This window comes from Carya illinoinensis, chromosome 1 (assembly GCF_018687715.1).
Source record: "Carya illinoinensis cultivar Pawnee chromosome 1, C.illinoinensisPawnee_v1, whole genome shotgun sequence".
In the NCBI taxonomy this organism is placed as follows: Eukaryota; Viridiplantae; Streptophyta; class Magnoliopsida; order Fagales; family Juglandaceae; genus Carya; species Carya illinoinensis.
Genome location: NC_056752.1, coordinates 22,223,956 through 22,296,044, shown reverse-complemented (window position 1 = coordinate 22,296,044; position 72,089 = coordinate 22,223,956). Strand labels below are relative to the sequence as shown.

Sequence of the window (72,089 nt, the reverse complement as noted above, 5' to 3'; positions counted from 1 at the left end):
TTATCACCCACATATTTCCTCAGAAAGAATTTTGCCCACACCGAATTCCCCTCCAACAATTTCCAAGCAAATTTAATGAAAAGAGACCTTTGCACATCATGTAGGTTCCAAATACCCAGACCTCCTTTCTCAACCGGCAAACAAATATTTTTCCAAGAAACCCATTTTCTTTTTCTTTTATCATCATTCGAATTCCAAAGAAAATTAGAGAAGATACTTTTGATGGCCTTGAAAACACCCTTAGGCAGATTCATAACAGAGAGAACATGAATTGGCATACTAGATAAAACATGTTTGAGAAGAATAATCTTACCCCCGAAAGAGAGAATGTTACTCTTCCACCCAGCCAATTTTTTCTGCAACTTTAACAACAAAGGTTCAAATAATTTGATAGTCATCCTTCCCACATGTAGCGGAACTCCTAGATAAGTGCATGGCCATTTCCCCTCCATAAAACTTGTGATCCTCAAAGATTCCAATTTTCTAGCAACAGAAAACTTAGAGGAGAAAAAAATAGATGACTTAGCCTGACTAACCAACTGCCCAGACATAGATTGGTACGCTTGCAAAGTCTTCATAATCTGCAGGAGAGATCTTTTTCCCCCATTTGAAAAAATCAGCACATCATCAGCATAAAACAAATGAGAGATCAGAGTACCTCCATTAGAATTAAAAGGTTTTACTCTTTCCTGTTGAAAATCAACATTAATCATACGAGAAAGCAATTGTTGAGATAAAATGAAAAGATAAGGCGATAGGGGATCCCCTTGCCTAATACCATGGGAAGGTTTGAAAAAGCCCTTCAAAGAACCATTAAGCATCACCGAACACATAGGAGAAGAGATACAATTAAAAATCAGGCCCCTCCAATGATCTGAGAAACCCAACCTCCTCATCACCTCCAACAAGAACTGCCAATTTACCCTGTCATATGCCTTTGCCATATCAATTTTAATCATAACATTACCACCTCTCACTTTCTTGTTCATACTCTGAACTATTTCTTGAGCGATAGAAATATTATCAAAAATGCTTCGGCCTTTAATAAAGGCTGATTGTTCCTCAGAGATTATTTTCTTCATGATTGGTTCCAACCTATTCACCAGAACCTTGGATAAAATTTTATAAACAACAGAGCATAAACTGATAGGCCTGAATTGCGAAAAACCCCTTGGGTCATCCACTTTCGGTATCAACACAATATTGGTGGCACCAAAGAACGTAGTTAAAGGCTTACCCTCAAAGAATTCAATTGCCAACATCAATAAATCTTCTTTGATAATATCCCAGGCATGATGGAAAAAACTAGCAGAAAAACCATCAGGCCCTAGGCTGCTATCTTGTGGGATCGACCAAAGCGCCTCCTTAACCTCCATCAAATTTGGAACTCTGCAAAGAAACTGATTATCATCCTCAGTAATAATAGAAGTTATAAGATTCATACCAGGCTCCTCAAAAGACACTGCCGATGTGGTTAATTGCTGCTGGAAGAAATCAACAGCCCCCTCAAGGACTGCTTCACCGGAATCAAGAACACTACCATCTTCAAGAATCATACTCTCTAAAGCCTTAAATTTCTTTTTACATCTAAGAGAAGCATGAAAGAAAGCTGTGTTTTCATCACCTTCACAAATCTACTTAACTCTGGATTTTTGACACCCCATAATCTCCTCTCTATGCAAATATTGGAGATGCTTTTGCTTGAATCTCAAAAGTTCAACTTCCATATCTTGAGTATAATTTTGCTGTACATTATTCTCCAACGCAAGGAGCTCCTCTTCAATGACTTTAAGATCTACTTCCACTTTACCGAAGACCTCCCTAGTCCATTTCTTCAACACTTGTTTCAATTTTTTTAATTTTCTACTAAATTTCACCATCGGGCATCCTTGAAAATCTTGCCTCCAACACTCACTTACCACACCTAAAAAATCCTCATGCAAACACCACATTCTTTGAAAACGAAAAGGTGTAGGACCAACCCTCCTATCAACCCATAAAGAGGTAACCATAGGGCAATGATCAGACGAGGTTCGAGGAAGGTACATCAAACAACTGTTAGGAAAACTGGATAGAAAACCAGTATTCACCAGCACTCTATCAAGCTGAGCCCAAATTCTTCCACCCCCTAACCTCCCATTACACCAAGAAAAATGATTACCAGAAAAAGGAAGATCAACAAGACTACAATCTTGAATACAGCTATTAAACTCATCCCGCCCCCGAGAAGACTGACAAACCCCACCAATTTTCTCACCTTCCGACCGGATAATATTAAAATCCTCACCAAGAAATCACGGTATATTATCACCACCATCTAAATCCTGAAGATAAGACCACAGAACCCGACGTTGTTCTTGAAAACAACTTGCATAAATAAAAGTAGCCAACACTCTAGAATTATCAAGAGACAACCAACCTGAGAGAGCTTGAGCCATCACTGAATGCAATTGAAACTCAATGCCATTAGCCCAGAACAACCAAACTTTACCACCTGCTTCCACATTATTACAGAAATTTGGAAGACGTAACCACCGTGCCCAATGAGCACACTTATTAACAGAAAGAAAAGGTTCTAAAATTGCTACAACCGATGGACGGTATTTATTCTTAATCAGCCTCAAACTTGCCTTCGAGGAACAAATCCCTCTAATATTCCATACCAGAATATTCATCAATTAATAGTGTTGATTGGAACGTGTCATTCGTTCAAGAACAACAATCGGTTTTTTTCCTTTTTTCCCACGATATTTTTTTTTCCTCGGAGCTTCAATCTCACTATCCGACTCATAACACTTGGTAGCCAATTCTTCAATCTCATCCTCATTATCATTATCAGTCAAAGAATGTGCTAAAAAAGGATACCGTAAGCAATTATCATTACCTATAACATTGCAGCAAACTTCTCCTTCAAGAGCTTCATCAATCAGCTTTACAGAGCTTCTAGGGGACCCACGAATGTCTACCAAATCATCACCCTCTTCCTTTTCACCCAGATTTTCAGCTTCCTCATACCAAGACAACTTTCCAGCCGATTGGTCCCTATACACATTCTGTTCCGCTACACATTCTTCCTCTGATTCCATCAGCCGAATGGCTTCAATCTTCTTCATCCCATTCTCCTCCAAGAGAGCTTGAGGCTGTAAAAATAAAACACCATTAGAATCCATAAATAAAATCTCCAACTGATCGGACTGAGCAATACTCTGTTTCTGGGCAATCCGATCCAGAATTTGTTTCCGTCGTCCACTCAGTATTTCCTTCTCCTCCTCTTCAACCTGCACTTTCTCTTCTGTTTTCTTCTCCCCTACCACCTTCCATACTTTGGTCTCTAACCCCTTCCCATTGGCAACCGAATCCACTTTCTTTTTTCCCTTCAAATTATACTGACTTTTCGATTTGCAGGAGCCTTCTGAATGCCTCTGTTTTCTGCACCAGTTACAGTACACCGGCAAGTTCTCATATATAACCTCTTGAAAAATACTGCTCTCCAACCCAGGTGATCCTATCCAGAAATGCTTCTTCAATGGCGCCGAGACATCCAACTCAACACAAATTCTAGCCGCTTCCGGTCTGGTAACGCACAACGTAGCATTATCACATTTCAAGAACTGACCAAAACCATCACCAAAACTCTTCAACATGGATGTTTGGAAGTAATTCGGAGGTAGTCCAGGTAGTGTAAGCCAAACAGGGACCAACGGGGGCTCATCTTCTTCATTAAAACCTGGAGTCCAGTGGAAGATCTTATACGGAACACCATTCACGTCTGAGCATCCTCTAGCCATAACAGATACAAAGTCACCCTCGTTAATCAATCGGACCAGTATATTCCTAGCGTTTCTCAATTGACCAACCACCGGCATCTCTTTAAGACCCCATCTATTTTTAATAAAGACTCTAATATGGTCCAAAGAAGGCTGGCGCCGTTGAAACTTCAAAACCACAGCAAACCGAAAAGGCTCTGCCGATTTCGCTACTTCAGCCGGAGAGAACGTAAAGAACATCTCCCCATCCACAAACCGGGGTTCATGAACAGATATTTCCATGGAAGGCAGAGGTTGTGGCACGTTAGCCACCACATCTGCAAAACCCCTCTGAAGACCAACTCCAGCAGCATGCAACGAAGAAGAAAGAGCAACTCCAACCACCGTTCCAGGCACCCCCAGCGGCTGGGCAGCAGAGGACGAGGACGGTGCTACAGGGTTTTCCATGCAAACCCTAGGGTTACGTAGATCCTAGAGAGAATCTGGCCACGTCATCCTTATTGAATTCAATTTATTATCCACATACCTAACAATAACAACGATGGCATGCTTGACATCTGTTGTACCCTGAACTGTGCAAGAAGTTGTCAAACTTTCTATACCATTGCCTTAGAGCTTGTTTCAGGCCATACAAGCTTTTCTTCAATTTGCAAACAAAACTTTCATTTCTTTGTACTATGAACCCCTCTGGTGGATGCATGTAGATACATTATTCTAAATTGTTGTGAAGAAATGTGATTTTCACATCTAACTGCTCAAGATGTAGATTCTTTGTAGTCACCATTCCCAATATTAACCTGAATGTTGTGATTTTCACAACTTGAGAGAAAACTTCAGAGTAGTCAATGCCTCTCTTTTGCTGAAACCCCTTTCACAACCATTCCAGCTTTAAACATCTTGGTTCCATCATGCTTAGTCTTCAACTAATATACCCACTTATTATGCGAAACCTTCTTCCCTACTAGAAGTTTAGTCACCTCCCATGTTTGATTTCCTAAAAGGGATTCCATCTCATCTTTCATTACTAACTCTCACTTATTTAACAAAATATAATTCAAGGTGAGTGAAACCCATTGTAGAGGTTTGGCAGTCCCAGAAGACCTATGAACAACAATTGCAAGTGTAGATGGCTCTGGATCTAAGTTTCACTCATAACTATGCTCTGTACTCATACTATGTTGTCAGTAAGGGTGTAACTGGTCTAGCTCAGTCTAGTTTCGGGCAAATTTGAAAACTGAATGAATATACACTAGTTTTGAAAATTTAAAAACCAATACAGAGCAGTTCATCGCCTAGACCGAAACTTTCGATTTTGGTCATGTTTGGTTTAGTTTTTCTGGTTTACCATTTACATGTGTGGCACTACATAAGTTTAGTTTTATAATTTCTTTCAACATTTTATTTAATTGTTAGAATTTAGTATTTATTATTGACAATCACTAATTTAATTGTATCTAATTATACTAGTATATCATAAGTATTGTTTAACTTATAAGTGAGATTAACTTATCAAAAGTTTTTATTAATAACTTAATATTAATGTTCATATTTAAGATTAAGATTTCATATTATATTACTTAGAAATTTAGCTTATAATATATATATATATTTATATTATAACATAAAAATTTATATAGAAAATGTTTTATATATAATATACAAAATTAATAATATATATCGGCATGTTCAATTCAAACCGGTTTAGGACTTGTTTGGGTTCTTAGAAATGGGTACCGGATCTGACCAGTTATGAACTAGACCTACCCCATTGGTTTGGTTTGGTTCAACAAGTTTTCCGATTTCTTTTTTTTACACATCTAGTTCTTAAGAAGCTGATTCAAGCTTATAAACTTAGATCCATAAGGAGTTGCATCTACTGTATCTATTGCTATGCTAAATTTTTCCTTGTACATTGCTTTCTCAATAAAAATCATATATGTACTCTTGATGATTTTTCGATTTTGACCATCTCAAAAGCAGATACCAAATCACTCATCCCTATAGCCGATAAAGTAACACTTTCTTGATTTGGCATCAAGCTTGCAGCAAGCATTGGAATGAATGTGAACATAAGAAACACAACCAAAGACTTTTAAGTAAGAAAACTTCTCATCCTTTTCGCTCCAAACCTCCTTAGGTAATCTACACTCTAAACAACTAATGGCCCACGGTTAATCAGATAAACTACAATGTTAATTGCATCTACCTCAAATATTTGTGGTAACCCGACATACAACCTAACATACAACCTCATACTCCTAGCTCACTCATTGATGGTCTTGTTCATACTTTAAATACATCATTTTGTTGTGGGGTCCTGGCAATAGTCTTCCCATTTTGATACCATACACTGCACAGTACTCCTTGAACCCTCCATCAATGTATGTTCCACCAATATCAGACCTTAGGCATTTCAGTTTTAAATTTGTTTCAATCTCAGCCATAAGTTTCCATGTCTTGCATATTTCAAATACATCAAATTTAATCTTTAGGAAATAGACTCATACATTTTTGCTATAATCATGGACAAAGGTGAGGTAGTACAAAGAACCTACAAGTATGTACAAGTTCTAGCTTTCTTGACCTCAGTGCTCTGCCACCTTTAAAGAAATCGACCATTTTCTACTTCTCTAGAATGCAAGTTCCACACACATCCAAATCATCTTATTTTATTTTTGGTAGCTTTCCCATTCATAGAAGTACTTTTACCCCTTTCTGACTTGTATGACCAAACCTTTGGTTCCAGAGCTTTGCATTATTCTTTGCTTTAGTGATAGAAATGATAAAGATTTCATATATAGTATACCTTTTTTCTGACAATGAGCCAAAACCATCCCACCTTTCGTAACTTTCCATATACCACATGGAAAAACTATCAAATGACCGCCATCATAAAGCCGTCCTATAGAGACCAGGTATTTCTTTAGATTGGGAACATGTTTGACTTTATGCAAAGTCCACACATTACTATTTGCGAGGATAATGCACACATCTCCCATTCCCATGACATCTAGTATTTCTCCATCAGCCAGATACATCTTACCAAAGTCACCAACAACATAGTTCTACAAGATTTTCTGGTGTGAAGTGGTATGAAATAAAGTTCCTGAATCCAACACCCAATCATCAACTGGACCATGAACAGCAAGAAGCATAGCATCTTGTACTTTCTCGGTCACAGTGTTTGCAGTGTCATTCTCAGTCTTCTTTAAAGTTTTGCAAAGTCTTTTGAAGTGATCTGTCTTGCCATAGTTACAGCAAGTGCTTTGCTGTGCAGACCTTAACTTGATTATGCTCCTATTTTTCAATTTTGACCTACACTTATTTCAGTTCCTATCATGTCCCCTACCTTGAGTGTCAATATTCAGGACAAAATCTGAATCTCTCTTGCTCACTTCCTCAAAAAGAATAAAATCTTGGATATCATTATAATTCAGCTTTGTGTTTAGCAGAATTACTCATAGTCATTCTCATGATCTCCCAACCATTTGGCAATAAAGTCAACAAAATCAATACCCGAATCTCATTGTCAAACTTAATTTCAATATATGACAATTGATTTATGATAATGTTAAACCTGTTTAGATTTTGTGTAACAGACATACCTTCTGCCATTTTCTAACTAAATAGTTTATTTATCAGATGCACCTTGTTATTAGCTGATGACTTGTCATACATACCAAAGAAGGCTACAATAAGGTCTACATTTGTCTTTTTCTTGATAACGTTTGGTGAAACTAACCTTGATAGGGTCAACCAAATGACCCCCAGAACCTGTTGATCTAATAGATTCTAATCTGCATGTTCCATGTTGTCCTATTATTTTTCCAATAGAGGAAGATGAAGTCTCTTATTGTAGAGATAGTGCTCAATATGCATCCTCCAATACCTGAAATATGTGCCGTCAAACTTGTTGATTCCAAACACCTTCACTTCTTCTCCCGGCATTGTTCTTACTCAACCCAAACCTGGATCTTGTTACCTGTTGTTGGCAATGATAAGGAAAGAGAAATAAAGAAAAACAAAATAAATCACACACAACACACAAGATTTACATGATTCAGTAACGTGTCTACATCCACAAAGGTTGCAAAAGATTTATTCTCTTGAAGGTTGAAATACACTATGCGGCAGTATGGAAATAGAATATATTTATATGTGTGTGTGTGTGTTTATTGAAACTGACCATGGCCCGAGCATCATTGAAAACCGACAAAAAAAATCGCAACAAATTCTTATCGGGTTAGCTCTTTAAATTGAACCACACAAAACAAAATCAGGTTCAACACAAAAAGTCCAACACTCAGGACATCATGAAGTGAAGTTCTAAGGTAGTAATTTACTATTTCTCTAGTTGATATAGACCTGCCTCAACTTTCATGGCTTAAATAGGGGCTCTTGAATATCAGTTTCTCTTGTCAAACACTGGCTAATTTCTCTCTCTCTCTCTCTCTCTCTCTCTCTCTCTGCTTTTATCTCATTATGTTTCACTTGGATTCACTTGCAGGTATAAGGAAGAAGAAGAGATGTTTTAAAATCTTGAGTTTAAAATTTAAGTATAACATTCATATTTGTTGATTGATCGCTAATGAAATAATAATATGGGTGGTGGTAATGAAGTCACTAGCAGTTGGAACATCAAACCTAGAATTGTGGTTGACATTCGGTTGGTAATGGGCTAATTAAAGCCAATAAAAGGATAATAATAATCAAAATATTGAACTAATAGTGTGCTAGATATAGTCTTGGTCAAATATAGGATAAACAAAAAGGCTAGAAATTGGTCAGGGATTTCAAACATTATGATTGAATGCAAACATTAATCCATATTTATCGGAAAATTAAATGGAGATGAAATAAGGTAAATCTTGATCATTATGAAAATCAAGTCAGGATAATGACCAAGTTAAATTCTTGATTTGATATTATCTCTAACAAGCATAGCACGAATGCCAACTTTTACAAAATATAAAGATATGTTGATTGATGCTAGTCTAATAAACAAAAAATGTGGAGAATGATTGATGCTAATCCAGAGCAACTGTGGAGAATGATTAAAGAGCCACAGTCCTTAGTCTCAAGAGTTTTCAAAGAGAAGTACTTCCTGAATTGTGATGTGATGGAGGCTAAGTTGAAGGGTTCTCCATCGTATATATGGAGAAGAATTTGGTCTAGTAGGAACCTGGTGAAAGAAGGATTAGTATGGAGAGTTGGCAATGGAAGAGACATATCAATATGGAAGGAAAAGTGGCTGCCTCGACAGTAACATATCAAGTACAGACCCCCTCCAATACTTTGGATTCAAACTGTAAGGTGAGTGCTTTAATCAATGTAAGTACAAAGTCATGGAAGGAGGATTTAGTCAAGGCCATCTTCAGTAAAGAGGAAGCAAACTTGATTTTTTCAATCCCCATTAGCAAGAGAGGGGCTCGTGACAAAAGGATATGGGCAGGGTCTGCTAAAGGAACTTTCACAGTCAAAAGTGCTTATTACATGGATACTAGTTTTTCAAAAAGAAGTAGGGGAGAGTCCTCTTCAGGAGGGGATTGTGTAGGGATGTGGAAGGACCTATGGAAGTTAGAAGCCCCGGGAAAAATCAGAATGTTTGTATGGAGGAGCCTATCCAATATACTTCCAACCAAAGATATGCTGTGCAAGAAGAGCATTGTGGAGTGTAACCTTTGTCCTATCTGTATCAGAGAGCCTGAAACTGTAATACATACCCTGTGGACCTGTCCAGCAGCTCGAGATGTGTGGGGAGTTGACAGTAGCAAGCTCAAGAAGTGGAACAGCTCCTTCTGTGATTTCCAGCAGTTATGGAAAGAAATGTCAACAAGACTCGAAAGAGAGGAGCTACAGATGGCTGCAGTGCTGTGTCACCTTCTATGGAGCAGGAGAAATGCTTTTGTCTTCAAAGACCAGTTCATGAGTCCTGAAACCATTACTACAATGGCTCAGGCTGAAGTTTCAGTGCTAAGGGAGGTTAATTCCAAGGTTAGCAGCAGGCTGGAGGGAGGAGGGTCAGCTGGAATGGCAAGTAGGTAGTGGCAGTCACCTGAGTGGCCTGCTGTAAAGGTGAATTTCGATGCTGCATATGATAAGTCTTTGAATAGAGTTGGAATAGGCGTAGTAGTAAGAGATTGTGAAGGAATATTAAAAGCTTGCCTAACTACATCAAGGGACCAGGTTTTCTCGGCTGCCCAAGCAGAAAAAGCAACACTGCAGAGGGCTTTCGATATGTGTATAGACATGGACTTGAACCATGTTGTCTTCGAAGGAGGTGCAAAGGCAATCATAGAGGCTGTCAATTCAAGAAATGAGGATTTTTCGTGGGGTGGCCAAGATACAGATGATTTGCAGCATGTGATGAGGCTTCATCCGGGTTGGAAGCTATCTTTTGCTCTCAGGTCTGCTAATGGTGTAGCTCACAATGCTACAAGTTTAGCTATTAGGGAGTCCAACGAGAGGGTGTGGATTGAGAGTGGACCCTTGGCGGTTATGAACTCTGTTTTGAGTGATGTATCTTTTATTGTTGCAAGTTGATCAATGAAAGTAGTGTTTCTATCAAAAATAAAAAATAAAAAATAAACAAAAAATGTAAGAGTAATACTGTAGTGCTTGATACATTATTATGTGCCTCAAATAGAGAAATTTGACGACACAATTTTTGAGTATTGGATGACGCAGTTCGGTCGAGAGGAAAAAACTTCATCTTCCTCTTGTTTACAAGGATTGTAATCTTTTAACAGATAAGCTTGCCTCATTTGAAGCCCTGGGCAAAACGGTAAGTTTTTCTTTCTAGTTCAAATGCTTGGTGTGCATGCTCTGGATCTCGTAATTGCTCACAGCTTTTGACATTGACTCTAGCTTTTAATTTTCTGTATGGACCCTTTGAAATCTTTTATTATTAATTTTCTCTTTCAATTTTTCTTGGGAGCTTGATTTTGGGAATTCAGTTGTAACTCTCATGCTCCTTTCGTATACGGTGTTCCACTATCACAAGTAAAGTCATCAATAAAAATGGGATACGGTACTTTCCTTTAAAAATAAAAACACCAAATCAACACAACCTACTACCTACCCGACAAACAACCTCACAAGCATTTATTTTTGATCTACTGCTCTAACCACTCACGAAAAACAAATAGCATAATACGGATTGCTACCTCTAACGACCTGTTGTCGATTCTAAGCAGTCTTATAATCGTGCCTAAGTAGTGTTATCCTCGGCACTTGCGGTTTTCTTAGCCTTCTGGTCACACTCACCAAGTATCATTTGACGAGCGTATCGCCTGCGGCGAAATGCTGCCTGAACGTTAGATGCGGCAAAACTTTGCACCGAATAGGAGTCGGTCCCTCTGAACTTGCTAAACTTTGACCAGTGTAGATATAGCATATGCTGTATGTTGCCGGCCGTAAGAGCGAAAGCTTCGACTTTTGTATGGCATCTGAGAGTCCTGGTCGAGAAGGGGAGGTTGGATGGGTCCGGCAAGGAGGGGGAGTTGAACACCCATTCTAGCAGTTCAACTCCATAGAAATCTGTTGTGCCTCCGGCAGCCCAAAAATCACACCCACAATAGATAGAGACAATATTTAAGTGGTTCGGCAACTTGCCTACGTCCACTGAAGCGGAAATTCAATTTTTCAATATGTTTGTACAATTTTACAAACACTCACAATAACTCTCTATCTCTCTCAAATGGCCTCTGTTCTGGGTTTTTCCAGAACTCAAATTTCGCCCTCAACCCTCTGCCTGATCGCTCACCGCAGTGAGGATAATTTAAGCTTCAAACATCCTCTCCTATTTATAGGAGAGGATGAGCTCCTCTTCCTCCACATATTCGCTGGATCCATCTGAAATGCAATGCTCACTTCACATGGAAGCACATGTGAGGAATATCACCACATGGGCACATGCACACATGGGCAATCTATGGGCACCACATGGAGTGGAGTGGACGGCTCACATGGGCAACCTATGGGCAACACATGGGGGGACTTTCAACAATCACCCCCTCCACCCAAGTGTGCCATACTAGGATGCTACAAATGGTTGCATCCTTCAAATGATTGCACTCCTTCATTGGAATACTTGTTAGCCATGAGAGATCCGCTATCAAATGCATCTGCAGGTACGTCTTCAAATGGATGTCCAGATGCCTCTCCAAATGCATCTTCAAATGCATTAGCATCGTCTACATCCACAGAGCTTGCAAGGGATTTTCTTCAGAGGAGATTTACCAGTGCTCAATTGCACAATCTCAACTCTCTAGGATTCTTCTTTTGCTCGAGTTCATGAGTCCGCACTCATGTACACCTTGAGCAAACTGAGCTTCGCTCTAGGCTCATCCGAGCGAACAATCTGCTTCGCTCTAGCCACATCCGAGCGAACACCTTGAGCAAACTGAGCTTCGCTCTAGGCTCATCCGAGCGAACAATCTGCTTCGCTCTAGCCACATCCGAGCGAACAATCTGCTTGGTGCCTTACAGCTTTCAAACCAGGCTCCATAATCCTACAATCACACCAATCTCCAACTTGGAGACTGGTTCTCAACATGCCGAGCTCTATCTCCAGCATGATCCCTTATACAATTTTACAGCTCATGTCTTCAAGTCAGAAGACTAACTAAAGTGATGCATAACTTTAGTTTATCACGTACAGTGCCCTTAATCAACACATCTACATAGGGAAACACATCTCCCACTGCACTGGGAATCAATGGTCTCGCACAGACCTTGACACATATCAGAGAACCTGTTGCTGAGGTCTCATCTCTGATCTGGGTGACTGACCCTTCATCCTGCTGCTATCTTCAGTCGCATGTGTCCATCTTGTGTGCAGTCTCCGACTTGCATAATCTCCCTTCTTGCAAGATTTTTTCTTCATACCGTAGTTCACTACCTTCATTCAGCAGGATACATTTTAAGGTAGTAACCACCATGGAGGTCTGATCGTCTTGGCAGTTCTTTAGGTGTAGATATCCCTGGAACATCTGACGTTTTGTTCCCATCTCTCACACATATACTTCATGTCGTGGTCCAGGGAGATTTCTTTAGAAAAGTAAAACTGGGTTCCTTTTACTTTCTCTAATTCACACGACAATTAACCCGAGCCAAGACCAATTAATCCTTCGTGACCTTCCAACACCAAGTGCTATTGGCAACAATAGCAACAATCTCCACCTTGTGACTTTGACTGGCCCCACAGCCAAGCTCCACCTCAATGAAGATCTTCATAGCTCCCGCTATCATGCTTCACCATAAAAGCATATCCACTCAGAATAAACTAATTCCATGCATTTCACTTCGGCCCATGTCGAAAATAACCTTGCTGAAAACTATGGTGTAACTTCCACGTTTGGCTCTTCTGGAAGTTCATCAGCCATCGACATGAATTTCCACTACACACCCTGCATTAATGCCAAACCAATGCTTGTGTGTAAACTTGTGGACCTGCTAACATTAACACATCCTCTATCATGGCAACTCTGGGAATTAGCGGCATGAGGATATACGTGTCTCCTTTTTTTTTCCATGGAGAGAGACACAACATTAGCATCAATACCAGTATCTCCATTTACTGACTTGGAGCCACTTGCCGAAACTGCTCCTTGTACTAGCCATTTCACCAGTCGCTAGTATCACTGTTGACTTCAGGAATTGATTTGCCCTTCAACGCCTTTGAGAAAACACTACTGAATGACTGCTGTCTTCAGGCTGTCCTTAACAGCATTGTGCACTGCAAGAAATGCAATGCCATGTATTTCTTCAGTCACCATATTCACAGCATCATTCTCAATTTTCTCCTGATTTTAGCAGTCTCTTGTGGCCTGTCTTGCCACAATTTCTAGCGAGTCATCTGTTGTCCAGATCTTGACTTGCCTCTGTCCTTACAATCAACATTCAGGACCAACAACTTGAAATCTTGCCAGAATCTCTTCTGCGCACCTCCTCATCCAGGATAAGATCTCTTACATTGAGAAACTTCAACTTTGACTTCTTTGCAGAATTACTCATAGCCATTTTCATGACCTCCCAACCTTTTGACCACAACGCCAAATGCTATTGGGCAACAATAGTACCTTCTGCCTTATCTGAAATTGAACCGTTTCTCCACCTCAAATCTGACAAGATTTAAAACCTTACTTCCTGACATTGCTTTAATGAATTTACCGTAGAAATGAATAGTACCTCACTAAGTCAGTTCCCAGGAAAGATTGGAGGGTCACAATGGACACACTTAAAATTTCCAATCTCCTAGACAGAACCTCCTTAGACTGTACGTATCCACACTACCACACCAAAGCTTCATCTGCACTTTGTTATTTGCAACTGGATTTTCAAAGAAAGCCACAACGAGATCCGATGCGGTTCTCCTCTTAATAACAATATGCTCCATGAGTTGTATGACTGCCAAAACCTGCTGATATAACAAGTTAATCAGCATTGTCCAATGATCTGAAATTTGCTCTATCAAATTTCACGATCCCAACTGGCTTAAATTAAGCCCAAAACCAATGAGTCCATCATGACTCCAACTGGCTACGATCAAGCCCACAACTGATCTGCAACACGTGGACGGTTCAGATCAAATGTACCGATGGCGAATCTCAACATTCCTACCGTACCGATGAGTCCAGAATGATCCAAATAGTTTGCCACTACTATTTGATCATCGCGATGGAACTCCAACTGGCTACGATCAAGCCCAAAATGATCTGCAACACCTCGACAGTTCAGATTGACTGTACCAATGGCGAATCTCAACATTCCCACCGTACAGATGAGTCCGGAATGATCCAAATAGTTTGACATCACTATTTGATCATCGCGATGGAACTCCAACTGGCTACGATCAAGCCCAAAATGATCTGCAACACCTCGACAGTTCAGATCGACTGTACCGATGGCGAATCTCAACATTCCCACCGTACGGATGAGTCCGGAATGATCCAAATAGTTTGACATCACTATTTGATCATCGCGATGGAACTCCAACTGGCATAGATCTAGCCCAAAATGATCTGCAACACATCGACAGTTCAGATCAACAGTACCGATGGCGAATCTCGACATTCCCACCGTACGGATGAGTCCGGAATAATCCAAATAGTTGGAAAGCACTATTTGATCGTTGAAATCGGACTCCGGATGGCTTAGATCTAGCCCAACAAAGATCTGAAAATCGGACGGTCCAGATCTCTCTGGCGCGTGTACCACACGCGCCGCAGTAGGGCGTCTGAGGCGCGTCTGACGGGTGTCCAACACGCGCCAGAGTACTCCGAGTGCGCGTGGGGGCGCGTGAGCGCGTGCCCTGCACGCGTCTTCAACCCCCACCGCGCGTGAGGGCGCGTGGACGCGTGTCCCTCACGCGTATTCTTCATCTGCCGCGCGTGGGGGCGAGTGAGGCCATGTGTTCCACGCGTCTTCTTCCTCCAGCCGCGCGTGGGGGCGCGTGGCGCGTGTATCCCACTTCGTCTTCTTCCTCCAGTGCGACTGAGGCGCGTGCATCGCACTCTCCGACTTCCAGGGGCGCGTACGGGCTCTCCGACATCTGTTTTCGACGCCGTTTGCGGCTACGGATCCGTCTTGATGAGAGGAACATTGTGGTGTGATCAAAAGTTAATTTTGATCAATTGTAATTTTCTGGGTAGCATGAACCGAAGCTCTGATACCATTTGTTATGCCTCCGGCCGCCCAAAATTACACCCACAATAAATAGAGACAATATTTAAGTGGTTCGGCAACTTGCCTACGTCCACTGAAGCGAAAATTCAATTTTTCAATATGTTTGTACAATTTTACAAACACTCACAATAACTCTCTATCTCTCTCAAATGGCCTCTGTTCTGGGTTTTTCCAGAACTCAAATTTCGCCCTCAACCCTCTGCCTGATCGCTCACCGCAGTGAGGATAATTTAAGCTTCAAACATCCTCTCCTATTTATAGGAGAGGATGAGCTCCTCTTCCTCCACATATTCGCTGGATCCATCTGAAATGCAATGCTCACTTCACATGGAAGCACATGTGAGGAATATCACCACATGGGCACATGCACACATGGGCAATCTATGGGCACCACATGGAGTGGAGTGGACGGCTCACATGGGCAACCTATGGGCAACACATGGGGGGACTTTCAACAAAATCATCGGTTTTTAGACACCCAGTTTGACGATGAGCAGGACTAGTTGTATAGGTCCATATGATGCCTCGCGTGATGAAAAGCAATGCATCAAGTGGTTCCCCCTCCCGAACAATGTAACTGTTCTCGTTGTAGTACACTTGCTTGAGAAAGTCGCAGCTAATCAATTTCAACGCATCTTCACTCTCATTTCGAAGAAGTGGCACCTAAGTGTCGATCATAAACAAATAATCAATAGAGAAGGATGACTAACGAGAAGAAGTCCAATATATATAAAATTTATTACTATATGAGTATGCGTGGAAACATGTATATAAATCAACTTGTAATTATTCATCAAAATTACATTCTAAGTAAACTATTTCCCCTAAATTTTAACTCAATTAATTTAGAACTCGGATCGTGTCAATTGCCTTAACATTTGTATACTTAGTGATACTATTCTATAAATTTTCAACATCTCATTTCGTTTTTTTCACATTTCCTACGTAAAAAATTATTTCAGTTTTTAATTTTACTATTTTTCTCGTTCTACATATATAACCAAAAGGAAGTACAAAAAAGGGGGACTCATTCTCCTAATAGAAAGAAGAAAGGAATGATTTCTTATTTGCTCTATACATAGAGGAAGTAGGATAAAAAGGGGGACTTGCTCTCCTTTGTAGAAAAAAGAAAAATGAATTTCTTTTTGTGTTGAGCATGAAGCCTAGTTTACTCTTGTGGTGGCCCGATTTGATGATCCAATCTAACAAAAATTCATTATGCTTTTTGGGAGGATTTTCAATAAGGCTTGCGCCATGGAGCGCAAGCTTGGGCCGATATGTCCAAGCCGAGGCTCCCTCAACAGATAGAAAGTTCACTCAAAAAGCACAAGAACAGAAAGTTTGCTAGGGAGAACAAGCTTATGCTGATTGGCACTGTTGTTTGACTCAAGAAATGCCAAACAAAAAGTTCACTCAACGTTAGATCAGCATTCAACTTGAGTGAAACTCAAACAGAAGTTTGCTCAAGTCTTGCTTGACAGTGAACTCAAACAAAGCCTAGGCAAAGATTTCGATCAACTCGGAGCTCAAGCAAACACCAGACAAAGAGTTCGCTTGATGTGCGCTCAACACTCTGCACGATCGAATTTATCAAGAAATTGAAAATTAGGGTTTTTGCAATGTAACCCTCTAAATATTCTTATTATGAACAGTTGACTGTTTTGAACAGCGAGATTTTGTCACAAACTATATTTTGTGATTTTTCAAGATATCAAAATCTTTTGCAGCTTCGTGACGTTGCCAACGTAAATTTGGTTCATGTGATTTATTGCTTATTTATTTCTTGTTTACTCTTTTTGTCATATTTTTCTCAACATTCTGCTCTATTTATAAAAGAAGTTAGAAAAAGAGGACTCACTGTCTGTAACAGGGGTAAGCAGAGATGGCTCAGAATTTTTCTTCTAGTGAACATGGGAAGATGACGCAAAGGATTCTCTGCATCAATATCTTTATTTTCTGCAAACATTCGGTTTACCTCGGATATGATCAGCTTTTCTTTTTCTTTAAGCCGCGGGTTTCTGTCTATCCACTCATGTATTTTCCCTTTTTTGGCTTTCATCTCGTATTGCCGCCACTTGTTATATTCCTCAAGTTTCTTAGCTTCATCCAACTGTCTAGATGCCTCCCACTGCATATACATCTGTTGCATAGCAAGTTAAGCACATTAAACGTTTTCCAGAAATTCTCAGTTGTCTCAAAATTAAATTTCAATTATATAATTAAGAGAAAATTGTAAACTTAAAATAAGGTGTTTTTTTTTTTATCTTTTATTTCTTTTATTTTATTGATCAATTCGTAGTCTGTAGAGAAAAAGTACGATTAGATTTTTGTCTTGCTGAATTCCTTTCTTTAATGGATTATGGGTGGAGATTCTTTAAAAGGAGTGGAAGCCATAAGAGTCCCTATACGCAACAACGAAGTACAAGTCAAACTCGTGCCTATATAAGGAGACAGCACCTCACACAGTGAATATCATTGTAGTATCATTGCAGCCTCAGTTTTAAAGAAAAAGAGTATCCTCTGTTTTATCATTCAAATTCTCCCCTAAAACAGAGGACGTGGATCGGGATGATCATTATTCTATTTATGGAATGCTTACAGATTGTAAGTTAATAAACGAGGAAACTATTACAACTGATATAAAAAAGGATCTATAAAATTAAAAATTAATTATATATTTATGGTAAAGTACTCTGATATTCACACAGATAAATTATATCAATACGGGCTATGAAGCTTCAAAAAGTATGCATGTTGATCACCAACCTGCAAACGTCCAAGGAAGTACATAAACAGAAGCAAGCCAGAGATGGAAGTTAAAACTGCGAAGCAGTTCTCCCAGATATGCGGACTTGTTTGAAGGTTTGAACCAAAAGAACTGCGGATTTGCAAATACAATGTAAGATCAGATAGTGTATTCACACCAGAAATTATTAATTAATATATATACTATGCTTTGCATACTTACATATATATATAGCACTATCATTATTTTTGCAATATGCACCTCAAATTATGAAGATTTGCATCTTGAAAACTTGCAGCTAAAAGAGATCGACTTATTTCTCCATTGCCCGGACGTACTCTAAATTGTTGTTTGGACTCGATTGTTCCAACTAATATATAAAAGGTCACTTTCTTTTTTGTTTATTTCTCTGATTTTAAAACCACTAATCATCAAGGATCCACTTGAGAGGTGGCCCTATATAAAACATGAATGCTAGACAATTTATAAGCACAAGCATGCAAGTGTGGCAGTCAACATGTTGTTGATGACATGCAATGATAAAAACTATTAACTATAGATTGTGAAATAGCTCAATGTCGAATGCTGTCTTAACAGTGACATTCACAAACCTCAAATTTCGGAGGCCCCACCAGAAGCAATACAAGATCTTTCGCGGAAAATCCATGGACGCCACTGTACCAGATTGAAGCGCTCCTTGGAACATTCCAAAATCGAAGACCGTTGTGTTTGTGGTTTCTATAGGACAATAATCATTTAAAAATGTGTAATTGCCAAAACCGTGGTCACAGTCAAGAGAACTTCGATCACATTCAATATGATTTTCACAGGCGAGGTGCCAGCAAGCTGTCTCACGCTCGACGGAGAGAAAGTACCAAAAACCACCCAGAATCTAAAAGACCATTTAACCGATCTTAATGATTAGTAAATAATGCAGATATCGTAGCAAAAGTTTTCCTAATTAAGAAAGTTTACTATGTACGGATGAAAATTTCAACAAACATTACGGATAATAATTTTTTGTAGAAATAGTAAAAAAAAAAAAAAAAAAATGAGGCCAAGAAGTTGGTTTGGTACTGCTATTTATATAATCTTTTCCTCTTGCCAATTGATCCAGAAAATTGTCCTGAAAGAAATTGTTTTTGAATCAGTTCATGTGACATGTGGATTGCTGTGATTCTTCTACTTTGCTTTGGACACATGGACGTATGTAGGAAATGATGCACTAAAATTGATTGGCCTGGTGTGGTGGTTGAAGAGCTTCAATCTGGCCACCATCCTTAATGTTGATGCTCAAACAAGGGAAATGCATCCAACTTCCAATAAAAAGAGAAGATCATTTGCGTCTCAAAAATGGTCTCTGATCTAAAAAAATTAACAAAATCTCAATTATCCTTTTTACTTTACTCTACACCCATGCATCTAAACAAAGCATTAATGAAATAGACGAGTAAATAGCTAGAGAATGAGAAGAAAAATGAAGGAGAATCTATGAGTACTAAAGATATTCATTAGCAAACTTAATTATTGGGTGCTATAGTACTTCATGTTATAGAATCAGGTATATATAGTTCACAACGAAAACTTACGATTTGTGAAAGTTCATTCGTCTGAAACCTAAAGAAATCAATAAACCTTGATAAAGATATTCAGCCACTTATCTTAATTAAAATTAAAAATTATATGAGGTAAATAAGTATGACATTTTGAGTCAAACTTACATGACTGGCAACAATGAAGAGAAGCATGTTGAATCCAGCTTTCACTGCTATGGCGTTTTTAGATAAGCTGGTCCTAATACTCCTAAGGATGAATACTTTTTTCCATGACAGGTAGATACGAAGAGCTCTTGGCAGATATTGGAATAGAACAACAACGCTCAAGACTAATTTCCTATTGTTCAAAGATTCGGAAGCTCTCGTTTTGGAAAAGATAATTGGAAGTAGCACCTGGACAGTTGGCACAGATTAATTATAATTAGAACCTCTCATTATTTCTGAAAAAAATAATTGGAACTAGCGCCTGGATATAATATAAATAACAAAGACTACGTACGTATAATATATATATATATATATCTATTCAAGAAAGACAATTTTCTTTATAATGAGTACCAAATACTCTATACTATACCACGCTTTAGATCAAATACAAAATTTTGTACTTGCGTACGTTACTTGAAGGCATGCATGCGTGCTTAAAACCAAATTATTACCTTACTTGCATATATGGGTAAAAACATTAATAATCTGCATAAGATCAATGACCCTTAATTACCAGCTGTGGGATTGGAAGCATTGCCAGGACGTCGTCAATCGCGAATGAGCTTGACCACAAGTACCTCTTTGCTTTTGACCCAGCATCTGTATCTACTCCATCTTGTCCTTGTAGATCACAAGCATTCTCGTGTATATGAGGATCTCGAAAACATTGCAAAACGATATTCACAAGTGAAATCGAGTCCAAGAAAGTTCGCAAACAAAGACTTATGATGCATAATCTTGTATCTAAAGCAACGCACTTTCTTTCTTCATTAATCACCGGAAGGTAAAAGAACAAAGGGTCCACTGATACCGAAAACACGCACGACGCTAAGAAAAGTCCCTCTGAGTTAAGAATGTTTACAATCCACTTTGGAAGTTGACGCTTTTTCGTCTCCTTCTTTTGATCTGATGACGTCTTAACTTCAGCTTTATTGAGATTTTGCCCCTCAACATCCGGAACCCTAGGCAAAATAGAACAAACCGGCAGTGATTTTAAATCATGGGACCAAATAATTATGACAAAATTGTCAGGCTCCAAATATTGCCCCGAAATCACCTAAATATAGCTAGTTATAAAGTGTCATGCTGGTTCCTTTCAGCCCTACAAAATCCTATGATTTTACAATGAAGTACCAATTTAGAAGTGACTATATATGCAAATACGTTCGCACATATACAAATATATATATATATAAACCAAGAAAAATAAGAAGATAACTTTGGTATATCAACAAGGGTCCTTCTAGAGCCACCGCAGGGGCTCCGGCTTGGCTTAAATTTTTTTTTTATATATCATTTTTTAATACTTTTAAATTTAAAAAAAAAAAAAAAAAAGTGCTGCCAGCGGGATCTTAGCTTTATTCTATCAACAAGGTGCACTATACATATGCTGTGAGGTCATTAATTGGTCACTAATTACTTATTTCATGTGACCATTTAGATGAAAAGAAAAGTTGATCATGATAAATGCTGTTTGGTCGGAAATTCAATTTCTCCACAAGGGACAAAATAGTTGTCAGATCCAATTAATGATGTCAGCAGCTTCAGCCACACAAATTCACTAATTAATCGCAGGTAGGAAGAAGAAGAAGAAGAAGATACTGACCTCATCTCTTGCTCAGCAGCTTCAGCCACACAAATTCACTAATTAATCGCAGGTAGGAAGAAGAAGAAGAAGAAGAAGAAGATACTGACCTCATCTCTCGCTGTTGCCCAAAGAAGCTCATACTCGTAGTGTATCCGTACACTGTGAATTCTGCTTCCTGATAAAAATGGAAAAATTAGAGAAACGTGCAACACCCTTGGTCGATCTATTATTCTAAGTGTAATTAACATCTACAGATTGTTTTTTCAAGAAAAACTGCAGCTTAAAGACATTATCACTAAGAAAGATCATCTTTTCCCAAACTCCTTCCCCCCCCCCCCCCCCCCCCCCCCCCCCCCCCCCCCCCCCCCCCGCGGTTGTGTCGGCCTGAGCTGAAACTAAAAACAGACAATTTCAAGGGTTTGTTGTTTGGATTACGAGAAAATTTCATTCTCAAATATCACTAAAATAGAAAATATTTTTTAATTTTAAAATTTCAATCTTTTTATTTAATTATTATCTAATCATTATTTAAACTTAAAAATTAATATAATTTTTTCAAAATTCAAAATAATACATAAAAATCAATACAATTTATTTTAAACTTCAAAAAAAAAAATCTAAATTATAATAATTTTTTATTTTATAATTTTTTTATTTAATTTTTTTCATTTTTTCTAAAATTCATTAAAATATTTTCACTTATTCATAAAATTTTCAAATATTTTAAATGCTCAACATGCACTTCTATAGCAATGCTACACTCAACTTCCTCAACTTTTATACACAATATTTTTTAATTTTTTTTTTTTTTAAATTGATTTTTTTTAATATTAATTAAATTATTCTATTTGTTATCTATATATTAAATATTTAATAAAAATATAATAAAAATTAAAAAATATAATATATAGAAATTGTGTAAATATGAAGAGATTCTGTAATTTTTTTCCTACGATATTGAAAACGAACGTGTATTCGTATTGAAAAAAGCTTCTAATCAACAACTGTTTCCACACCTTATGGAGGAATCTTTTTTTTTTTTTTTTTTTTTTTGAATTTTGAATTTTGAATTTTGAATGTTGAACCGGTTCCTGACTCACAAACCCCCTCCCTCCCTTAGTTGAGTTCCCTCCCCTCCCGAAACTCAGTCCCCACAGTCCATCAAAGTCGTGTACGGTAACTATGTCGGAGACCGGAGATTGAGGTGAGGAGAGAAAGAGAGCTTGATGAGATTGAAGAGAGTTGAGAGAGAATGAAATGATAAGAGAGAGAGGGGGTCGGATGAGAACAAAGGAAAAATTAAAAAGAATTTCGAGAGAGAGAGAGAGGAGTCGGATGAGTTGCGAGAGGATGAGGAGAGAGAGCTTGATGAGAAAGGAGGGTGTGATGAAATCGAAGAGAGTTGCGGAGAGACAATGAAATGATCGGTTATTTTGTCCTTTTAACGAATGTAGAAGTGTGGGTGTTGACAGTAGCTGACCTGTACAATCTCTCTCTTAAGCAAGCTGATTCCACAAGCATCTCAGGCCAGTCTATTTATAGGGACTGGCTGAGTTAAGCCCAATAATTAAGGAGCTTCTCAGACGTTGACCGTGAGTCTACCTTTGTTTCTTTAAATTCTTCTATATATTATTTTTATTTTAAATTTTTAATATTTTTAAAATCTTTTGAATTTATTTTTTTAAATTAATTTAATTCTTCTATTCACTATTCATATATTAAATATTTAATAAAAAAAATAATAATTAAAAAAAATATAATGTATGGAAGTTGTATAAATAATAAGAGGTTGTGTAGATTTTTTCTTCTTATAAATATAAATAGATCTATAAAAAATAATATTCATAATTTAGAGTAGATATACGTGATATATTAGATCCTTTTATAATAAAAAATTTAAAATTTATTGTATAGAAATAAAGTTTACAAATTATAAATTTATTTTTACAAGATTTTTTATAAACAAAACATTTCTTTTTATTATAAATTTTCTTTATTTTCTTTCATACAATACAAAAATTTAAGTTTTATTAGTGTTAAGCGTATAATTGATCAAATCAAACAAGGCGTCTTCCCGGCCGATCAGAAAATTGGAGCCACTAACAAAAAAAATTAAGAAACGATAATCGACTGGAAAAAGTGTTACTACAATAAAATTACTTATATCAATTATTTCATATTGAAATGATTATTTTTACTAAAATAAATTTATTCTTATTATAAATAATTATTTTTATCATAAATAACTCGTAACATATACTAATTTTTTTATTGTGTGCAGAGAATATCATGCAAATGTACCATGCGGCATGCGGGAACACAAGAAAATAAATTAACGTAGAAAAACAGAATACGCATACATACAAATTATAAATAAAATAAACATTAGCATTGATATCGAAATCTCGTGACAACGCTTATAATTACCAACCTATTAGCTGAGTTTGGATACAGATCTCAACTCTGTGTGTACGAAGAGTTGATCTTCATATCCAAACGCCGAGAGCGTTTCACTTTTTTCTATATGTTTTCACGTGACGACAAAATAACGTCTCCATCAATGTTTTAGCTATACAGCTTTTCTCAATGAAGTAAATGCCTGTGTAATTTCGAATCCACCCACCCCGTGCCTTCCAGTGCATGGTGCATCCAAGCCAGACCGTCAACGCAACTCCTTGCCAAACCACCTCGTGGCCCCACACACCCACGTTTCCATCTACCAATTTCGAAGACCCACTTTCAGACAGTTTGTGATTTTGCATTCTAAGAGTATTGGTAATAATCTATACATCTTTATATTTATCTTTATATTTAAATAATATTTTTTTAAATTAATCTATATTAAATTATGTATTTTTAAAATTTTAAAGAATTATGAATAATATTTATTCAAGTTTGAAGAACCACAATTCACTCTTCAAACATTATTTTATTATTTTTTCTCTCTCCTACCCATTAAAATCAATTTTGTGAAATTTGTATTAATATGATTTTGATATATTAAATTTATATTAAGTTAATAATATAAAGTGTTTTTTTAATATATATTAATATTTATTGATAAAAATAGTCATTTTGATATATAAAATTAGTAATATTTAGATATATATAGAATTTATATTTTTGAACACATTATATTAATTGTAAAATATATAAAAATAATAATTTAAAAAAATAAAAAAATAAAATATTTTATTATTATTTAGTTCAAAAATATATAATTTAATATAAGAATTTCTTTTTATATAAAAAATTAATTTTCAAAAGTTCTGGTTTTAAAAATGCATATAAAAAAATCATTACCAGTGCTCTAACAAACCCACGTTTCAACCTGCTCTGCCATTGCTGTACAGACCATCTTGTATGGTTGGAAAGGTCGCTGCTGTAAAGGCACGCTCCGCAACCCAAAATGTCTTAAGTAATATAATTTTCTATTTTCTATCGTCATGTTGAGAAAATAGGTGACATGCCCTCGGATGATGTAATGCGCTGTCGTGTGAAAATTGACTTGGATTACAGCGATGAGGTGTCACCGTACGTTGTTTTTGGGGATTAACTTGGACAACGATATAATACCAACGATATTAAAAAATAATTCCTTTTCAGTTTAATTCGAAAATAGTATCCTAATAACAGTCCCAAGTATACAAAGAAAATACTTTTTTAATATTTTTTTTCTTTTTTTTTTTGAAAAAATAGACTTCAATTCATTAATGAATGAAGGAAGTTATAGCTGTCACCAATAGTTACGGATAACAAGCCCCGATTACAAGCCAACTACCCATCGGTTGTACGCTCCCCCGTACACAATTTCCATTGCGCCGGATTATGTTTAAAACTTCTAAACTGTCCAATGACGACACCATACTGAAATGTAAGACTCTGATAAACAGAAATGTCCATCTCAGTTCGTCTACGAGAAAAACAACATAAACCATCCTCATCCTCTAAAAGAGAAGAGGAACTATCACATCTTCACCATCTATAAGAGGAGAGAACTCACAACCCTCATCCTCAAAAGAGGAGATGTATTTACCTATTTCAAAAAATATTAAAAAATAGAATAAAAGCAACCATAACAGACAAAACAACAAAAACTATTAAGACACTATGCCGTATGCCGTATGCCCCTTTCTGCACACAGATCTATCAGCCCCTATGATTTTCACTGTGGCCTACATCATGCACAGGTAGCCTACACCACGCCGTTCCTGCACAATGATTCCTGACAACAAGCAAACCGTAACAGAGCCACCTCCTGCACAAGGGTTTCTCACTGTCGCCAGCTTCATCCCCGTCACCGTCGCCAGCCCAAAACCTCCAAAGTCATCCTTACACCACTTCGGCTAGACTAACCGGAAAACAGGACGAAACCAATGAATCGTTGAGAGGCTTATTCCAGACACCCAAACCAAACAAACCCTATCTAGCAGATCTAAACAACCAAAACGAAAACAAAGAAGAACTAAGAAAACATTAAAACACTGCGACACCCGATTTCCGGCCACCATCCTAAGGAGTGACCGCCATGAGTTACACCCGGAATTCCACCCCAAAACCCCTTTAAAACCTCCATGCTGCTCGGCATACAACCCGAAAAAACACCCTCTATTTTCCATGGTTAAAACAGAGATCCTTTATCCCGTGGGAAACACCCCGAACCAACATGTAAAAAAGTCATCTCCAGGAGCAAATCACCCAAATCAACTCACACAGTAACCCTCTGAGCATACCCCACAGAAGACTATACCACAACAGTCAGGAACATCACCCAAAACGGAACCGAGAACCTCCACCCTAAAAAAGAATCAAAAACTCCGCCCAACTGGATGTAAAAACGAAGAAGAGGCCTCAGGACGGGACACAACCTCTGGTAGAGGCCACAAGACACAGATCTTATTTTTAGAAGAAAGAAAACGAAAAACAGAAAGGAAAGGGTTGGGGGAGGGAGGGAGGGAGGAGCCGGAGCTCCACCTCCCTCGGACGATTTTCAATTTCTTTTGCCTAGAGAGAAGATGGAGATTCTCTCACTAGAAACTTTTTTTTAAATACTTTTTTAATACTTAATTGTAAATGAATTATAATATAATTTTTATTATATAATTTTCCTTCGCCAGCCCAATTTAGCTTTGTTTATATATATATATAAAGATGAGTGGAATTCCGTCCGGTGCAGAGGCATCAGAATCAAAGGGTCTGGTTAAGAACTCGGAACTTTTTTTACAGTCTCGTGAAATAATAGAAAAATGATACATATGTAACTTTTTTTTAGTTTTTATATAATTATATTCTCAATAAAAAAGTATTTTTATAAAATAATTTATAAAAATAATATAATTTTATAAAGTATCCTCAATTTAAAATATAATTATATAAATATCATAAAAAAGAATTCACGATAATTAGTTCATATTATACCGGGCTAAACCTCGATGGCAGTATTAACAAAGGGAAACTTTTCTCGTTTCTGTGAACTGTGAAGGTTGACGTACTTCTTAGTGCATTTTTCATAAGGGAAAATGTTAAATACCTCTATAGTTTGCTCCACAATCTTATTATTTATATATTTTATTTTATTATTTAATAATTAAGAAGGTGAATATTAATATAAAATTATATTTTATTTTTATTTTTTCTTAATATTTAATAGATGGGGAAAGTTGGCATTGGTGCTGTCTTAAGAGATGAGTCAAGTACTGCTCTTATGGATGCGAGCAAATCTAAATGTGAAGTTGATGATTCAGTAGCTATAGAACTTTTAGCTCTTTTTGGAGGTATGCAATTATGTGTTATAATGGAAATTTCAAAGCTTGTGGTGAAAAGCAACGGCATGATTATTGTTGAAGCCTTACAAAATGATAGTATGAGAAATTTTATGCTAGGCATGCTTTATCATCAAATTAAGACATTATCATTTTGTTTTGATTCTTGTAGTTTTTCACATGTATACAAATAAGGTAATATGGTAGCTCATAAGTTAGCAAGGAATACTTTAACAATTGAAAGTATTAGTACTTTATTGTGGGATTGTATTTCAAACTATATTTCTTAAGTCTTATAATCTGATATAATTGTCTGTAATCGTGTTTTCATTTTATCAATAAAATTATCAATTCTATCAAAAATAAATATATATATTTAAAGATTATAAAAATATTTAAAACAAAATAAAAACACAAAAAATTTTGAACGACCGGTACACCTAAAGGTAAACATTGACGGCCAGCTAGCACGATGCTTTTATAAAATCACGGGTCAAGTACTAGTCCTTATCTCAGAAAACAACTCTGGCCCAGCTGGCATAAGAGCTGGAGGGGTTTTTAAGTATTGTTTGTTATAAAAAATGAGATAAATTAAGTTGAGTAGGGATGAAAATAGACCCCTTCAATGTGGATTTTAGACAAAATTAACACCGTCCAATGAGAGGAGAAACAGAAGGGCAACCAATCGAATAGATCGATGGGGAAGAGAAAAAATGGTCGTATCGATTCTAGCGGTTCTTTGACAGTTTACAATCAGTTCTCGATTCCTCCTTAGTAGCGATGGTCCCCTTATAGAATAGGGAGAAAGAGAGTTGTAGAGAAGAGAGAGAGGACAAGAGAGACAGTGAATGAATTCGGGGAAGAATAAGGGAGAACAAGATGATATAAATTTAGAACGATGCCGTTTGGTTTCAAATCCAACAACATCATTTTACTTCTTTTTTTTTTCTTACGTAATGAATAAAACGATGCCGTTTAGTTTAAACACAACTCCAGTTATAAAACGATGTTGTTCTACTTAAACTTAAGTGGAACGACATCATTTCACGTAGATATAATATATATATAAAAAATAAGGGTATATGTCCTTGGCCGATTCAACGGTTTGAGTTGGCCTCAAAATGCGACCGAACCGACGTCCACTAGTTTTGTTAAAATGTTGGTGTCTGCCAACCGGTTCCTTGCTAGTTTCTGCTGGTTCTAGCCTCCGGCGGCCAGTCCCTGTCAGTCATGGCCGGTGTTGCAATTTTTTGTACACCCCTAGAATAGAGATTAAAATTAAAAATTAAATAAAATATTATTAGAATATATTATTTTTATATTAAAATTTAAAAAAATTGAATTGTTTATTTTATTTTGTATGAAAATTTGAAAAAGTTGTAATGATTAAGTAAGATAAAATGAAATGAGATATTTTGTGAAAATGAACAAGGCCTATAATTGTGAGATGGCTTTTTAAGGAATGTGGAGGGGATATTTGAGCCCCACAATTTTAGCTAAAAGATAAAATCAAGAAAGGACTCACACTTCTAGCAGTAGATGATGTGACACCCACAAATTCCGCTTGGGATCAGACGGACATTTGAAGTATTGAGATATGCAACACAAAATTACCTGCCCCTGTTCATGACATATAAGATGCAATGTTCCTAACATGCATATAACATTATGCAATATTCACAGTGGATAAATTGTTTTCATTTTTTTCTTTAGCAATACTATTCACCAAACTAAAAATATCTCAAATGCTTAAAACATACTTCATATATAAAGACCCATTGAATAACTAAGATCACAAAACTAGTCCAAAATAGCTATAATCCAAAAAAGTATTAGAGATGTAACTCTATAGTACAAGTAGAAATTTAAATTAACTTGACTATTATATTAACATTGTCGTCGCACCGTCGTTCAGTCGACTGTGTCTAGTTGGTCAGCTCCTAATTCTCCTTCGGATCCTGTAACAAGATCTACTATTCGGAATGAATGGTAGTTGAAATTACCACAGTGAGATTTGATTACAAATCTCAACAAGTTAACATAAAACCTCTACACAAGTTAATGATGCATGTATGGCAATAAAATCATGCATTCATAATCACAGTCATAAACAAGCATGTCATAACTTAACATAAAATATAGCATAACTTTAGATAAAACATTACATAACTGACCTAACTTAACTAAAACGTGAACTGAACTTGACTTGCTTGACATGAACTTGATCTGAGACTTAACTTAACATAAAATTGATCTAAACTTGACTTAATATGAAACTTGATTTAATATGCACTTGATCTGAAACTTGACTTAACATAAACTTGGAATCTTGCTTTTTTAACTACTTAAACTTAACTTCTTGACATGAACTTGAACTAAAACTTAACTTATGATAAACTTGATTTGACTTATTTACTCAACATGAACTTAGACTTGAATTCTGACAATCAAAATGATTCCGCCAGTTGTTTTGTCAGGAATAGTGAACAATCAGAATGATTCCGCCCAACATATTCCATCAGAGATACTCAGACAATCAGAATGATTTCATCATAAGTATTTTAAAAACACGTACCCTAGCAATCAGAATGATTTCACCAGGAATACCTAGTAATACACTAACAACCAAAATGATTCTATCACGAGTATTTTAAAACACGTACCCTAGCAATCAGAATGATTACACCAGGAGTACTTAGTAATACTTTGACAATCAGAATGATTTCATCATGAGTATTTTAAAAACACGTATCCTAGCAATCAGAATGATTTCACCAGAAATACCTAATAATACTTTGAACTTGAATTAAATTATGTCAATCAAAATGATTTCGCCAACACTACCTCGTGTGAATTATAAATGGAGATACTCGGACAATCATAATGATTACATCACAAGTATCCTAGACATAACAAACTTAAACATAACTCGAAAGACATGACGTACTTGAGATAGAAACATTTCGTAACATGACATAACATGTAATAGACAACATATTTAACATGACATACTTGTAACAGCGAATATAACATGACTTGAAATACATGTAATAGATGTTATACTTAACATGACGTACTTGTAATGTATAGCAATACAGGACAGAATATCTTATGTAACAGATGAATAACTCGTGACAGACTAAATTTTGTGTAACAAACAAATATATAATAACTTGACATGGCATATATTATAACATAAATACATATACTATAGTTCCTTTACTTATCACCTATATACAGTAAACTACTAGTAAGTTAAGAACTAACTTACCTCAATTTCTATATTTCTTATGAAAGCTCAAGCGCGATCACGAGCAACTGTAATTAGTGATTCTAAAAGTTAGAACTAAATCACTAATAATGTGAAATATGGAAAAAAAATACTAACTTAAGAGTAAAATTTCTATTTTACACTAACATGTGGAAAAATAAACATTTTACCCTTAACTTAAGGATTTTGCATGCTAACTCCAAAAGTCATAAAATTTACATGCCCCATGTAAATTTTATCCTAAACTAAAATATCAGTTTATAAAAATTTAAAACTAATCACAACTACTAAAACTCCATAGAGACGAAATTCACATATGCTATTTCTATTGATTTTTGTTTCTAACTTGTTTTGATCAACCTTTTGATTTATGACTTATAAAGATGTGATTTTCAAACAAAACCATCACATGACTTAAAACGATATCCTAAAACATATATAAGTTTCTAATTCAAGATTACATGGCTAAAAATAATCCAAAACATAAATTTAGCCAAGAACATGCACACTTTGGACTATCCGAATATCTCTTTACATAAAATTTCATATCTTTAAAAATAAAATCAAATATTTTCAAAATAATATTCTAACATGTATATAAGAGGTTTAGGATCCTCCAATAAAATTATTAAAGCCATAAACTACCAAAGATTTAAACTTTCTCAAAACAGAAACTGTTTTTCCTCTTCAAGTTTCTAAGTTTCTAGATCTAAGAAAATATTTCATCAAAACCTTTAATCATGCAACAAATCTTCAACCAATAATCATGTACACATGTTAAAAATACTCTATAAAAATTTCTGACCAAGATCTATCCATTAACTTGGTCAAAAACTCCAAAATATAACATATTCTCCATATGATCTTCAAATAGAACAAATAAGCTATCCACATAAACTAGACTAAAAAAGGAATAACTTGTATGAAGGAAACTTTATGATAAAATACTTAAAAAAGCTTTGAAATGGGCGTACAAAAGAACACCTAAAAGCTATCCGAGAGAGTGTTTGGTGTTCTTTCAATGAAAAGTGTGAAGGAAGATAATTTTGTGGGGAGTGGGCTGGAGATATTTTTACACAAGATATGGAAGAGAATGATACTGAAGTAAGGCTTGAGTGTTGGCCTTTCTTACCTAATAAAATACACAAAAATCAACTCAAGATATTTTCTAATAGTGGAGTGTAGACTTGGAAAAGTGAGGTGGCTCTTTGACTTTTCTCTTCTAGAACCTTCTAAGCCCTCTTGAAGACATTTGATCAGTCATGTGGGGAAAGAAATTCCTTGGCCAAAATGAATGCTAAGGTGCCCAATTTCGTGGGCCTAAACCGAATGGGTTTCAATTTTGAGTTTTAAAAGGGTTTGGATTGCTATCAAGTCTAAATCTAATTTCTCTTGATCCAATTGTCTAATGCTATGCATCATGTGTGGCTAAGATCTTTCCATGTGTCCAATTAAAACTTTTCTAAATTAATTTGGACATTTCACACTGTGATTTTGAAATATTGCACTTGGTGCGCTTATCGATGTTACCATTCACTCCGAAAAAGTACATGATAAACTTGATATCGAAAAATCCTAAATATTTATATGAAACTATAGTGAAATTCAGTTCTGAAGTGCCCCTAAAAATAAATTCACAGTTTCAAACATGTGTTTCGTCCGAAAATATGAAAATGAGTTATTATACCATAAAATTTTAAATAATCCATTGAGTTTAATGGCATAGACCATAATGAATTCTAATGCTTCTAACTATCTCAAATAATTTAAAACATACTTTTGACACCATAGTGAGTGATAACACTAACTATGTCGTTAGACTAAAACCTATACAATTGGTTGATTTATGAAAAATTATATGGGGTTATTACGAGATTCTTAAAGCCAATAGAAATTCCACCATTGAATTTCTAGTGGGCTGTTACATATGGACTCATACTTCTAACAAGAGATAGACTCACAATCCTAAAAGGAAAATGTTTCACAATGCAAATTAAACCCTATCACTCCAAGGAAAATAACATTTATAAATAGCCTATTGGAGGTAACAAATAGGGGACTTGGACTTGATTTACTTCATCTTCTATACACTTATTATCATATTGTTATTTTGACTTTGGCATCAGAGTATCCCCAGGGCAACCAATGCAGTCCCTTTGTTTATTGCAGGTTATCTGTGTGGTTGGTGGTGTGAAACACGTTCTTAACAAAATGATTGAAAATAATTCTCTTCTCATTTTATTACATCCCAATTTCTTTAAATATCATTTAAATATAAATATTTTTAAAATAATCATTCTAATTTTTTTAAACATGCAAATAAAAAATAAAAGAAAATTCAATTATTTTAAATCTTAAAATAAAAATTTATATTATAATAATATTTTAACTTTATAATATTTTTTATTCAATAGTATTCCCTCCTTTCCTAAAATTCAAAAATATATTTAACTCTAACTATTTCACTATTATTTGTAAACCATCTTACTACTATTCACAAAATTCTCATTTCATCTTATTCTCCAAGTATCAAGAGTTGAGATGTTAAAATGAGTTACGAATAATAATATTTTGTAAGTTCCATTGAGATGAGTTTAATTTTTTTAAGTTGAGAATAGTTTAAGTTTTTAGGTTGAAATATATGAAGTAGGTTGAGCTTAGTTTAACGTTTTTTTATAAAAAATAAAAATAAATAAGAGAAGAATAAGTCTAATCAATAATTAATTTGAAATAAATTGAGACAAGTTGAGTTTTGTCAAACAACCAAACGCAGCTAACTCTTTGATTGGTTCTTTTTATATTCCAAGTTGGGGTATGTTTTTCAAGCACAATTTATTTAGAGCTAACAACTTTCCCAAGCAACACTATGATCCATTTATGCATAGATCCTATAATAGAAACTTTGAGCAGGCCATTTAAGGCTTCCCAACCCAAACCACTTTCGTCAGGGCCTAGGCCTCCTATCTTGATTCATGTAGCAACCTATTGATCACGAGTGTTAGTGTATATGTACGTGTGTGAGAATTGCGTTTATAAATAGTAGTCCCACATTGCTTAATGATACTCTTGTAATGTATTGGCGTCATGTATATAAGCCACATTGTAAGTTGCACAATTATGTATAGAATACAATTCTAACATGGTAACAGAGTAAAGGTCTTAAGTTTGAACATCGACTCTACATAGACTACATTCTATCTTATTTAATTAAATATTCCACGTATTGAGCTTATTTAACAAGAGCGAGTCTGACCCACACATGAGTGGAAATATTAATAATAATAACAAATAATAAAACCTACAACTCATTAGCTTAAACTTTTGTGACAAGTGGTGATTTCACAATGAGAATATGAGACTGCTTTGATAGTATCAACTTTCCCTCTTTTCATAATTTTCTTATATTTCTTCATAAATGATATTAGCAATCATAAAATGCACAAGCGCTGTGCAACACTTACACAACCTATAACTATACGTAGCATTACTCTATTTGATTATACAAAAAAAGTGCCTCACATGGTTTTCAAAATGATAAATGTCTATATATGCACACAGCAGGTTGTAGATATATATACATGGTAGATAACTGTTGGAGTATAGCCTCACACATTGAGAATATGGAGTGAAAGTCCAAAGCAAAGCAATTAAAAATCAAGAAATTAGAGAAGAGGAATTAGATTTTGTTAATTCTGTTATTAAGTTTCTATTACTCTATAAATACAGCTTGATACTTTGTAAATATTCATTCATTCAATTTAATTGTTTACACAAATTTTGCACTTTCACTCCTCCATTTAATTTCTCTTTCTTTTCACCAAGTTCCCAACTAAGCTTTCATCAAATTCTTGACATGGTATCAAATTAAAAATCAATCTTGCTTCTGCAAACTCTTTTCTTTCCTTTATTTCAATACAATACAAATCTTACATCTGTTTCTTGCATTCTTTCTTTGAATTCTTGACATGAATTCTACTCAAATCACTCCCAATTCTCAAAATCCTTCAGATGATTCTTCTAGCCTATTTTATCTTCATCGTACTAACAATCATGGTGCCCTCTTAGTCTCATAAATTTTCGTTGGGGATAATTATGTTGCTTGGTATTGCTTGATCACCATAGCCTTGACTATCAAGAACAAAGTTGCCTTCATTGGTGTTTCTGATCAAATTTCTTCCACACCTGGAAGTTAGCAAAATGTGACAAAATATCCTCATTCTTTACTCCAGCTGCTGAGTGCCATGTCATGTTTACAGCCATTGCGCGTAACATATATAATCGTTGTAATCTCGATATCAATGGAAAGTGGTGTACGAACTTTTGTAGCACATTTTGCTTGTCAGATGTCTATCTTGATTCGTGGCATATGGGACTCTCATTCAATTGCTCATTCTCTCGCCAAAATATTATGCAGTCATTCTTACATGCATATATTACGTTGTAATCAAATCTGAGTCCTCGTTTCAACTTTTTTGCCTCATAAAAGTTATGAGGTAAAGTATTGTCTGATGGCAGTGCCTATTTAAACATGTTGAGTAATATATTGATAGCCTTAATAGATAATCGGCACGTTGGTTATATGTGAAGCAGCCTTATGGTAAATGACAACTTACTGTGTCTTCTGCATTTTAGATATAGCTCACGCTGTGAATCATTCCACAATCGTGCAAAAGTGTTATGGCTCCTATCATTTAAACTTGATGTGTCCGTGTCACCTTCATCTATAAATATTCCCGCACCAATGTCACCTAACATTTGTTCCACATCCTTATCATATTCATCTTCGACAACCTTTGGTTGTACATCTTCATTGATCTCTTTGTCTTCATGTGAAGCCTCGAATGAAGTTGGATATAGTTCTCTTTGTAAGACCCAATCAGTATAATTCTTGTCAATACTTTTGACAAATAGATACTCTCTCACTAAGTCTATCTTATGAGAATGTAAATCCCTGCATTCTCTGCATGGGCATCTAATACGCCCATCACTATCATTTGTACCCAATGCGAACTCCAAGAATTTCTTAACACCTTCAACATATATATTGTAATTCTGACCCAATCGATCACTAACTCACATCCAACTTTTATCCATGTTGATTATCTTAATTACAAATAGTCATGTGTGCATCAACAAACAAGCATGTATCATGTATCATGTGTCAATCAATGAGTATGCCACCTTTACTATGTAGTTGGTTTTATCCTATTCAGGATTATAAGATCATAGTTGCCAACCTATGATCTACTATCTATCACATCCAACAAAATCTTGGCAGCATCTCCCAATAGTTATCCAAATATACTCGTTTGGTTGTGTGCATCGACTATTAACACGTCGATGCATCATCACCAAAACTGCATATCTAGAGAACAAGGGATGAATATACCAAAATTATAACGCTAGATGGTAACAGATATAGTTTGACAGTTTGAGAGAATGATCTTACAATCTCAAACTGTCCACTCTAGACAATTTAAGAGTTATCAATCAAGCATTCATTCAGATTGATAACTCTGCTTGATTGATAACTCTCGAATGGGTTTAAAGTTTATTTTGATGAACCAACAATGCAACATATGCTAACATATATTAGACAATAACAACATATGAGTAATACAACAATACCACAAAAACATAATTATTAACTATTAGTAGTATTTTAATTTAAATACTTTATATTATTTATTGAGATATTAAGTATTTAAGTATTATTAAATCTTAACTATTTGTATTTTAATTTAAAGATCAAGTATTAAGTATTTGTATTTTTATTTAGTTTAAGTATTTTTAAACTATGTTTGAATTATCATGATGGATAACTATATTTATATATTCTAATTTCTAATTGTAAATACATTAATGTATAAAGTATAAGTTCAATAACAAATTTGTATTATGTATTATGCAAGTTTACATCCGAATGGTGTTAAAGTATGTTAGAATATAACATAACCGTTCGACCGGCATGACTGACTCGTTCTAACAGGTTCAGTCTAGATTCCAGTCGTCTTCAACAACAGAGAACACCATTAAGAACAAACACATTTCCAACATTGCAAAATATCAAAATCAAACGAAAATGAGAATATAAAAAGCATACCTGGGTTTTGGGAGATGAAAAGGCAATGAGAGAAAATGAGTTTGCCGTGAAGGAGCTCCCAACAAATTAGTAAAAATAGCAAAGTAATTCGAGAATAATTGAGTGATATGAAAAGTGAAGGATTTGGGGGCTAGATTGAAGGAGAATGGTGATGGATTGAGTTTGTCATGAAGGAGGGAAGTAATTGCTTCCTTCGTGAGAGACTGAGAGTGGTGTCGTGAGTGGCGTTGTGAGGTTTTGAAGTATTTGCTAAACATTTACCGTTCAAACGGTTATTTACTAACAATTCGAAGGTGAAACTATGACACGCCAAACATTTCCCTCCTAAAGTTTCGCATTCGAACGGTTATATATTCATGTTCAAATGGTAATGCATGGCACATTGATTGGCGGGATGCATTCCCACTCTGGTTCTAGAGGTGCCAAAATCATCTATAATTGTTCAAACGCATTAAACCTATCGTTCGAACTACTAAATGGAGTTTGAATGATTATTATTAAATGTTCAAACGATTTTGGTAAATGTTTAATAATATATATTTTTTTACACTATACCTTTAAGTAAAAGAACAACATTAATATATATAGACATATTAGATGATACTATAGTTTAATAACATAGTCTAATTAGATTATAACTAAAATATAATTTGTTAATATATTAGACTATATATAATATATCTATATATATAGTATCATATATAGTGTCATCTATGCTATCATATATAATGTCATATAATTAGACTATATTATAGTAAAGTGAAATGGAATATATACTATAATATATCATATAAGTAGTACTATAATATATCTATATAGATATTAATATACCGTTAATATATACTAATTATAGATATTAACTATTTTAGAATATAATATATATCACATTTAATATTTACTATATGATAAATAATTATGATATATTATAATATATTAAATAATATAATATAGTATTTAAATGTTTTGAAATAAATCATTCAAACTGTTAGTGATAACGTTCGAACGATATTGCACATATAAGTTTCTGCAGATGTTCATTTTCACTATGCTACCGCGCTTCTACATTTTGTTCTCTATTTTCACCGTACATGTCGGCCGTTTAAAGCCTCTGTCGTCGTCTACCCCATCAAAGCCTCTTCTTCCTCTAAGTACCAATACGCTCTTTTTCTAACCATTTTACCGTTTATATTTTAGTTTTTGTTGGAATATGGATAGAACAATTTATCCATCAATAGTTACCGTAGATTTGCTTTAATCCATTATAGGAATGTTATTTATGAATGTATGTTTTATTTTGTTGAAAAACCTAGGATTCCATGGATTTCAATGGCTGAGTCAACTAGTGTCATCGCTAAGTTCGATTCGCATACCGTTCGAATGCTTATGAGTTCGTTTGAACGGTACGAGCCAAACAGGTATGCTATCCATTTGAACACGATTTTAGACGTTCAAACAGTACGAGGCAAACAAATTTGCATACAGCTCAAACACTTTTTATGCATTCGAAACGGTATAATTAAATTTAGTAATATTAGTGAAGGTTTTTTTTTTTTTTTTTTTTTTTTTTTTTTTTTTTTTTTTTTTAATCCCATATTGTAGTTCTATCAATCTTCATGAGAATGCACATTATATTATAATTAAATTAATATAGAAATTTATCACATTTTGTTAAATATTAAATAATATGATGTTATTTTTATAAAATTATGTTGTTCACAATGTCTCACTTTATTAAATTAATATTTGTATATAATTAGTGAATAGTTATTTATTATATTTTTATTGTTAATGTTACATATATGATTTTTAATTATAAATTTTAGGTTGATTATAATGTCTTCTTCAAGTCCGAGATGTAAACAATGCAATCCAAGTGAGACTAGTATCACTCAAGCAAGGAGATGACTGCTTCACTAGAGCGACAAGTGAAAATTTCTGACTTCCAGAGTCTTGTTTGGGAGGATCATTCCCTACCATTAGTCTTTAGCGATTGTGGTTGGGGATCTATCTTAGATGAGTGGGAGGAAGCATGGCAGACTGTCTCCTTTATTAACATTGTTACTGAGCTCTAAACAGAGCTCAGTAGTGCTAGCCCAGATGATGGAGGGGCATATAGGATCTCTATTAGAGGAGTTCTAGTTGTATTTTCATCGGATGGATTCACTGAACATCTCAGTATTCCTAGGTTTCCAGGTGTATATCCGAATATGGTGCCTAGAGAGTCTAATCCTTCAGTTGAGGCTGAGACAACTGAGGACGAGGTATCAATTTATACAAATGAGCTCGATGCCCTTGCTAGTCATGAGGTGAGAGATTTGGTTGTTGGTCCAGATGTTCCTCTATATGACAGAACGAAGAGCATCAAGCAAGCAGATCTATCTCATTTCTTCAAGATCCTGAATTTGATAATCACCAACAATATTAACCCTTGGCAACACACTACAGAGGTTGACATTGATCGGACAAAATTTATGATACGGGCCATTCGTGACATTCGTATCGACCTGGTGGAGTATATATTCGATAGGATTCGATCAAAGTTCGAGTACATTTTGACGAATAAATTGCCATTAGGGATCCTGATCACCCTATTTCTGTTATATGACGGTGTTGTGTCTGATGTTGCTGATGACTTGTATAATTTAATATATTTTACCACCTCTTAACTTTAAAATTTATTCTAATTTTATTTATTTTTGTTGATTTTAAGCTTCATTGTTGTTATTTAAATTTTATTTCAGATTTGAAGAAAAATGAAGATCTAAATTTTAGAAGCTTATTGTCTAAGGACTCAGATTTAAATAAAGATTTATTTGAATATAAGAGTTGATCACTAGTACTATTTGGGAATAAAGATCAAGTTAAATTTTTGAAGATGCTAAAGATAGAAGAAGATTTCCAAATTTAAAAAGAAGAGAAGTTGGCAAAAGAGAGGTGATTTATATATAGTCTATTGGTGTCTACCATTAGATGAGAAAGGGTTAAAAAAATAAATAAAAGAAACTATCAAATTCAAAAGAGTTTTACTACATACAAACACAGTTGCGCACTAATCTATGTATCAATACTGATTTATTCATACTTAAAATTTAAATTAACACTATTTTTAATAAAATCTACTTTTTGACTAATCATATCACATTAGTGTACAAATTAATGTATAATTATGCTTACAACTATATTTTTCCAATTCAAAAAGAGAAAGGACGTGGGAGGCTTAGATTTCTACCTATCTATGAATCTAACGTTAGACCCATCGTAATTATCACTTGCTAAATTAAAGGTCTATTGACTTTGACTTGGTCAATGGGTGAAAGATGGAGAAATGGTTTTATTGGGGCACAAAATACGGAGCGTTATTGTCTTTGAGAATTTGACTTGGGACAGAGATAGATGCAGAAGCTGGGAGGAAGCAACGAAACGGACGGCATTTTTTAGAGGAAAATTATTTTTTTCTTCTTGGCTCTTAGGAGAAGAGAAAAATAAAAACATATTTTTGGTGTAGAAGCAGAGACTCAACACAGGGACGGCAAAGTGAATATTTTCCTGGTATTTTTGAAGACGAGCTGCGGTTACACATATGCTAGGAAGCTGCGACTCGGAGGAGGAGATTGCAGACTACGATAGGAGTATTTTTTAATGTTCATTTTTCTTCCATTCTTCTCAAAAAAATTATGGTGAATTCGTTTATGTTGAATTTAATTTTTAACATGAACTAAATTTTATTTATTCTAAGAAAACGATGTAATCTAGTTCCGAACTATGCTTGATTTTTTTTGCTAATTTAAAGCAATTCTTTCTTTGTTTATTTGATTTATTATGAGTTTATTGCTTCTAATTAACTGACCATTAATTAGATGATTTTAATATTGTGATTTGCTATCGAAAGAAGAAATTATAGGATAGATCTTGAATATTTCGGCATAGGTAAATATAGGGATTGAAAAACTTATATGAACCTATATATTAATTAAATCATTGGTCTTATTGCTTTCTTGTTTTATTAATTAGCATACTCTTATGTAAAATGATGAACAAGAACAATTTCCAATTGACTATCGAAAGAGGCTTTTTGGATGAATTAGATATTTGCTAATAAACAAAAAGAATTAAATTCAATTAGTTAGATAAGTAAACTATAGTGAGGAATTAGGTGAAATCGATTTCCTAGAAGTTTTATTTCCCATTAATTTGATCTTCGAACATCATTTTTTATTTTCCTTTGCGTATTTTTCTTTTAATTTATTTTATTTTAAAGTGCAATTACAAAAATCTTAGAGACTTCTCTAGATAAAATCAATATTAGTATAATTTTGGTATTTGTCAAAAATAAGTTACCAATCCTTGAGGACGATACTCTTCTTATCACTTTACTATAAAATTACGATACCGTGCACTTGCAGTTTTGCACCGATCGGTTGCCAAGCGTAAACGGGAGCCGATGAGACCAATCAACAGCATCACCCTCTCACATAGCACGTGACACTCGAGATTGCGTCTTCATGGACATGTTCCAAACCCGACTGATCCTCAGAGAGATGACAATTGGGAGATCATGGAGTATCGGCTAGTAAGACATCCATTCCTTTCTCTTCAATCATTTCCTTTCCTTTTCAATCCATTCTTTCATTTCAATTCTTATAGTTCTTGCGGTTCTTCAGGTCGTTTCTTTTATAAAAGTCATATTAAAAGAAAACAATTTTCATTAAAGTCATTTTTTAGAAAAAGTCACCTTTCATGGCATCATTTAAAGTGTCGTCTTTCATAGGAACATTTTAAACATAAGGCTGAATGTAACAGCCCGCTAGAAATTCAATTGTGAAAAAATTTCTATCAACTTTAGGAATCTCATGAAAACCCCATAAGTTTTCACGAATCCATTAATCGTATAGGTTTTTGTCTAACTACATAGTTAGTGTTATTATTTACTATGGTATCAGAAGTGTGTTTTTGATTATTGGAGATAGTTAGAAGTGTCAAAATGTATTATGGTTTGTGCCATTAGACTCGGAGGGTTATTTAAAGTCTTATGACGCAATAACATTTTTTTTTTCATATTTTCGGACAAAACGTCTGTTCAAAACTGTAGATATTATTGGATAAAAAGAAATATCTTGAGGTAATTTTCGTGAATATTATTGAGTAAAAATATTTTGAGTTGATTTTTATAGATATTATTAGATAAAAATATCTTAAGTTGATTTTTTGTAGATATTATTGGATAGAATATTATGAGATAATCTTTTATAGATATTTTGGGTAGGAGAAAACTACACTCAACTCTCAACTCCAGCCTTATCATCTTCCTTATCTCGTCCATAAGTAGCTCCAGCCATCACCTACAAACTTATCTTCATTTACACGTTCCTTTAAAAGAATATCAAATACTTTCTTTCGGACAGCTTTTAGGAATTCTTTTGCACGCCCATTTCGAAGCTTTTGTAAGTATTTTATCATAAAGTCTCATTCATATAAGTTGTTCCTTTTTGAGTCTAGTTTACATGGATATATTATTTGCCCCATTTGAAGATCATTTGGTTAGTCAAAGATTATATAAACTATAGAAAGGTCATTCTAGGAGATAAACTGGAGAATATGTTATAGTTTGGAGTTTTTGACCAAGCTAATAGATAGATATTGGTCCGAAATTTTTATGGAGTATTGTTAACATGTATATGTGACTATTGGTTGAGGATTTTTGCATGATTAAAGGTTTTGATGAAAGATTTTCTTAGATTTAGAAACTTAGAAACTGGAAGAAGAAAAACAGTTTCTGTTTTAAGAAAGTTTAACTCTTTGGTAGTCTAAACCTATTCTAATGACTTTAATAATTTTATTGGAGGATCCTAAGCATCTTATATACATGTTATATTATTATTTTGAAGATATTTGATGTTAGTTTCAAAGATATGAAATTTTATGCAAAGAGATATTCAGATAAGCCAAAGTGTGGATATTCTTGGCTAAATTTATGTTTTGGTTAATTTCTAACCATGTGATCTTGAATTAGAAGCTTATATATGTTTTAGGACATATTATTAAACCATGTGATGGTTTGGTTTGAAGATCATATATTTATAAGTCATAGATCAAGAGATTTATCAAAACTAGTTGAGGAAAAAGTTTCTATTTTTGGACTAAGTGTAAAACCAAAAACTCCAAATGTTATTTTGTGATTTTGGTGACTTTAGTTTGATGATTTAAAGCATGTTTGATATTAGGATGATATTATGAATATGTTAGAAGTAAGATTTGATTTTTGAAATTCTTGGAGATGTTTTGATTTAAGGTCAAAACTTGTGATTCAAGTGCTTGGATCTTTTTACAAAAAAGTTTGATGTTAATTATTAGTTTTTTCTAAATGGATGTTTTAAGTATGATTTTGAACTTAGGATTGGAAGATGTTTGTTGCAAAATTTTGGTTTAAGCATGAGTTTTGAAGTTGGAAGGAATTGCAACAAAAATCAAGGGAAATGACCTATGGATGTTTCGGCCATAGTGTGTTCTTCATAGTTGTGTTTTGTTTTAAATTTTTCTGAGTTGATATTTAAGTTTAGGACAAAATTTACATAAGGAATGTAAATTTTGGAAACTTTTGGAGTTAGTATGCAAAATCCTTAAGTTATGGGTAAAACGGTCATTTTCCCACATGTAGAGAGTAAAATGAAAATTTTACTCTTTAAGTTAGTATTTTCCATATGTCAAATTATTAGTGATTTAGTTCTAACTTTTAGAATCACTAATTACAGTTCCTCGTGATCGCACTTGAAGTTTTATAAGAAACGGGAAGATCGGGGTAAGTTAGCTTTTAACTTACTAGCAGTCTACTGTGTATGTGTGCTAAGTAAAGGAACTACAGTGTATGTATGTGTGTTATCATATATGTCATGTCATGCTAAGTTATCACATAATTGTCTATTATACGGAATTTATTCTGTCATCAATTTTTTATCTGTTACATAATATATTCTATCATGTATTACTGTACCTTACAAGTACGTCATGCTAAGTATGCCATCTATTACATGTATGTCAAGTCATGTAATATTCACTGTTGCAAGTATGTCATGTTAAATATGTTGTCTATTATATGTTATGCCATGTTACGAAATGTTTCTATCTCAAGTTGGTCATGTATTTCAAGTTATGTTCAAGTCACGTTATGTTACGTCAGGGCTTCAGTCATTTCGTATTCCAGTCACGTTTCATCTTGATTACTTATGTATGGGTTCACAGCAATTGTGGCGCATACACTACGTGAGACACAACAATTGTGACACGTAAAATACATGGGGCCACAACAACTGTCGAGTATGTATTTAAGCAGTTAAAAAATAAGTTTCCGTAGAATACATGGGGCCACAACAATTGTGGAGTATGTATTTACACGTAGAATACATGGGGCCACAGCAACTGTGGAGTATGTATTTTTCATGTTAAGTCAAGTTTGTGTAGAATACATGGGGCCACAACAACTGTGGAGTATGTATTTACACGTATACATGGGGCCACAACCACTGTGGAGTATATATTTTTCATGTTAATTCAAGTTTCAAAGCAAGTTCATGCTAAGTCAAGTTTCAGATCAAGTTCATGTCAAGTCAAGTTCAGTTCATGTTTCAATTTAAGTTATGTCAATTATGCTATGTTGTACGCCAAGTTATGCTTTAATTACTTATGAATTTGATTATGCATTTATGCTTTTACTGTCATCCATGCATTATTAGCTTGTGTGGAAGTTTTTTGTTAACTCACTGAGATTTGTAATCAAATTTTACTTTGGTAGTCCCAACTACCATTCCCCCCGAATGGTAGATCTTGTTACAGGACCTGAAGGAGAATCAGAAGCTGATCAACTAGACACAGTTGACTAAGCGACGGTGCGACAAAAATGTTAATATAGTAATTAACGTAAATTACTACTTGTACGATTGAGTTGCATCTCTAGTACTTTTTGGATCATAACCATTTTGGACTATTGTTGTGATCCTAGTTGTTCAATGAATTTTTATGTATGAAGTATGTTTTAAGCATTTGAGATATTTTCAATTTGGTGCATAGTATTGCTAAAGAAAAAATTTATCCGCTGCGAATATTGCATATTGTTAAATGTATGTTAGGAATATTGCATCTTATATGTCATGAACGGGGGCAGGTAACCTTGTGTTGCATGTCTCGACGCTTCAAATGTCTGTCCGATCTCAAACGGAATTTGGGGGCGTCACACCGAAGCCTCACTTTCAAAGGGACATTTTAAAACACTTTCTTCGCGTCGTTTAAAGCATGGTTTCCTTTCTTTTTGTAAAAGTTTTTTTAAAAAGAAGTTTTTTAAGAGAAAATGGTTTTCTTTCTTTTTCGTAAAAGTTATTTTATTTTAAAAATATAGTTTTCTTTCTTTTTATTGTAAGAGTTGTTTTAGAAACAGTCCATTACAGTTTCATTTCTTATAGTCCTTAACAGTTCTTATGTGTCTTTTAAAGCTTCTTTTCGTTTCCTTTCGTGAACATACATACAATACGTACTACTTATAACATCCATTCACATGCATACACGTACATACTTTGGGTGTGTAAAAAGGGGCTGCGAAGGAGGGCTGGTACGTACTTATACTTGAAAATTTACGTTTCGTTCTTTCCTTTAGTAAAACGTCTCTTGGAGAAAAGGTTCGTTTTCCTTTAAGAGAAAAGCTTTCGTCTTCTTCTTTGTTTGTATAATGAAAACTCTATAAGAGTATGAACGTAATACTTACCTGAACTTCATGCCATACTCAATCCATGCAGTTCATTCGTGTGCGTGTCAGATGGCAACATACATGCATACACATAACCTTACGTTATCATCTATCTAATGCATAAGGAACTATTCTAAAAATAGAACTATGCCTCACTTGGAAAACTCTCCGTCCATCCCTGGGCTCTCGCGTGCCATTTACTATACTAAAATCTTTGGGGTCTTATTCTTTAAAGTGAACCCCCGTGATTCACCTTAGGGTTAAAACACTAAGACCTACATCTCGTTCTTCTATTTTCACAATCTGACGCATGATTCTGACTGACAGAGTCATGCGTCCCAACCTTAGACTACTTACTCGTCACTACCTTCACATATCCTAGTCCATATTGAATCCTCATTCCCAACCAGTCAAGCTACATGAATTCAAGCCAACTCTGGGGCTAAAACACCATGTAACCATGATCAGGACAAATTACTCATTACATATAGTAAACCTATATGGTACACATGTCTCGCCAGAGACACCTGTATCTTATCCATTTTTTTTTTATCACCTAAGAGCAACTTATAGTTCCAATAAACACCCGCTTGTATAAACAAGCTCCATACTCCAATACCAACTTGCTCAGACTCGGTTGACAGGACTCTTCCTACTTTCCAGCTCGGTACAAGTTCATCCCAACACTTGATAGGAGAGGACTGTATCCACAAATGCACCTCTATCACATCATGCAGCTTGAGACTAATCCCGAGTCATGTCACGATGCCCATTTTGCTTCCCCTGCACACTCTGATACCTTTCCACAATTTCCTTATACTCTTAGCCATAATCAACCACAAGGTGACACCCTTCACCCCGAACTACGGGCCATATCACCATTGCTTTGAGACACTGTTACACAGTTCCCGCCACTTTACAAGAAGACTGCATCCACAAATGCACCTCTATTACAATATGCAGCTTGAGACAAATTTCTAAATAACAGCACGATGCCCATCATGCTTCTGCTGCACTCTCTGATATATTTTCACCACTTCACACTTACTTTCAACCACAAGTTAGCCTTAAGGCGACACCCGTCACCTTGGACTATAGCCACATCACCACTGCTTCGGGACACTGTTACACAGTTTCCCAACGCTACACCATACACTCCATACTTCTCCGCTACACCATCCAACCCTTCATGACACGCCATCCAGTGTATCACGACATAGCACAGAGTACACTTATGTGAACTCTCTTCCATCCACACTACGACACACATCACTATGATGCAAGTCTCATGGTGCATCGCTACACAACATAGAGTACTCTCCATGCGCACCCCCTTTATTCTACACCACATGTTACTAAAGCACACATCACACAGCGCATCGCTGTACTACACAGAGTATGCTCCATGCGTGCCCTCTTTACACTCCATGCCTTATCACAACTACGTCATCCATCTCACACCCATACTCACAATATAGTCCACAATACTACATAATCGAGCCCAACACTTCACAACTACACTTCACTTCACAACTACACAACGAACTCCATAATTACTAATTACACAGTCTACAGTCCAACCAATCAACTAATATAAATGTAAATAACTAAAGGTAGAGGGTTATATCATCGACTAGATAACCCATGCGTCGCTCGCTGCTCATCACAATCAAGCGTTGGAGGAGTCGTACGTGGCAGTAACACTGCACACGGTGGCTGTCCACCACGTAAGGTGGTGGTTTGAGCTTGAGAATAGCTAGGCGTGGCCTTGGAAAGGCTCATGATGGCCTCATGGTGGTCAAAGATGGCAGAGCACGGTGACATCACATCGTGAATAGTGAATTCGAAATGGTGGGAGTTTGCTTGAGGTGGAGGAAGGCCATAGAACTTCATGGAAAGCTAGGGAAAGGTAGAGGAAGATGTGGTGGCGAGGTGGTGGCCATATGGTGGCTCACGGTGACGGATCGGCCATTAAAAGTGAAATACGGCCTTGGAGAGTGAGAGAGAGTGAGAGCTGTACAAAGCTCGGTTGGGCATGGAATTTATTGGGGAAGGTTGTGGTGACGAGAGAAACAAAGTGGTGGTGGTGAAACATCGTGGGTAGCAGTGTACGGTGGTGCAACCATACGTGTGTGAGTGAAGACCCATCGGAGAAAGAGAGAGAGAGTTAGGGAGAAAGGAGGGACATGGGGAGGAAGCCCATGATGTGGTGGATCCATTGGTGGTGCTTGATGGTTGTTTCAGCCATGTATGGTGGGTCAAGGAGGAGAAAATGGGTGTAAAACCCATTTGCTTGGAGGGAGAAAGAGGGAGAGGTGGCTGTCGATATAGCTCACCATCAGTGAGGTAGTGGTTGCCGGTGAGGGAGGATCATGTCGGAGATGGAGGTGGGGCACAGTAGCTAGAGGTGGCACCGGCTGGAAGAGCTAAAGCTCACGCCCGGTGGAGAAGAACAAAGCATGGGCTGGACTTGCATGGGAGAGAGAGAAGAAAGAGGAGAGAAAAAGGGAAGAGAAAAAGTGATGAGGAAAAGAGAGGGGCTTGGGTATTTAATCTAAGTCTTTCACTTCGGCATCCTCAAAATGATCTAATGATAAATTTAAACATTGATTTGAAAAAGCGTAACTGTTTTATTAAAATAAAACACTTAAATAAAATACTAAGATGAATAAAGATATAATATTATTTTATAAACTAAAGTTTATAAAATAATATTTCTTCATCATTAGTTAAAATGATAAAGTATTGTTAATTACTCAAAGAGAATAAAATTATTTAAATTAATATTAGAGTTTTCAACGTAAAATTAAATCTCTTAATATTTTAAAACAACTAAAATATTTAATTTAAGTAATTATCCACAATTATAATATTTTTAGAACTCATTAAAATATTATAATTGTGTTACTTTAAAAACATATTATGATCCCTACATCAACCTTCTTCTAGTCACACCATCCACATTCAATTTGTATGCACTAGCTAAAGGTGGAAGCCATTGAAAAATTTTCTAATTTTCAAGATTCTGTTGTTGTCTACAGAACTTAGGGAGCTTGTTTAGTGAAGACACAAATTCAACCACTCTTTCTTGTGTAGCATCTTGTTTCTTCTGAACCAAAGACCCCAAGCAATAAGAACAAATGTAGTAAAATCATCAACTATGCCATTTTCTTAACAATTAGTGTTACATCCTTTAAAGACAAGGACTAATCCATGTTCAGAATCATAGGCAGATGTTAAGACCAGCAATCTTGAATGCTATGACATTGTAAATGGGAATGCTGCAAATTCTCTATATTATCATTATAGAAAATACATTTTTCCTCCACATCAATCTTTTTTCTCCCCAAGTTTTCCATAGTTGGCAGTCCTTCCTTACAAGCCCTCCATACAAAAACCTTCACTTTATTTGGGATATTCAGCTGCCATAGGCAGTAGCATAAAGTATTATGAAAATTTGCATTTGATGATTCACCCATACTTGCATCTTTGTAGGCCTTGAAGAATCAATAAGCACTCTTCACACTGAATCTGCCACTTCTTTCCTTTCCCATATCCACTTATCTGCCTCACCACTTGGACTTGGGGCAATTTTTAATATTTCAACATCTAACTTTGGATTGAATATAGCTTTGATTCTATTTAAGTCCCACGACCTTGTATTATCATCTACTAGATCACCTACTCTTGCCTCCATAGAAACATATTCTGCATTAACAGTATCATTTAGTAAGCATTGATGACCAAGAACCCACAAGTCCTTCCAAATTCTAACATTATGCCCATTCCTAATACACCATCTACCACCCTTTATTAGTAAATGGTTGGCTTCCCATATGCCGCTCTATGCATAAGAGGGATTTTTTCCAAGAGAAGCATTAAAGAAATAGACCTTAGGAAAATACCTTGCCTTGTAAATTTGGTGCAGTAAGCTACCCTCCTCTTGCAAGATCCTCCATATTTATGTTACAGATAGCACGAGGAGACCTGATTGATCTGTCTTTATACTTCCTCATTTGCATTCGATCTGAGTCATGTTATTTGAGTGAAGGTAGTCTACCATATATATTGATGATCTCTAACTTCCTAGTCCAATTGTGGGTTAATGTGCTTATAACAGGGCGAAGGCAATGATAGATCAGTCCCCTTAACAATACCACCTTCAGCAAGAGTGAGGGTCACTTGGGGAATCACTTCAGCAATAGCACAGAGCGTGATCCAGCTTTTACTGATGCCAGTGTTGATAGACAAGCTGCAATGGCTACTACCATGGAGATACTATCCCTGCTCGAGGAGCATCATATACTTTTGATTTAGTAGATGGAGAGAATCACTATGCCCATCATGGTTTGACTGTAAGAGATTGATGGACGCATTGTTGTCATCTAGGAGGACCTAGATAATCTTACACAATAATTTTAATTTTTATTTGACTTTTTATTTTGTATTGAACGTTTTCGATTTAATTAATATGAGCCTATAATCGGCGCAATGCGCGGACAGTTATTTATACTGAATTTTATAATTAAATAGTTCAACAACTATTGATAAAATATATACCAATAAATAAAATGGAACATGCATATATAAAAGAGTTTACTTTACCAAGACATATTTTATGGTCAATTTACAATATTAAAAATGTAATATATATATATATATATGGTTGTTCAATTTAAAACAATGTAAAATAGATAATTAATATGAGACATGATTGTTCAATTAATATTTTTTCTGGATTAATACTAAGTAATATTATTAAAACCTTTGAATTATCTGGAACAAAATTACAGACTAATATATTTATCCGACTAAGAATATGCATAGTTTTTAAAAAAATATTAAATATAACCAAATTAAAAATAATAAAATTAAAACGTCAGTTATTCTCTTTAGAAATTTTGCATTTAAAACAAAGCCAGAAGAGCTTAAAAAAATAATAAATAAAAGAACAATAGGCCAACGTAAACTCAACGGTATTTTAGTAATTAAAGGTCAAATTCTATACACTTTTGAAAAACTGAACATGAAAACAATCGAGGGAAAATGGTAGGCTTACAGAGGATATAAACACCATCTGACCAGGGAGAAAATCTTCCAGCTGACCAAGAGAGGTGGTTGCGTGCGGAGGAGCCAGGGGCTACGCGATAGTCGTGGGTGGTCAATGAGATGGAAGAACATTGAGAGAGAGAGAGAGAGAGAGAGAGAGAGAGAGAGAGAGAGAGAGAGAGAACACACGGACAGAGAGATGACGGTTTCACGGGAAGGGAAAACTCACCGTCAGGTAGAGAGGTGGCTGGCCGTGACTGGGGGCGGTGCTAAGTGGCGTCGGAGTCGTGGTCTAACTATGGCGAGGCATGGCTCACGCTTGTGGCGAGCATGTGTTCTGTTTTTGGTGTCTGAAACAGGGTAATGTTTTGGACGTGGGCATGGCCGTGCCACTGGTCGAAGCCATGAGAGAGAGAACACACCGACAGAGAGATGACGGTGTCACGGGAAGAGAAAACTCACCGTCAGGTAGAGAGTTGGCTGGCCGTGACTAGGGGCGGCAACCAAAAACCACTCCAAGTTGAAGGCTCTGTTTTTCGCCCACCGAAACAAAGCATTTTTTTTCCTAAAGTCAGCCACAACCCAACCACTCCAAACCACCATCCACCACCACGTCGCCACCACAATGCACAAAAAGTGCCGCCACCAAATCCGCCACCCTCGCTTTATAAGCCATGCCGATACCTTCCATGCACTGCCTCTACGTTTGTGAAAGCTTTATTTTTAAAGCAAGTAAACATATATAAGCGGTGGCATATTGCACCATTTCGGTGGATTCCAAGAAACAATTCAATGAAAAGAGTTGGATACGGTTGATGTTTGAAAGTAGTGACTTTACACTTACACCGATTGATGTTTGGAGTCAGCTTTGATCCCTTTTTTTTATAATCCCGATTTTTCTGGTCTAAAAGTGTTCATTACACTGATGTTTGGGAGTAGGGACTTTACACCGAATGCCACAGAAGAGACTTGGAATTGCAGTATTGCACCGCTTGACGTTTTCCTTCCACCTTGCATGAACGGTCTTGAAATAACCAATTTGTAGATGAACCAACGCGATAAAACCGAATGAACTAAGGAATGCAATTCTTGAATTTGTAGAAAGCAGTTGGACCAATGTTTTGAATACCGTACCGGATGTTATATCGGTCAAGACACTGAAACTAAATATTTCGATATCGGTACCGTTTCGTATACTGTTTTGGGATAGTCGATATATAAATAAATTATATTTCAAAATAATAATCTATATATGAATACATATGTATATATAAATTATAAATAGTCTGGTATGAATTAGGAGTAAAAAATGAGATTATAACTTAAAAAATGAAAAAAAAAAGATAAAAGTTGAAATACCGCCCTGTACGAAGGCTGGTACAGGCCGGTACGGTCGATATTTTAACCGGTATAAAATAGGTATCATACCTGTACCGACTTAATAATCAGTATGGAATGTACCCGCCGTACCGACCTGTACGGTACGATACCAAAAACAATGAGTTGGATACGTCTAGTCTGAAATTGCAAAAGCTATGGGCCTATGGCCCATGTATTTTACATAACCGAAAAACTTGCCTTTAATGACACATAAGCAATACATAACTCAGCTTTTATATATAGTAATAGATATCGTTTTTATTTGTTATATATAGCTAGTTTGTTTCTTATCAAAAATCAATTTTCTTATTTTACTTGCCAGTTTATTATAGTACAAAAAATACACTCCAAGATAATGTTTCTTTAATTGTGAATTTTTATTTACCATAATAAAAGTTATTAATTAATTATATAAAATTCATAGGAATATGATATATTTTAATTTAACATAAATAATAATAAATCTGTATAGGTAAATTGTTTATCTTTTGAAAATGATAATTTATAAACTCAAATAATATTTATTTTAAAATATTTGAATGCCTTTCTGTAAATTCTAAAATTAAGCTTATTTCGATTGTCTACGGTACCGTTCGAATGCCTATTATAAGCATTCAAATAGTTTATAACTCCATTCTAACATAATATTACCGTTCAAACTATATAGCAATCAGCCCCGTCAGATTTATAAATAACTTCCCACCAAACAATTTGTTCGAATGATTAAATATAGTGTTCGAACGAGTCCTAACTTTCACCGTGCACAATTATGTATATATTCCTACCACGACTATTATTTGAACAGTTATGTCAACATTTGAACATGAATTAAAAGATTGGTCGAACTTGTATGGGTTCAATCGAACAATATAGCAACATCCCTGCTAGATTTATTTATAAGTTCCCACCAAAATTGTAATTCGAATGATTAAATATCTCGTTCAAACGGTTTTTATCTTTCCCCAGCACAATTGTGTATACTTTCTTGACACGATTTTTATTCTAACATTTATATAACCATTCGAAGGGTAATTAAAATATTTTTTTGAATGTTAGAATGATTTTTTTTAAAGACTATATTTCATCCCATAAAGTCTAGTTAGAATAGATATTTCTCTATTTGAAGGAATAAAAAACTGCTTCCATGTTTTGAGAAAAAAATTTAATTTTCGTCCCAAATAAGTACTTTTAATGAAAATTGTAATTTTTTTAAAACAATTTGAAAGGTCTTTCCAATTAGAGATCGAACACCAATCGATATATGATTTTGCAATATAATTAGTTGTTGAACTAAATGTTAATGCAATTTTTTGTAAAGGCTGGAAGTCAATATATGGTGCATGCGGTCGAATGGCCTACGAAGGTGCTTGGATGGAAATAAATGAAATCGCACATCATCAAGAAGTGAAAAAAGCAAGCCCCCCACGTCTGTAGAGGAGATCTTTCCCATTTGGAGTTATCTCTTTTGTTTCATTTTTATCTTACATATTTAGCTGATAAGGCATATTGTTGTGAGCATCAGGACCTGATGTACAAAAGAATGGGGCGGAATCGGAACCGGTGCATTCAACCTAGTAATCGTCGCCACGTCAGAAGTAAATCATCAGTGCCCTCCATTCTTGGAGGCTGGAAATGGAGGGACAAAAAATATGATAGGATAGCGAGGTCACTTGACGGTTTGATAGGTAAGGCGGCCCATCCAATTCAATGCAAGAATGGGCTTGTGAGAATTTAAAATGCCTGGAAAGCCCAACCCAAGTTGCTCACAAAGAAATGCGAGTTCGTGTTCTGAAAATTGGTTTGTATAAAATTGTAAGGATAGATTTGCTAAAGTAAAGGAAAGAAAGAAATTCCTCATGCCTAGGGGCGAAGGGAATTAGCGGGATAACTGGAGGGTCAGTTTAGTACTTCAGCCCGACAAGGAATTATAGTAGTCACGTGGCGCAAACTGGGGGTTCAAGTCCTAGCAAGGTTCTGTATTTCACTTCATTTGGAAGGATAAGAGTTCAGAATAGCGTTTATGGTTACTCCTATTATTTAGGGTTAATCTAAGTTGATAAGCATCACGTGAGATAAGTATTACATGAGCATGATCTAACTGCAGTATTGATTCAACTTAGCCTAACGCCAAAATATATATATATATATATATATATGGATACCAGGTAACCCTAGACTACTTCTAATGATATACTTTGAGTGATTATATACTTTCTTCACTGACTTAGGCATCGGAGTGGTTGCAGGCATACAACGCCGTCGCAAGTTAATACTTTGTAGGTGAACGGCTACGTTATGTGGTGGGACACGTCCTTTACAATTTTAATGAGTAAGAAATTAAAATATTTTAAATTAATATTTAAATTAAGTTATGAACAAAAAGTTACAGATGGCCCTAGTCTTGACACAACACTAATACGTGGTGCTACATATTTATATTTTAAGTTAATGAGAAAATATTTTCAATCCCGTTTCAGATGCTAGAAAATTTGAAGGCACGTTGTTACTTGTATAATATAGCACATGAGTACCACTACAGGAAATAAGCTTATTTTCGGTGATACAATTCGCCGAAAATACTATAGGAAATCGCTGGAATTGCCGCTTCTAAAGAGCCCAAGTAAAAGTTTTTTCGACGAATTTGACAGAAAATATCCATTATTTCCGGTGAAAATAATAGCCACTAATTTGATAAAATTTTGTTGCAAAAAGTGTGGCAAAATTTGCTCTTTTAATTTCTGGCGATGATTAGCCGCCATAATACTCTTTTTTTGCCGCAAATAGCCTTGCATTTTCCAGAATAATTTTCTAGCGTTTTGGAACCAACAAAATTTATTCCTAGTGTGTGGTTATTTTTTTCGTGATGTTTATTTCTTTTATGACTGTTAATTGCTTACTAATAATTAAAAAAATGTTAAATTTGGAGAAATTTATATTTGCTTGTCAACATCATTCAAATTATCTCAATGTACATATTTGAAATTCAATACTTTTTAGTCTTAAGTTTTATACAATACCATCCAACATGTCACAATGGAATGTAAATTTACAAGTGAAATTATTTCTTCATGGTTCAACTTTGATTCCATTATTGATAGCTTCTGAAATATTTTTGCTCTGTATTTCTTGATACCTTGGTTCAATCCTGTGAGAAACAAGTGCACAAAACAGATAATGAGATTTTGGATTTATATTAACTACAATAAAAAATAATAAAATATAAGTAAAATGAGTTAACAACAGCCATCACATTCATGCCGAAACAAGAAAATAATAAGGTCAACTATGTTTGCATATTTTCAAGAGGAAAGGAAGAACCAACTAATTTACAGGTACTTTAAATTAAAAGGAAAAATAGGAATGATTGAGCCGCCTCAAGAAAAATGGCTAGGATAGGCCGACCAACCCATGGGTATTCAACATCTATGGAGTGGGCTACTTCTTCTATTGTAATGTCTAAATGAAACTATCAGTGTTGTACAACTCAAGCAAACAAGTGAGAAATTCTACAGATACTTGCTTGACAAAGATATGCCTAGTTTGTTTATAGGTCATACGTAGTTCAATAAAATATATTCAAGCTTTAATGGCTGTTCTATTGTATTTTGAAGCTATTTTAGGACTTAAGGTGAATTTGGGCAAGTCAGAATTGGTCCCAGGGAAGGTAGCGAATATCAATCACCTAGCCGAGTTGTTGGGATGCAAAGTGGCTACTCTTCCTATGAAATACCTCATACTCCCTTTGGGAACTTCTTTTAAAGCAAAAGACATTTGGGATGGAGTTGTACAGAAGGTAGAGAGAAGGTTGTGGGGATGGAAGTGGGTTTACCTCTCAAAAGGAGAGAGAGAGAGAGAGAGAGAGAGAGAGAGAGAGTAACTCTCATCCAAAGTACCATTTGAGAAGATCTTCATAATAACTCACGATATGGCCCTGTATAGTCTTCGGGGATTGATGCACCGTATTACCTGAATGTAGCACATCAATAACATTGTTACGCTTGTGGGAGTTGGCCATTTTGTGGAAGAACTCAATGCACTTGTCACGCTCCTTTAGCCAAGTCATCCTAGATTTCTGTCTCCAAGAAATTTCTTACAACAACACCACCTTTTCTAACTCAGCCACCACCTCAGTCTTTCTCACCATGGACTTCTCTGTTATCCCCCCCCCCCCCCCCCCCCCCAACTTCTAGGGAATCCAGCTCATTCTAAAGAAGCCTTTTCTGCTTATCCGTGTGTGTAAACACCTCCATGTTCCACTTCTTCAAGTCCAACTTAAGGGCTTTGAATTTACCAGCCACAATAAAGCTGGGAGTACCATGAAAAGAATAAGAAGCCCACCAATCCCTCACCCTTTCCATAAACCAGCTGTATGCAACCACATATTCTCAAATTTGAAATATCGCCTACCTCCGTGAATGCCCCCACTCTCTAATAAAATGGGAAAATGGATTGAGCAAACCTATGACAATCTCTTCTGGATTAGATCTAGATAATGTGGTTCCCAAGAAGTAGAAACTAGGAACCTGTCTAACCTTGACCCCCATTGACCATTCGACCACGTGTAACACCCCCCAATCAAGGAGAGATCTATCAATTTTAGATCGAAAATCAGCTTCAAGAATTCTTCCATAAATAGCGCCCTCCCTAAGTAGCCCTCTCCCTCCTGCTTGGGAAACATACAACATTAAAGTCCCCACATACAACCTAGGGTAAGTCCCATAAATAATGCATACCAGCCAACTGCACCCACAAGGAACTCATTTCTAGAACTGCATTAGGGCAATACACACCCGCAACAGCCCACCTCCACTCATCCTCAACATTCTTGAAAGATCCAACCATAGAATAATTCCCAATACATTCCTCTACTAACTCCACCACTCTCATATCCCACATCAGCAACACCCCTCCTGAAGCACCCAACACACTAGAACATCCCCATAGACTTCGAACATATTTCTATCAACATAGCACAGCTTAGAGACATACAATATCAACTTTCCAACTGGGAATGAGGGATCTAATGCGTAGTCACTTGTTAACATTGTTGATCCCCCTAACGTTCCACGATAAGATTCTAAGCTGCATAAGATAAACAACTCCCCTGCCCCTTTAACCTATCCCTCCCACTATGACTTTCCTTGTTATCATACTTAATAGAACAAGTCAACCTTTTTCAGCTGCAGATTTCAGTGCCAATGGTCTACCTGCTTCTATAGCAATTAAGAGGGCCTTAAATTGCTCTTAATAGCCTTCACAAGAAATCCCCACTAACCCCTGCAACTCCGCCACCCTTTTCAGCACCCAATCCACATATGTGGGAATTGGTAGAATGGCATATAATGGAGTGGGACTACCCGGTTCACTTTCATCGCCCCTATCTCACAGGCCACCATGAGAAAGCCCTCTGATTATCTGCATGATTGCTATGTATCACCATTACCTATCTGCGAGCCTACAGATAGCCCATCCTCCCTACACCTTGACTGCGCCCCAGCAGACAACATTGCTGTTAAACTCCCTAAGACACCCACTGTTGTTAAACTCCCTAAGAGAGGCTGGTCACCTACCCAAGGGATGAGGTCCTTGGTTACCTCTGTCTCTAGGAAACTGGGCATCGTCGAAATATCCCTAAGTTCCCCTACAAACTCAACCCCATAAAAAGCCCCATCCTCCCGTCACTCTTCATAAACAACCTCAACCTCCTGGTGATGTGATGACAACAACGTCCCTCCAAGATGGTTAGAAGCAGCCGTTCGAAGGTTCTAAGTCGGGATTGGGTTCGTCAGACCAATTTTAGCACAAAGGAGGAGCTGCAAAGTCCCGAGGCTGAGATATCGGCTGAAACCCAATTATCTAAGCTCCAGGCTTTTGGGCCCAAACCCTTTGGCCCATACTCCATAGATGGCCCAGCCCCTTATATCTCCCGACCCTATCCCTTGATCCAAGCCCAAGCCCAACTACATCACATCCTTTCCTTTAACGCACCATTTCATCCACATAATATAATCCCAGAGGCTTTCAACTTGACGCTCCATTTTAGCCAACGTCTGCATCAACCATTCCTCTTTTAGACCCCCCTCATCCTTGCCACCCCCCATACAGCGTTGTGCCTCGTCTGAAATGGAAAGGCCTTTTGAAGCTGGCAGGCCTACCTTCTTTGTAGGCTTTGTGGCTCGAGGTGTTACCTTTTTCCCTAGTAAGATGTCGCTGTAGGACCGAGGAGTTGCTTGAGATGCTGGTGGAGGCAGCCATGGAGGACCACCTCCTCTGCCATGCTCCATCGACCTCCCTACCTGTACCCACCCTCCCAAGCCTTCTCAAGCTTGATTCCCCTCAGTCACCCCAGAGGATGAGGCAAGTTCCTTCAAGGTATCACTAAAATTCCTCCAACCCTCCCCCTTCCATCCTTCCGGCACCATTATCAACCCTCTCTTCCTCCTGTGGCCAAACTCTAGAAGAGAAAGAAACCTGCCATGGAGGTTTTGACCCTTCCATACCAGAAGTGCCAGGTTCCCTTTTCTACGACTAAGAAACTCAAAAGAGATCACTGAAACCATGTAATCTTTCACCACTAAAACCAACCAACAAAGGGCTTCATGATCAAAAGAGATGAACTTCTCTACGTGTCGACTACGCTCTATGATCCTCCACCACTTCACATTTTCCTTCCTAAACATGAATGTCTTTTGATCAATGATAACTTCTCTACAAGACCCCATCGCAACCACCCAGATGACAAACTTTCTCATAATAGTATGAAGAGAAAAGTTCTCATTGTACAGAGAGAAAACTTTCTCACTATACTATAATTGAATTTCTCATTGTATAGTATTTTTTTTTATTATTTTGTAAAGACTATTTCTGGGGATTAAAAATTGCCAAAAATGAGCAGTTCCAATCAATTTAAAGAATTGTCACAAATAGGCAAAATGTTTTTTGAAGCGAAATTGTATACATTTGCGGCGAAAAAGATTCCCTGGAAATAAGCTTTCCCAAGGATGATATTAGCAACTAAAGTGATTTTTCCTGGCGTTTGTATTCATTATTGCAAATCACTAGTAAAAAGATATCGCAATGGATTTTTGGTAACCAACCCACAGTGAAGATGAATTCATTAGAATAAATTATTTGTAGTGAAATTTGTAGTTTTTGCAGCTAATTTGTTGCGATGGGAAAGACTGAATTCCTTGTAGTGAGTACGTGGGTGCTTCCAATGGGGGAATTGCTCTGTTTTGGTGAGCCTCTTGGATGTGCGATGGTGGCTTGGGTGATGGTGGTGTAAGGCAGAGTTTTAAGGCAGTGGGCCTAGCGGCTTCTGTCGTGCGAGGGAGATCTTGACACATTGGGTGGTTTTCGTTCAGAGATGTTATGTTGAGAGATGGAGGCTAGGTGTGGGCTGGTTTTGCAAGGGCAGCTCTGTGGAGGAGTTTTGGCTATGGTTTATCCCATGGTGGTGCAGCAGCAAGGTGGCATGGCTGGTTGGCGTTATCTGCGGTTGTGGAAGGAGGTGTGGAGAAACCGCTGGAAGTGGGTTGCTGGACTTTACATAGGGAAGGAAGTTCTCAATGGTGATAGCTTGATGCTGCGGTTGAGGTTGTGAGGGGGCAACTGTGCTCGGTTTGGTTTACTGGTGGACTATGGGAAAGGTGCAACAACCCTAGCTTGGAAAAAATGAGGCTTGCATGAATATGTAGATCATGAGGGTATTTATATACACATTGATGTCATGAACCCTAGAGGGATGGAGACATGCATGGCGTGGAGATGTGGATGGTGTGGAGCCTGATCCTTGGTGTTCTCACAGGCTTGGGTTTTGGGCATACAAGGTTTGGGCTTTTTCTATGAGTTATGGGCCCCAATTCAACCTTTAAAAATAATACAACTCATCCCATAAATTTTTTGGGCCAATTCCCACTCGGCCCATTAAAATATTTTAACCTAATTATCAAGCCTGAAGAAATCCACACTCTGCTGAAATAAATTTTGTGTCCACTTGGCCCACTAAAATATGTTAACCTAATTATCAAGCCCATTAAAACCCATACTCTGCCAAAATAAATTTTGGGCCCATAGCCTATTCCAAAATTACTCATTAAATCTCAAGTGATATATTCATACCCAAAATTTTTTTATAGAACTTGCAGTTAGCTTGGGCTTGGTGTTACAAAAGCAGTCTGAAATAAATTATTCTTTGTCAACAAATCATAAAAGAATAGTCATGTGCTTCATCAATAATTATATAAAACTTTGCATCCCCAATTTTATCATAAATTTCATTCATAATCTTTCTTGTCAAAATATATAAATATCTTTTCCAAATCGTGATGAGATATATATGGCATTATGTAGACCAAAAGTTTCATCATTTCAATCCCGCCTTTCTTGGAATTTACACTTTCATCACAGCCGCTAAAGCCATCAAATAATCTTTCATCACAGCCTCTAAAGCCATTGCTCAGAACTTCATGTCTCAATTGATTCATTAAATCTTTACATGTTTGGATAGCAACATTGTGTAGTAAACTACAATGTTTGTGAAGTTGTCGAAGATGGAAAGCTCCACTCCAACTTCTCTAGTGTGACTGTTTTAGTTAACTTGTCGGGTAGGTTTTCCTTGGTTCCTTCTTCAACCAAAACTATATTTGGTTGGTAAACATTCAAACCACTTATATTGAAATCGAGAATTATGGTTATTTCTAGAATACAAATATTATTCCATATGAAATTATTATAAACCAACTTCAAGATATGAGTTGAAGGCAAAAAAAAAAACAAGAAGCTACAATTTAGACAGCAATACCAAAAGTCATGGATAGACAATTGAGGCAGTAACACTAGAACCGTTCAAGCCTAATACAAACACGTTTTTACCTGATGCAAAGTTCAAGAGCAAATATGTGTATATATAGCCAAAGGAAGAACTTTTCATCTACTTTATATGGTTCTGTAATACAATTGTGTACAGCTCCTTTGCCTTATTTTAAGTGGCTGCCCCTTTGTAAACTTTATACAAAAATCAACACAACTGCCAAAGTAAAGAAAAGTAAATGATACGGAAATAGTAACAGAATTAACGCATATATATATAGATATATAGTTCACAACTGGAGTTAAAGGCTTGTTGATGGCAATGGACACGCTTGCAGTATTATGCAAGAGCCCACAATGGGTAGATGTTTCTGTATGCTGCATAGTGTAACATACAGTTCTTATTGAAGACTCCAGTGATTTCCTGCATAAAAGGGTAATAAATGGTAAGAAAGCTTTGAACTTGAGATTCAAGGATGATATATATTTAATTATCTTCTTTTGAATCCAGTCATTTCCTTCCTCCCTTTTTCTTTATGTACTAAAATTCAAAGTTGTGCTACTCTACTGCTTGGAGCTGACCGCTCCAAGTTACCGCTAGACTAAAATCACCTAATCATTTTTTTCTAACTTTTTTATTCATAGTTTTTTATTATTTTAAAATATTTTTAAAAAATATATAAAATAAATAAATACACTAATAGTCACCTCCTTAACTATTAAGTAAAAAACAAATTAAAAAAAAATACAAGAGGTGTCAAAATAAGATTTCAAAGTAGCATTTTTGGTGGCATTACAACGTTTGTAATGCCACTAAAAATGCTACTTTGACATCTTATCTTGTTTATCTTGCTAAATTATGTTTCGTAGTGCAAAAAGGACTTCCATTTTCATATATATTTTCATTTTTATTTAGAAGTATTTTTTTCTTTTTCTTATTTGAACCAAAGAGAGATAGCTGCTGAGGAAAATCGTCGTCTTCCACTTGAGAATTGATTATCAGCTTTGCTGCACGGTGAAGGGGGGGTTGGATCTCTCTCAGCCTATTGCAAACACAAATTTAAGATCACAATATGTCAGAAAATCATGTGTAATGAAAGGAGAGGTTATATAATGCTAAATTTGTAAACCATACACTAACTTGTCCACCATGACTAAGACCCATCATGGCCCATGCAGTATGTACCAAATTTGATCGGTTTCCTTTGAGAGGAACATATTCCTATGAAATCAAGAAGAAGAGTTTATCTTTTGGTCTTGTTCAAATAAAATTATCCAGCATAGGAATTTTAAAAAGATTAGATCAAGAAGTGTTGAAAAATCTACCTTGTTTGGGCATGATACATTGCTCTCTCCCCAACCTCCATTATCTCATTGTGCTTTGAGTAGAAAATCAACACCTTTGTGCATAGCTGGACAGTTGTTAAAAGTCTTGTCAGCTGCAACCAACCCTTCGAGTGCAAACTATGTACCATATGTGAAGCAAACTCCCTAATTTCCATACCTAAGGAAATGCTTAATCATGTCATTGATCTCTCTAAAAGATGTTCATAAGAACAGATAAACAATTGAAACATATCTAATGAACTAGTGTAGGAGCATACCAAGAACCATTGGGCATTTGTATGTCTTCAAGGAACCGAGTAGCATTTTTAATGCAATTATCAATCTCTTGCTTCCTATGTCCAGGGTACAACTTCTTAAACGAAACTAAAGCCTGGATTGTTGCGGAAGTGCACTCAACATACTCATGTTCAATCACAATGTCGGCAAAGAATTCTATAGGATTAAGCAGCTAAGGAAAAAGCAGAAACTAATAAGGGTTGGATTTATTAGCTCTAGAAGTTCTAAAGTATTTTCAAAGGAATATTTCCAGGTGACTTGAATATTTTGAGATGCTTACTTCCAACCACTCTTGGGCTCTAGCTGGCTCCAAAGCAGATAAACTACCATTTTCACTCTGCATTTAGCCATAGAATGAGCTATTTATAGGAACACAGTGAAATACAGATTATTCACATCACCAGTGGATGTTAATCCTCACCTACAGAGAGAGTAACATTTACAGAATCGTAAAATTGCTGAGGTTCCATTTTCTCACCAACAATTTCTAGTGGCATCATTGAGAAAAGAAGGTAGCACTGTGATACAGAAGAGAACTTCATGAGGAACAAACTAAATGCAATACTCAACTTCATATGAACATTCAAACAAGGAAAACTTACAATTAGTCTACTATTGTTTTACTATTTAAAATGAAGAGTAATTATGTAAAATTGAAAATATTTTAAAAAATGTGGCACAATTACATTAGTTGATTTGAAGTGAGTAGTAAAATAGTTTTGAAAGAGTTGTACGTGTATCATCATCCTTTGAACAAAGTTAGTTAGTTACCTTCAAATTACCTTTTGCCGTGCAATCATAAACTTGCCATCCATGATCTTGATCAGAGAAACTCCATGATCCTTTAGAAATGTGGCGAAACATGCTTTTGAAGTCTCCAGAAGGATTGTCTTTGACCTTTACAATTTTAAGGGGAAAGCTAATAATTAGTACTATTTATTCTTTTTAAAAGAAAATTGTATATTTGACTATTATGGTAGAGATATGCTTTAAGAATATAAAGTAAAACCTGAGATTTCTTTATGAAGTCATGCCCTTTGGCAAGTGTTGGTCCAATTTCATCAGTAAGATTACTTGCAAGCAAAGCTTGAATGGCAAAACCAATATCCCACTATTGACTACCAAAACTCTACATACAAACGGCAGATATCAAAATCAGCAATGAGTTCTTTTTCATTCAAGGGCCCTCAGCACTAACAAACTTAAAGCTAGAGGACCACAGATTGGGTTATGCTCAGTTTTAATGCATATATTTATACAACTAACTCTGGAAAGAGATTTAGGTAAGGAAATTTGTAGGAACCTACATCTTGATTCCATCTTCAGCAACCCATATGTAATCTGGGATCCTGGCAAGATGCTTCTTGAAATAATCCTCATTTGGATCTTCAGCCCAACAAGCAAGCATACATAACAACTGTTGAGTTTAAATTGCATCAGGAGTACCGTAATATGTATAGCCTAAATAAATGGATGCTTTCCATTGTTTGTTCTTGATTGTATAATCACATTACCTTTTCCACACATCCAATGGTAATGTATTGACTGTTATCATCTTCATAATGAATGTGCTTCATTGTGACTTGAAAAGCCTTGTCTCTAACCAGCTTGTTAAGAGGCCAACGAGTGAGAAGGGGCTCAGTGAACAGGTATAGACTATCCCAAAGCAGATCTTGTAGCCAAGGATGGGGATAGTAGATATCCTCCTGTAATAGTATTGCTCTGATTAAAGAATGTGTTCGGAAGTATTTTTAAAAGTATCTATAGCACATAAAAATTTCAAAACAAGAGCCTTGCTCCTCTTGAGGTATGTCATCCATTTTTTTATGTTGAATGACCATAAATTTAATCATTTAAGTTTAAAATAAATTGAAAAGTCATGTGAATAAATGTTGCACAATATGGAATTTTAAAGATATGAGAAACTTCTACTTCTTTTCTATAAATGAAGCTACAGTAATTTTTAGGTGGTCCTCTGGTATGGACACGTGGTATACTCTCTACCTATTACAAAATGAAATGTAATTAAAAAGTAGTACCTATGTAAGCAATTTTAATGGCATGTCATCCTTTGATTGGATGTGAGTACCAAAACATCCATACTCCCAGAGTACCTAATAATTTTCCATAAAGGTAAAACATACCTTTGCACATAGATGACGCACACTCCTCCAGTTAATCTCATTGTAAGGCTCATTTTAGAGCTCTTCCCTCAATTGAAGAATGAGAGGTGTGATTGGGCCTACGAACCGTTTCCCATATAGATATGACATAGGCAGTAGCACCACATTTTTGCTGCATTTAGGAGTAAAATAGAAATGTTGAATTAGGAAAGTTTTCTATATTGTGAAGACAAGAAAGTAAAACATTTGTAGCAATAGATGTTAAGAAATGATAGTGTGCCGCCCTGATTGTACCACTCCATTGTAACCCTCATCAATTTAATTTAATTTTTTTACTTCATGATTAAAGAAGTGATTTTTAATGTATTGATATATTTTTTATTTTTTCAAAATATTTAAAAATAATAAAAAAAATATGAATAAAAAAATTGAATAAAAATAAAATAGTGATTTTACGCTAGCAATCACTTGCAGAGGTCACATGCAAGCGGCATAGTAGCGATACTCATAGATGTTTAATGAAGCTGTAACTAGACATGTACAAACTTGGGTGCATCGGAAGAAATGAAGGAAGGATCCAAAACTCCGGCAACATCGGGTTGCTTCCAATCCACTCAAACACACCAAGTATCTACATACATGGAATCATAAATGAAAATAATCAACATGTGTGAACAGATGAGTAAACTTCTTGGATAAGTGGTGATTTAACTTTCTATTTTCCACTCCGAAGAATTTGGATAAGTGGTGATCTATAGTTTAAAATTTTTAGATAAGTGGTGATTTAACTTGCTATTTTCCACTCTGAAGAATTTGGTTCAAAGGGGAGATGCATACTGAAAGCCAAGTCTTTCCCCAAGAAGGAATGTGAGTAACACCACCATGATCAAGGATCCACTTTCGGGCTCTTGCACAAGCATTCTCCTGACCAACCTCGGGTCCTTCCCCAAGTATATGCATACATATATAGCTGAGAGTGGTGCAAAACATGGTACTGTGGCCTTCTATGTGGAGTCCCCACCCACCATCTTCATTCTCTGTTATGCATATGTTTGCAACAGACTTAATTTAAACTTCGAAACAGAAAAGAAGTTACAAAACAGGGATAGAGGAAAAAAGAAAATTCTATAGAAACATATAATCCTAATATGTAAAGCTTCATAGAATATGTTATACCTAATGACAGTATATGTATCGAAGGATTTCCTTTTGATGCTCAGTAGGGAACACTGTATTAAGATCCCTATAATGTACATACACATTACCTGCAATTTTTTGGAATGAAAACAACATAGACATTAGAAGAAATGCCTAATACCATTGTCTAGTGGTACGTATTTGACAAATTAGACTCTATGTAAAATATTTTTTAATGCTAGATACAAGCCAATGTCATATTTTTTTTATAGTGATCAAGTAATATAATGCTAGATACATACTGATATTTTAAAATGGTAGGTCCAGCTTCATAAAGTGGTGATCAGGGTGATAAAAAAAAAGAAAAAAAAAAGACAATAGAGATGAGTGTCTCACCAAGGGGGGTAGAAAAAACAATGGGCCAGCATTTTCAGCAGGCCAATGGCCATCACTGCCTGCAAGGCCGAGTAGAAATGGACAGCCCTACTCAATGCAGTTGTGGCCTTTTCATATGTGATTTCCTCTCCATTCTCTACCTTTTCTTGGGGGATTGTTTGTTGGAAGTTTTTCTCTCTGAGAAACTGTAGTCATTTTCACAAAGAAAAAAGGACTATATTATTATAAGAAAATAATAATAATATAGATCAATAACGTTTCTACTTTTTTCTTTTGAGTTTTTTAACCACCCCCAAGTGGTTTCCTCGATCCAGATCCCACTCGCTAGAGGCTTTCTATATTCCAACCTAGATATAGTTAATACAGGGTGGCATAGGATTGAGTTACTTAAATCTCACATACTTACATTTGGTTACTGAGAGTACATGAAGTATTCTCATAATACTTAACTACTATTTATTATTTTATTATTATTTTTTACCTATTTTTTATTACTATTCATTACTTTTTATTACTATTTATTATTTTTCACTACTATTCAATATTCTATTATTACTTTTTCATTGCTTTTTTTTACTACTATTCACAATTCTTCTCACCACCCAAACCTACGTGCCGACCATGCAAACCATGCAACGTCCTACACAATAGACTCACTCATGCACAATGCATGTGAAAAGCACACGACAAACCATTACATGCTGGACCATGCTACGCAGGACCACCTCATGCAAACCCACTCAAGAACCTCACCAGCAGTGTCTGCACCCAAACTCTCCTCAAGCAATCATCTATTATAGCAAGGCCATGAATGCACCCACACACTACTACAGGCCGGCTCTTCCCTAAGGTGAATTAGGCAATTGCCTAAGGCCCTAGGGGAAGAAGAGGCCTCCTTTCAAAAAAGTCTAAAGTATAATTTTTAAAAGAAAAAATATTTGATTAAAAAATTAATTAATTCAATAAGATAACATCAAAAGTATTAAATAAATGTTATGTCATTATTAGTTTTAAAAGAATCCTGCATAATAATTATTTCAAGTATTATTCTTCTAATAATACACTTCTCTTTTGTCATTATTAGTTTAATATATAATGTAAAAATTATAAATAGCAAAATCTAATTTTTGAGTGTTGATAAAAAATTTAGTATGATCTTTGAAAAGGCAAGGGCCTATTTTTTTCCAAATGTGTAGATTATTTATAGAACTTTATTGACAATTATAATTATAATTGCTTAAGACTTGTTTATATACTAAAAATACATGTAAATAGTAGTGAAATAGTTTGAGTTAATATGTTTTGTTTGGTTTTGAGAAATGAGAGAGAAAAATTTGAATTTGAGAATATCTAAGAATACCTAAAAGTAGTTGTGTTCCTAAATGGCCCCTAATAGTCTAAAACACGTCTTATTAAACCAGATTTGATAAAATCTTCTTTAAATAAAAAATTTTCTAATAAAAATTAAGTCGGTTATTAGTTGAAAATGTAGTATAAAATCTTAAACAGTAACTTTACTTGACAACGATTGGAATTATTTGTAAATAAAAATATAATGTAAAAATTAAAATAATTTTATTTAATTTTACTTTTTAAAATAAAAAAGACCCCAATAAAAATTTTAGCCTTAGGCTCCCATTCCTATTGAGCCGGCCTGCACTGCTAGCTGTATTCCTGTTACAGAGGAATATTCCTCTTGTTTGTAATGTGTAATATATATTGAGGTCCTGTGTTATTGTAAAAATATACTTGAAAATATTTTATACAACAGAGAGAGGTTTCTTAGCAATTCATAAGGTCGTTGCTGGCGGACACAACAATTTTAAACTCATCTGTTTGTACATTTTAATTTTTTATTTTGCAATTGACATAAGATCACAGGCACAATACATTTTTTATGTTGGGAATCTCACATTAAACAAAGATCAACCTAAGATATACTCAATTACCAACTCGTGTGAACAAATTAATAAGAGTTGACAGCCCCATGCATGCTGGCCTTCATTGTGCTTTTGGACTCTATAGAAATGACTGTTCCAGTTTTAACGAAGTCAATAGAATAGATCGAGGAAAAAAAAAAGTAGAAGAATATATAAGAAGGGGATGAAGAAATTAAGATATAATATGCAGGTAGGATTAGGAATCAAAAAATCTCATCTAAAAAAACCCTCCGTTCTCTCTCCATAAAACCCTAATAGACTAGATCGCCGACGGGGGTGGGAGCTTCGGCTCCTCCCCCCCCTCCCGTTCCCCTTCTTCTCTCTTTTGCTATCTTGTGTTAGCTTTCTTTTTGTTTTTGGGTTTTTGTGTGTTTTCAAGTAAATAAAGGAGGGGAGTTCCGGCGGGATCGTTTCCAGCCGCCGACTGTCAACAAGCAACCCACCAGAGCGTTGGCCAGATGCCGATCTTCAAGACCACCAAACGCGACGCCAGAAGGGACGGAGCATAGCCCACACACGCGGGACGGAGTCTCTGACAGACCCAGAGCGTGGTTGTCATGCACCACTGGGGAGCCACTTGACGGATCAAAACTTGGCTTTTCTGGGTCCTAAGCCTCCGGGGGGTCATCGAACGACCGTCAGACCCCCTCTAAGAGTGGTTGCATTGCACGCACAACTGTTTTTGTGTTGTTTTTATTCCTTCTATTTTATTTGTTTTTCTGGGTTTCGTCCGTCCGTCAGTCAGGGTTTTTTTCGGCTTTGTGTTGTATTTCTTGGTGTAAATTGAGCGGGTGATGGGGTTTTTTTGACCGGACACAACCCGGGGCTGGTGCTGTGGAGAAAGGCAGTCGGTGTTACGGCCAGTGGACGTACGACCAACCTCTGATGGAGGTTCTGTGGTCCACACGTGAGCTGGGTACTCGTGCTGTGCTTGGGCTTCTGATGTCGTCATCTGGGGTGGGTGTGCCGCCGGGCCCTCGCTGCTGCTCGGTTTCATTGGAGTTTGGTTGTTTTGGTAGTGTAGCTTTTATGTTATTTTGTTAGTAATAAATTAGAAGTATGCTTTTGGACTTAGTGTCCAAAGCAGTGATGTCCCTTAATCCACCTTCTTAGAAGATTGGAGGGCTGGTCATTCTGTTTTATACAGAGTGCTTTCTCTCTTCGGAGAAGTTTAGAAGTTAAGACAATGTCCACTACTCCGTGTGTGGGGATACTTTCAGAGCATATGCGTAGGTTGGCTTATAGTCGGGATTTTCCTATAATAATAAGTTACATTTGTAACTTCGTTATGATGAATAGATTCACTTTTTCAAAAACAAATATGCAGGTAGGATTATAATTCATACGTACCGACCATTAAATATGTTAATCTTTGCGTCACAAAACCCAAGCGCGCACCATTAATTAACACGCTTGAAATGAAAAAAGAAGCAAAAAAATTATGAAGAATATTAGTGTACGTACCTGCATTCACCAGAGAAGATCTTCGTTAGGCTTGACCTGATATTGATTCTTGTAGAAATTTTGGCGAGCCTCTTCGACCTCATCTCGCTCTTCCTGGGTACTAGCCTCTAGATCAAACTCCCATATCTACCTTCCCACAAAGTTGTTTGTACTGTAGAGGTAAGGGTCATTCTCACCTTCTGCTATCTTCAGCCTCCACATTCTTCCTCCTGATAATTATCTCTTTCCTTAGATCGAACTGCCCGCACTCAGCTTTAATTTGTACGTACTTTGAAAGAATGGCTAGGGTGTGTCTGCAGTGAGTTTTAAGCACCATTAGAGCAACAATATCAAGATATTACATATATAAATATACATGTATATAAATATATATATATATATAGAGAGAGAGAGAGAGAGAGAGAGAGAGAGAGAGAGAGAGAGAGAGAGAGAGAGAGAGAGAGAGAGAGAGAGAGAGAGAGAGAGAGAGAGAGAGAGAGAGAGAGAGAGAGAGAGATGGGGTTACCAGTGAACAAGGTGCCAGAAATTAACAAGCTAGTACAAGGAAGAGGAAGGAAATTAAGAAGAGAAATTAACAAGGTTGGAAGAGGATGAAGAGCTGGCCTGAGAGGTCAAGCAAAAGGAATTGAAGAAAACAGGCAAGAGAATTCAAAGGCCTTGAAGTTGCAGAAGAAGGCCGAGTACTAGTTTTTTTATGTGAATTATAGTGTGAGAAGTCAAGAGGCTCTCTTTCTCTTTATATAGATGAAGCTCTTACGTACCAAACTCTCCATGTAAACTCATCAGGTAAAGATACATGTACAATTCTTTCACAATTATAGGGTGAGAAGACAATGCATTATGAGATACTTTGTTCTAAACGTATATACACTTAAGAGGGTGGTTTTCTAAAATAACGATATACTTATACATTTAAAGCAAATTATTTACTCATGTCATGTACAATTTCCCCAACACATCTCTTTATTTTATTGTAGTCATTATGATCATTATTGCCCATGCTACAAAGTCAACCTGAATGGGGGGTCCAGCGCAAATCAAGTTCACCTATCCAGGTAAAATGACTATGTAAATTCTTAGAACTATAGGGACAAGACTATCATCATTTCCAACTCTATCTAGATAAAACATACCCAGTTTGAATGTCGAATGGTTTCCATTCACACAAGCTATCTTTTGAAGCCAAATCTCCATAGTATACTACCACTCGCCACCAACTCCACCGCATATTGACCGTTTTCTACTGTCTAATAGGTATGGTTGATCTCACTTAGTAGTATAGTGCATTTTATTTGGATAATAGTTAGTTAAAAGGGGGTAGGATTTCGAATCCAATCCAAACCCTTTTTAGTGTTTTTCGACTACCACATGCTGCATTTGGCCATATAAATGATGAAGTGAATAAAGTCTAGGCTTCACTTCATGTTAATTTGGATTGATTAAAACCAAGAATTCTTGATGAATCCTTAGTTTGCACGTTCAGTTATGAGTTGACTTAGCCCTGGATTTTATGGAAGATCGTGTTCAAACGGCTTTAAAGTTGTTTGAACACTAATTAGCCAAACATTAATTTTGGCATTCAAACGAGAAACAACACATTCGAACGTTAAAAATTGAGCTGGCATTTCATTCAAATAGGTTTGGTTCCCTGTTCAAGTGAAACATTTATGCTGTTCGAAGGTCATCGGATTTATATTGTTCGAACAACATATTGTTCCATTCAAATAAGTAGTAATCATTCAAACATGTTAAAATTTCATTCTAATGGTTATAAAAAGTTTGAACACAGGTTGATATTGTTTGAATGGTATTGAATCTGTTTGAATTAAATACCTGGTCGTTCGAATAGAATAGTTCCTGTTCGAACAAAGTTTTTACCATTGGAACATCACAGTATATAATATAATTAGAACTTTCCAATTTATTTATATTCATTGTGTGTTTGTTTTATGAAAAGTGAATTAATGGCATACATAGGAAGAAAAAGTGGGAGAGAGGGCCAACCCACAAGTGAAGCTAGTAAGACAGGCCATTATTGGTAGAGCCGGAGATCATTATAGAAGACTTCCGTAATTTTGTGTGGGGTGGATAGAGCCTATTTTCTATTATCAAAGATAGAGCATGAGGCTTGATTTGTCAGCAGAGGGGTGTGGCCTATCCAAACATGGTTAATGAGCTTTACTTGGCCATGGTTCAGATGGAGGCTAATGAGGAGTCATTCTTGTTTGTTATTCAGAGAGTTACCATTACTATATCATTAAACATTATTGCTGATTTTCTTTGGATCCCACTTGAGATTGGTGTATACCCTGCACAACAATTGGATGCAAGGACAAATGGTGAAGACTCCATCAGGAATGAGGCTTCAGCAAATGACGGTCCCACACACGACGAGATTTGTCAGTTGATGCATGACGATTCGGCTCCTCCATATGATGGCAGCAAGGGGATCAAATAGGTTGATTGTATCGCATTTTTTTTAATGCTAAATTTAATTGTCTCCCATAATATTGATATGAAGAAACACAAGATTGGCTTCGGCATCGAATGAGCTCAATTTCTATTATGAATAGCACACGGAGACCCGACTGATCTGCCTTTATACTTCCTCATTCACATCCAATCTGAGTCACGGTATTAGAGTAAAGGTAGTCTACCGTATGCATTGATGATCTCTAACCTCCTAGTCCAATTGGGAGTTAATGTGCTAATGACAGAGTGGAGGAAATCATAGATCGGGCCCCTTA

At 35.9% G+C, this 72,089-nt stretch overlaps 1 protein-coding gene and 1 pseudogene across 1 annotated transcript; both read right to left on the bottom strand.

The window, feature by feature from the left end:
* Positions 1–10,915: 10,915 nt before the first annotated feature.
* Positions 10,916–23,045, bottom strand: LOC122313522 (cyclic nucleotide-gated ion channel 1-like). Its single transcript, XM_043128612.1, has 9 exons — positions 23,033–23,045; positions 21,660–21,727; positions 20,479–20,926; positions 19,923–20,150; positions 18,813–19,093; positions 18,222–18,333; positions 17,314–17,595; positions 15,917–16,118; positions 10,916–11,306 (listed from the first exon to the last, which is right to left on the bottom strand). The coding sequence occupies exons 2-9, from the start codon at positions 21,689–21,691 to the stop codon at positions 10,978–10,980; spliced, it is 1,914 nt and encodes a 637-aa protein (XP_042984546.1). The 5' UTR covers positions 21,692–21,727; positions 23,033–23,045; the 3' UTR covers positions 10,916–10,977.
* Positions 23,046–60,999: 37,954 nt separating this feature from the next.
* Positions 61,000–69,543, bottom strand: LOC122302177 (annotated as a pseudogene).
* Positions 69,544–72,089: the final 2,546 nt, after the last annotated feature.

Bases quoted from the DNA above. Each gene is read 5' to 3' on its own strand.
- LOC122313522 (XM_043128612.1), bottom strand. From the start codon at position 21,691: ATGAGCTTCTTTGGGCAACAGCGAGAGATGAG. The intron at 20,927-21,659 runs GTCAGTATCTTC...TATTTTGCCTAG, and splicing joins GGGCAACAGCGAGAGATGAG to GGTTCCGGATGTTGAGGGGC. The intron at 19,094-19,922 runs GTAAGTTTGACT...ATGGTCTTTTAG, and splicing joins TCTTCATTGTTGCCAGTCAT to ATTCTGGGTGGTTTTTGGTA.